This window comes from Lissotriton vulgaris, chromosome 11 (genome assembly GCF_964263255.1).
Source record: "Lissotriton vulgaris chromosome 11, aLisVul1.2, whole genome shotgun sequence".
Classification (NCBI taxonomy): Eukaryota; Metazoa; Chordata; class Amphibia; order Caudata; family Salamandridae; genus Lissotriton; species Lissotriton vulgaris.
In genome coordinates, this window is record NC_141699.1 from 560,879,808 (window position 1) to 560,951,896 (window position 72,089).

General features: G+C 46.6%; 1 pseudogene; it reads left to right on the top strand.

Annotated features, from left to right (window-relative positions):
• The first annotated feature begins 36,589 nt into the window (after positions 1 to 36,589).
• Positions 36,590 to 36,982, top strand: LOC147683153 (small ribosomal subunit protein uS8 pseudogene; annotated as a pseudogene).
• Positions 36,983 to 72,089: the final 35,107 nt, after the last annotated feature.

A 72,089-nucleotide genomic window follows, 5' to 3' on the forward strand; every position in this document is an offset into this window, starting at 1 on the left:
CCACTCAAGGGAATCGAAGGCCATTGTGGCATCCAAGGCGCCAAGATGGCCGGCTCTTGGAGGGTGCGGACCCTCGCAAGGGCTCCGTGAAGTCTTCTCAGGTTGAGGGCGGTATTACGATGCGGGATAAAGCCGGACTGATCCGGGTGCACTAAGTCGCTAATAGCTCCAACCAGCCGGTTAGCGAGCAATTTAGCCAAGATCTTGGGCTCAGCGTTCAGCAAGGAGATAGGACGATACGATCGACACAAGTCTCTGGGCTTCCCTTCCTTGTGAATGACCACAATGGTGGCCAGCGTCTGGTCTGGGGCTAGTATACCCGTCTCCCGCGCCTCAAAGAACATATCCCGCAAGGGCGGGGCAACGACATCCGGCTTAATCTTATACAGCTCCACAGGGATGCCGCTGGGGCCTGGAGCCTTGCCAGATCGTAGGGAGCGTATCGCTACAGCGATCTCGTCCACCGTGATGTCCCTATCCATGTCCTCTCTTTCAGTCTCCGACAAGCACGGTACCTCTATGTCTCGAAGCAAGACGCTAGAGTCTTCCTCCGATATCTCGGAGACCGAGGCATAGACGGACTCAAAGTATTCAGCAAAGACCACGACGATAGCACTGGGGTCGGTAACAGCAACGCCGTCCTCCCCAGCACCTCCGGGACCACGCGGCTGGCTCTCTCCTTCTTATCAAGCCAGGCAATAAGCTTGCCCGCCTTGTCCCCGACGTCGTAGATTCGCTCTTGCTGTTCTCTACCCATAGCCCTCGCCGCGTCCGTGACAATGGCCCGGTACTCCGACTGTTTAAGGGAGAGAGCATGTAGTAGGTCCGGCGTCGGGCCGACCTCCAACTGAGAGTCTATCTCGATTATATCTGACTCAATCATCACCACATCCGCGTCCCTGCGCCTCCGTACTTCAGCTATTAAGGAGAACGCCTCCCCCCTCAGGACAGTTTTAAAGGCCTCCTATAAGGAGACAGCGGATGTGACCGAGCCCGAGTTTTCAGAAAAGTAAAGCTCAATGGCTTTGGCCAAGAGTCCACGAGTCTTGGGATCACGGAAGTACCACGGGTTAATCGGCGCCACCCTCTCGGCTACCACGATATCGAAGTCGAAGGACACCCAGACCGGAGAGTGGTCCGAGATGCCCCTCGCCATCAGTCTGGCCTCAGAAACCGCCGATGCGTGTGCCGCCAGAGCCAGAACATAATCAATTCTGGAGAGACTACTGTGAGCCCCTGAATGAAATGAGTATTGGCGCTGGGCAGGATGCAAGAGCCTCCAGCAGTCAATAAGTCCCATTGTGTCCAAAAAGTCGGGAAGCCATGTCCGCGAGCCTCGAAGATCTCTGGATGGATACCTATCTAACATCCCTGAACCTACAGCGTTAAAGTCTCCTCCCATGATAAGCAGCCCCTCTGGAAGACCTAAAATGGCGCCCCCAAGGTCCTTGAAAGTGGCCGTCTGCAGCCCAGGGGGGGACATAGATCGAAACTAAAACCAGGGTACGCCCCTCCCACCTCCCCGTGACGGCGACGTAGCGTCCTCTCTCATCGACCACTCTTGAATCTATCTCCAAGGGGAGGGTTGAACGGACCATAATCCCCACCCCCCATGAGCCCTAAGAGAACCCCGAGTGTGCCACCATTTTGAAGCCCTTCCTATTGAGTGCGTGACACGTGTTTCCAACCAAATGCGTTTCTTGTAACAGTATCACATCAGGTACACACCTCTTGAACATTTGCAATACAATACCCCTCTTAATACGATCCCCCAGCCCATTGACATTCCATCTTAAAACATTCAGTTTCCTACCCCCCATCATCGAAATCCAAACCCAGTCCGTCCCCAGCGGGCACAGTCGCTACATTAGGAGTGTCCAACCACCAATTGCCTTGCCAAAAAGGGAAAAAAGAGAATAAGGAATCCAACGAAAAACAGGAACAAAGAAGCCACCCAACCCCCCACCCTGCACCCCTGCATTAGACTAAGAAGCCCCCCCAACTCGCAGTGTGCCTGTCGCCCCTAGAAGAAAAAACTAACCTACAAGAAGCCCCTGAGGAGAAAGGAGGTGACCCTATCCCCCCCCAACCTCCAGATAGAAAGTTATCGGGGAAAGCCCCAACAAGTCACAGTATTACCAAACCGAGCTGCTTAAGGTAGACCCATTGTCCAAAGAGTTCTGTAGTCACCCATCACTCCTGCTGGTCGCGGCCGCCTGTAGCCCCTTCCGACCGCTCCTCGTGTTCGTCACGCCGTTGAGGCAAGGTGTCGAGCCAGTCCCCCGCCACCTCCGGCAGGTCGAAAAACAGTGCCCGGCCATTATGTTCGATTCTCAGTTTTGCAGGAAACAGCATAGCATATTTCATGCCCATGTCTCGCAAACGCCGTTTCACTCCCATGAAGCTTTGTCTCCGCCTCTGCACGGTCTGAGTAAAGTCCGGGTAAAAGTTAATGTCAGCGTTCTGGAACTTCAACGGCCCACCACTCCTCGAGGCCTGCAAAATGGAATCACGGTGCCTGAAATTGAACACCCGGGCGATGATGGGCCTCGGAGGGGCCCCCTCCTTCGGTCGGCCCCCAGGCAGCCTGTGCGCGCGTTCCACAGAGAAGAACAAGCTAAAGCCCCTTGGGGGCTAGATGGTTCTGGACTAGATCCTCTACGAAGAGGTCCGTGGCCGACTCTTCGGCCCCTTCCGGCACACCAATAATGCAGACGTTTTGCCGCCTGGCACGGCCCTCAAAGTCCTCAAGCCTCCGTGCAAAGAGGTCGTTAGCCGAATTCAGGTTCCGGACCTCGGTCTGCAGGTCCGAGACGTCCGTGGTGAGGCTCGAGGGCTTGATGTCAAGCGACTTGACTCGCTCATTCGTTTTGCCCAAGTCCGCTCTAATCAAATTCACTTCGATTGCCAGGGTGTCCACCTTGAGTGCCATCACCTCATGTTGTTGGTGCATATCGGCCTTCATGCCTTCAATGGCGCCCATCACGTCGCGGAGCGTAGGGTCCTGAGCCTCAGGCGACACTTCTCGATGCAAGTCTTTGGGTCTCGCGGAGACTCCAGGCGAGCCCTTCGGCTGGGCGTACGGCTCCATATTGTTGGACTGCTAATACGTGGATTTTTTGCTATTCCGAGGCTTGGATCTATCAGGGTCTCCTCTGCCAGCCATGGTCAGGCACCAGGAAACTTCTTCCATCCACACACCGGGCCTCACCGGCCCACCGATGCTCGGAAGCTGCCGCCTCAGCCGCTGCACTCCGTTTGGTACACGCGCACTCCGCAACTCCGCTGGCTCCGCTAGGAGACGGATCAGCCAACCGTGCACCTCGTCACCTCTGTCCGACGGTGTCTCATACGCCAGCCCCAGCCTGGGCCCTGGACCCACTACCGCCTTCAAACTTCCACACGATGTATAAAGAATAAGTATAAGTATAAACCATTTTGTAACGCGCTCTGTTACTGGGGAGTATCCTGGCGCGGGGAGGGAAAAAAAGTAAGGCTAATAGCAGAACACCGAGGGACCATCCTAGCATGCACTCTTGAATAAGTGGGTTTTCAGATGTTTTTTGAATACAGCCACTGTGGGCATGAAGCGCAGGTGGAGAGGGAGTGCATTCCAGGCCCGAGCCACAACCACAGATAGCGACTGACCACCAAGTCTAGCACGTTTAAAACGGGGAAGGGACAGTTTAAACAGAGTGGAAGATCTCAGGGTGCGTGCAGGGGCATAGCTGGTGAATCTCTTTCTCAGGTACAAGGGGCCTTGGTCATGAGTTGCGCGAAACGCCAGCACCAAAGATTTAAACAAAATGCGTTGTGCAACAGGAAGCCAGTGGAGCGAGCGCAACTCAGCGCGGACGCTCTTCCATCTGGGGATGTTAAATAGTAGACGTACTGCCGCATTCTGAATAATTTGCAGGCGTCTCACCAGATACGCCGGAATGCCACTGAACAGTGCGTTCGCATAGTCGAGACGGGCCAATATGAGCGCCCTGGCAACCGACTCCTTGGCCTCCCTAGGGAGCAAGGGGAAGAATTTACGGAGCATTCTCAGAGTGGCAAAACAAGTGCCTGTAAGCTTTTTAATATGATACTCGAATCTGAGATCCTCCGTAAACCAAATGCCCAGATTTTTGGCTGGTCTCCCCATCTCTTTTGGGCTAGGAATGTTAGAAGGCCAAAGTGTGCTCATAAATGAGGGGGGAAAGGAACCATAAAAGAGCACTTCAGATTTGTCCTCATTGCACTTCAACTGGGCCTGTGTTAACCAGCGAAATACAGAGGACAAACACAGATGGACTGTAGACGTGTCCAGATTGTCGTCTGGCCAGGTAAACAGCAGTTGGGTATCATCTGCATACCCTATGATCTTAGCCCCAAACTGTTCCGCTAGATAAACCAGGGGGGTAATATACACATTGAACATTAAGGGGCTAAGAGTGGACCCCTGCGGGACCTCTGTAAGCAGAGGCTTGGGCTCAGAGGCATGGGGGGGCATCCAGACCTGCTGGGTCCTATCAGATAAAAAAGAGGACAGCCATTCCAGCACAACTCCCCCAATGCCAATGGCAGACAGCCGACCGAGGAGAAGCTCGTAGGGGACGGTATCGAACGCAGCAGAGAGGTCCAATAAAATTAGGACCGCTCTGCCACCTCCGTCTAAACATTCCCGAATTGCCTCGGTCATCTCCACCAGGGCCGTCTCGGTGCTATACGCAGCCCTGAAGCCCGATTGAGCAGGGTGGAGGGCGTTAGATGTTTCAACATAGCTCTCCACTTGTTGAAGAACCACCTTCTCACAGATTTTCGTGAGTGCCGGTAAAAGGGAAATGGGTCGATAATTCCCAGGAACCGACACATCCAGTCCTGGTTTTTTCAGAAGCGGCAGAAGTTTGGCTTGTTTCCAAACTTGGGGAACCACGCCTACAGCCAGGGAGAGATTCACTATCTGCGTGATCTCACTGCAGACTGTTACCGCCACCTCCGAAAGCACCCGGGCTGGGCACGGGTCGGCTGGAGAGCCAGATTTCAGAGACTGAAGGAGATGGAGAACATCATCCTCCGCAATTTGTGCGAAGGTTGTAAATTGTTGTCCAGAGGATGAGAGAGAGGAAGGACAGAGGCCAGCTGCAGAGCAGTCGGCAGGGAGAGCCGCTAAAAGGCCCTGCTGAATCCTCGCTATTTTGGTAATGAAAAAAGTGGACAACTCCTCGCACCATTGTGCAGAGGACGGGAGGGACACAGCTTCCGCGACAGGGGACACAAAGCTTTTAACAATGGCAAAGATCTCTCGGCTGTTGTTATCGGCTTTGTTAATACGCCCTGCATAGTAGTTCCCCTTAGCTACCTTAATGGCTGCATAGTAGTCTTTTTGGGCACGCCGTAGGGCGGATTTAGCCTCAGAGCTGTAAACACACCTCCACATTCGTTCTAATTTTTTGCACCCCAGTTTCATCTCCCTCAATTCAGGGGAGAACCAGGGTTGGGAGGGAGAGCGTCTAGCTCTGGTCAGCATGGTTTGCTTAGTAGAGGCCGTCGCCGCCTGTCGTACCCACTCATTAAATTCGCAGACCGCCTCGTCCAGAAACATCTTAAATTGTGGGCGAGTTTTAGACAGAGCCTGTCTAAACGCGGGTAGGTTAATTTTTTGAGAATGGCATGTAGAGGGTGGGGGACTGGACTCTGCCATCTCCCAACTAAACCTAACCAAATCGTGGTCAGACCAAGTTGTTTTTTCAACAATCACAGACTGAATGGGGAAATTCGCACACACCAGGTCAAGTAAATGACCACCCGCATGCGTCGGACCAATGACCCATTGTTCGAGCTGGGCAAGCTCAAGAATTTCCCCAAGCCTGCGGGCTTCAGGGGAATCAGGAACATCCATATGAATATTTAGGTCGCCGACCAGAAGAAACTTAGGAAATCCTAAGGCCCGCGGCACTATATATTCTTCTAGGGAGTCCAAGAATTGGGTGGCCTGGCCCGGGGGCCTGTAGATTAGGGATCCACCTAAGGTAAAGTGGGGGGAAATTTTGAAGGAGAAGTGAAGAACCTCACCCCCTACACTCACAGTCTGAGGCTCAGATTCAAAACCCCATCCCTCTTTAAACACAACTGCTAATCCACCCCCTCTACCCAAGGGACGATCTACTCTAACTATCTTGAACCCCCTGCGGACCGCAAGTTCCACGCTGGGAGCGGAAGTACTAGTCATCCATGTCTCCGTGAGGAACAACAGCTCCAGCTGGCCGTCCACTTGTAGTTCAAAAATATCAGCGGCATGCTTAACCGCAGATCTAGCATTGATCAGTCCCGCCCTAATGTTGGTAGTGTTGGCGATATTGACTGAACGAGGGGGGGGGAGGGTTGGGGATAAAAACCACAAGTAGTGCACTTGCCCAAAACACCGGCTAGATCTGCACGTGTACATGGCAGACCCTTAGCGGGAGGAGCAAGTCTCAGAAGATCGTGGCGCGAGTACTGTCGTATCTCTGAACTGGCCATCTCCAAAGGTAATCTGTAGCTGCGCCAAGGAACGTCGGATTTTAATTCGGACAACGGGTCCCGTGTCAGCGTCGGTTCACGGTCAATATTCCACAAACGTGGACCAGGATAAGTGACAGGATTGATGTGGAGGATCGGAGGGTCTTCGGAGCTCCGAGCCTACGCGGCCATCTTGGGTGCCCGCGAAACTCCTCCTATGCATACGTAATTGATGCAAACTCTGTTCCTTTTGCTCGAATCCCTGGAGTGGGGGATAGGGTAATTCCAAACATGAACAGGAGAATATTTTTAATAGCAGATGCACACATGGGATTGGGTCCTAGGCACAAAAAGATCAAGGAATCTCTGACTGAATTACAATCAGTATACTGGTGGCCGGGAATGAGCGTGCAACATCAAATATATGTAAAGAACTGCCCCGACTGTGACAGGGATCGCAGTAGTGAACTAGTCCAGTCTGTTGCCCGGCTACCAATTAGAAACAGCGTAATGCTGTCTACTTGCCATCCAGCGTCCTATTAATCATTTAGACTAAATCCACTTAAAAATGTGGCCCCAGCGCTCGGCTGATGCCAGAACGGTTATAAAAGATCTGCGAGTCTTTATCGGCACATACGCAATTGCCATGTTCCATTCTGACCGGGGTCCTGCTTTCAGCTCTCGAGCTTATAAGGAGGCCATGGCCAGCATGGGCGTTGACTTGCGGTATTCTTGTCCGTCACACCCCGAAGGGAACAGTGTGGTAGAAAGAAAAAACCGGGACATAAAGCAATCTATAACAGCGAAGGTATTAGGTTCGGGTGATGGGTTCGTCAAACATTTAATAAGTGTCCAGTTAAGTCTTAACAATTTGCCAAGAAATTCTCTAAAAGGTTTCAGCCCATATGAACTATTGTTTGGAACTAGAATGTACATTCAGGACTTAGATAGTCAGGTATCAGTGGTAAAAGATAAGACTACAGACTTTGACATCAAAGACCGTTTGGCTGTTTTACAGGACTTGAATGAAACAAGAAAATCCTTAAGCAACATAAAGTTAAAGCAACAGCCAACTACCACTGACGAGGCACCACCAGCCCCAGCAAGGCCTGATTCCAAAGATTGGGGATCTAGTCAGAGAAAAAATAGCGGTGAAGAAGGAATTTGGGCCTTCTTTCAGAAAAGCAGTACCTGTCTTAGCTATCAAAGGAACAAGATCAGTAGTACTACCGCCCCTTGCTGGTAAAAAGGAGAACAGAGTTGTATCAATCGACCTGGTAAAACCACAAGCATGTGGCCTATAATCAATAGTAGGCCCAGTGGACTCCCGAGAAACAACAGAATACCCAAACTTGCAACAATCCAAGAGGTTCAAACTGAAAGACTCATCACATTCGATAAGCCTGCAGTGCACAGAGAGGGACTATGCAATAATGCCATGGAACTCGTGCCACTTGGAACACAGATTGAAACAGTTAGTCAAGAAACACCAGTCTACAATGATGTGGCATTAGAATGTGATACCGAAAGACAAAGTGAGAGAACAATCCCAGCAATTGACAGAACTGTCTCTGGCTACTTCATCAATTTCGACAACTTTTCTGAAGATCAAAGCGACCCTGAAGTGATGCCAGAAATAAAAAAGACTTTTAAAGAAAAAGCAACAGAACTCTTTCATCAACTCAAGGAAATTTATCTTATCTTGTTGGACAGGCCACATGAAGGGCCGCTCTCCCCCGGCCCGACCAGGCCCGAGCCCGGTCACGCTAGTACCACACACCACCATTGCACGTCCTCCGTCCCCTCAGGGACCCCTGCCTTCGAACATATCAACCTCGTGGGCCCGATCCACTGCTGGCCCGCGCGCCCATCCGGGATGCCATCTTGGACACTCCACCACGAGGCCGCCTGGCCCCCGATCGACCTCAACCCTGGGCCTAGCCAGGCCTCAGACATCCCGGCACCACCATCCACCCAGGAGGTGAGCGGGCTACTTGGCAAGTCAATGGGAGAAAGAGGTGTCAATGGCTCTCCCCCGCCAAGTGCCGCTCGGCCATCGCCTCCCCGGGCGCTGGCTCCACCCCCCTGCTGGGTGTCGGGACACCCTCATCCCGGACCTCCCGACCTCCAGGTGCGAGGGTCCGGACATCAAAGAACATCAGCCCTATAACTGGGGCAGCTCCAGAGCAGGAGGGCAGTTGTATCTTGGAGTCGAGAGACGCAAAGAAGAACTCATCCTTGACGGACTACTGGCGCTGCCGTAGCCCTGCCTCGTGCACCTTCGTCTTGCCTGCCGGCGCTGCCGCAACCTTCGTAACCTTCCAATCCTTCATCGTCGTCGGGACCTGCTGGCGTGGCCGCGGACCGTTTGCAACCATCATCTCATCGGGACCTGCTGGCTCCGCCGCGGACCGTCGTTTCCTTCGTCCATCTCGGGACCTGCTGGCTCCGCCGCGGCCCGATCATCTAGAACGCCGAGCTCGAGGATTGAGAGCTATTTCCACCTTTTGGTAACAAGACTGTCCCGCTACCCTTTTCCCAAACCAGAGACCAGAATCGAGGGGACCCCTGAGTCCAGACCTCCTTGTACCATTCCATCGTACTTAAAGAATTGCCTATAAAGTATCGTTGAACTTTACCCTTGTGTGGTGTCCGTCTGTGGGGGGGGAAGTTACTTGTCTGTACGATCGCTGGAGACGGCTCTCCCCGGAGACCTCTCCCCTTATCCTCGGCCGACCCTCCCGGTCCGTCTAACATTGGTGGCCAGCGGCGCGATCCGAATCACCGCATAATCGTACAGAGAGTAGCTCACCCCACGACGAAATCACGATGACGACTAAAGAAAGCGGAGCAACCGAGAAATTCCAGATGGAGAAATTGGACGAGTACAGCCATCGTGAACTAAAACAATTCTGCATCGAACTAGGTATCGCTACCACCGGACTAAGTACCAAAGACGATTTTAAGCATGCCCTAGAATCTTGGGCAGAAACCGGGGCTGCCGGAACCCCTGATCAAAGCATCGCAGCAAAAACCACCACGGCCCCTGAAGAGCGAAGAACGGGTCTCTCGCAAGACGAGATCCAGGAACGAGAAAAAACCCGACTACACGAGCTGGAAATGGCCCGACTCAAAATGGACATTGAACTTAAGTTGGCCGAACAAAAAATCAACTTAGAGCACCTGCGTCTCCGAGAAGAAAGAGAGGAGAAACAGAGACAAAGGGAGCTCGAGGAAAAGAGACTGGCATATGAACACGAGCGAAAACTAGCTGAGATCGATCTACGCAAGCAGAATAAAGAAGTAGGGGTGTCCGAGCAACCCCACACCCCAGGGGCAACAGAGAAAAAGGTACACATCCCCAAGGATGTCGTTCGAGAATACTTCCGAGAGGACGACATCCAGCAATGGTTTAAGGCCTATGAAATCGCTATGACTGCACACCGGATCGATAGAAGCGATTGGGGAGCCGGTCTATGGGGGAGATTCCTCAATGAGGGCCGCGACGCCCTGCTACAGCTCCCGGACCACCAGATGACCTCCTATGACCATATGAAAGCTGCACTCCTCACTCGCTATGGCCTCACACCCGAGATGTACCATCAGAGGTTCCGAGACTGCACCCGCATCCCGGGTACAACTTGGGTGGACTATGTAAACTACTTTAGCCGAGCCTTCGAGGGCTGGATCAAAGGAAGCAAGGTCACAACCTACGAACAACTGTTCAATCTTATGGTATGGGAGCACCTGTCGAACAATTGCTTCATTGAACTCCGCCAGCACCTCCTCGACAGCAAGTTAACGGATCCCCGGCAGCTCGCAGCCGAAGCTGACCGGTGGGAAATCACCAGAGTGGGCCGGAATGGGTCCTACGAACAGAACCGGAACAACAACGGTCAGCACCGTCCCCGAGGAGGAGGAGGGGGCCAAGGACGAGGAAGAGACAACGCCCCGGTCGCCCCCGCTACCAGCACCACCCCCCCGGCCAACCGGGGCAGCACCCCGGCGCGACCGGGATACCGAGCCAATGTTACGTGCCATCGATGCCAACGAGTCGGCCACTATGCAAACGACCCAAACTGCCCCCAGTACCAGAGCCCAAGACCCCGCCAAGTAGCAGCTGCTGCTCTGGGGGAGGAACAGATCTCAGAGGAACAAGAGGAATATGAACAGGAACATCAAGAATGGGAGCCAGCCGCCATGGCTCTAGCCTGCTTAGGAGGGAAAGACATGGTCCCGCGGGTCCCCCTACCCGCTAACACCCAGAAGTACAGCCAATGGGTGAGCATCAATGGACGCCGGGCCGAAGCCCTTCGTGACACCGGGGCCAGTGTAACAGCCGTCCGCTGTCACCTGGTGACCCCAGAACAGTATCTACCAAACATTCTCTGCCCTGTACGTTCCGCCGATAACTCGGAAAGTCTGTGCCGGATGGCCTGCGTCCCCTTCGAATGGGGAGGGGTCACCGGCATGTTGAAGGTAACGGTCCGAGACGATGCCCCCGTAGACTGCCTCCTGGGGAATGACCTTGAAAGCTCTCCGTGGGCAGCCGTAGAACGAAGAGAACACCTGGGGATGTTAGGCGTCCCGGACTGGGCGTGTGTCACCACCCGGTCCATGGCCGCCCGTGCCAACCCCCGCCCAGAGGAACCCGAATGGCCGGCGCCGCCGCCTCCGGTCGCCCCGGCCGAAACCACCGACCGTGACGTCCCCCCAGAACCAGCTCAACCTCCAGACCTCGCTAACCTCGACCAGTGGCCTCAAGAGGGGGGGCCCACGCAAGAACAATTTCGCCAAGAACAGAAGACCTGTCCCTCCCTCGAGGGACTCCGCCAGCAAGCGCTCGCCCAAAGCGCAGGGGATACCTCCGGAACACACTGGATCTACTGGGACAATGATCTGCTTTACAGTGACCAAAGAATCGCGGAGCTGGGGGCCAGCCGAGTACTAGTGGAGCCCCTCCGTCGCCAGTGGGATGTGCTGCTGCCGTGCCTCCTCTTCGCATATCGAGAGGTCCCCCAGAAGTCCCTGGGCTTCAGCCCGTTTGAACTGCTGTATGGACACCCAGTACGGGGGCCGCTCAGCCTAGTCAAGGAAGGCTGGGAGATGCCCCCTCTCAAGAACCCACCAGATGTCTTCCGGTACCTCCTAACCCTCCGCAACCAGACCCGGCGGTTCAGAGAGCTGGCAAAAGCCAACCTAGAGGCCAGTCAAGAGGACATGAAAAAGTGGTATGACCGGAATGCCTCCTCCATCGAATTTGAACCTGGGCAACAGGTATGGGTGATGTCCCCCACCGAACCCTGCGCCCTGCAAGACAAGTGGACGGGGCCCTTCAAAGTAGTCGAGCGCAAGGGTCCTGCCACCTATCTCATCGACATGGAATCTTCCCGGAACCCCCTCCGGGTCCTCCACGCTAACAGACTGAAGCCCCACTTTGTGCGTTCCGAACTCAGCCTCCTGATGGCCACAGACAATGGGGCTGAAGAAGACTCCGAGCCCCTCCCTGACCTCCTACGGACTCGGGAGAAAGACGGCTCCGTGGACGGGGTCCGACTCTCAGAGGCCCTCACCCAAGAGCAACGCCAGGAGTGTCGAGCCCTCCTATCACAGTTCGCCAGCCTGTTCTCCCTCACCCCAGGTGTCACTTCCTGGTGTGTGCACGATGTGGACACGGGGGACAGCCCCCCTATCCGCCACCGGGCCTACCGCGTGCCAGATCGGGTACGGGCCTGCGTCCAGGAAGAGGTAGCAAAAATGCTCACGCTCGGGGTCATCGAGCCCTCAGACAGCCCCTGGGCCAGCCCTGTAGTACTGGTCCCCAAAGCGGCCGCCCCAGGCACCACACCGGAACTCCGGTTCTGCGTTGACTACCGGGGCTTGAATGCGGTCACCCGAACAGACGCACATCCCATCCCCCGGGCAGATGAACTAATTGACCGCATGGGAGCTGCCCGCTACCTCAGTATTTTCGACCTGACGGCGGGCTACTGGCAAATCGGCCTCACACCCCGGGCCCAAGAACGTTCTGCCTTTTCCACCCCGATGGCCATTACCATTTCAAGGTCATGCCCTTCGGCATGAAGAATGCCCCCGCAACATTTCAGCGGCTCGTCAATCAGGTCCTGGCGGGGCTCGAAGGGTTCAGCGCCGCCTACCTAGACGACATCGCTGTATACAGCCACCATTGGCCCGAGCACCTCCACCACCTCCGAGCAGTGCTACAAGCCCTTCAGCAGGCTGGCCTCACGATCAAGGCCAGCAAATGTCAAATTGGTCAAGGGTCTGTAACCTACCTCGGACACCAGGTGGGAAGCGGCCTGGTGGCCCCTCTGCAGCTCAAAATTGCTGCCATCCAGTCCTGGCAGCCCCCCATCACCCAGACCGAGGTACGAGCCTTCCTGGGCCTCACGGGCTATTACCGAAGGTTTGTGAAAGACTATGGTACTATAGTGGGGCCCCTCACAGAACTTACGTCCAAAAATCAACCCAAGAAAGTCAACTGGACCGCAGATTGTCAAACAGCATTCGAGCAATTGAAAGCCGCCATGTGTTCCGCCCCTGTGCTCCAGGCCCCCGACTACAGCAGGGAGTTCGTCGTCCAGACGGATGCCTCCGACCATGGCATTGGGGCAGTCCTGTCTCAAGTGAACACCGAGGGCCTTGATCAGCCAGTGGCCTTCATCAGCAGACGACTCCTACCACGAGAACAACGCTGGAGCACCATAGAGAGGGAGGCCTTCGCGGTGGTATGGGCCCTCAAGAAGCTCCGGCCCTACCTCTTTGGCACACACTTTCGGGTGCAGACCGACCACCGACCCCTGCAGTGGCTGATGCAGATGCGGGGGGAAAACCCGAAGTTACTACGTTGGTCCATCTCCCTACAAGGGATGGACTTGATTGATTGATTGATTTTAGACTTATAGAGCGCATGGCTGCCCTAAAGCGTCCCAGCGCTAGTCCTAATCTGAACCCAATGAACTCAAGCGAAGGCAAAGTTAAGGAATGATAGGGAAGAGAAAGGTTTTGAGTGCTTTTCTGAATCTCAAGTGATCCGATTCCATTCGAAGTTCTCTCGGGAGGGCATTCCATTTGTTTGATACATTCAATGAGAACCGGCGGCCTCCTGTGCGGGCCTTCCTCACTCTCGGAATGATGGCCAGATTTTCTCTATCTGAGCGAAGGGCCCTGGTCGACTTGTAGGGGCGGATCAGCTCTCTCAAGGCCGGAGGGCCTTTGCACTGCAGAGTTTTATGGGCGATGCAGAGTGACTTAAAAGTGATCCGCTCTTTGATGGGGAGCCAATGCAGGGCTCTCAGCAGTGGTTTGGCTGAGGCCCGTCTCGGCGCCCCCATCAGCAGCCTAGCTGCAGCGTTCTGGGCTCGCTGAAGAGTATTAATAGTGGCAAGGGGGGCAGCGAGAAAAAGGGAGTTGCCGTAATCCAGTTTGGACAGGATCAGGCCCTGAATCAGCAGCTTTCTGGATTGGAACGGAAGGAGGGGGAGGACCTTCCGGGCTGCCCGTAACAGGCCAAAGCACCCTCCTGCCACCTTCTGCGCATGGGTCTTGAAGGTTAGTTGGGGTTCAAACCAGATCCCCAGGCTTTTGATTTGTTGCTTGGGAGGAGGAAGATCTCCCATACAGGCGGGCCACATCTCCGGGGGCAGAGAGTTGAATTGATTGCCTAAGAACATAATCTCCGTCTTAGTGCCATTTAGCTTGAGTTTCGAACTAGACATCCAAGAGGAAATGGCTGTAAGACAATCCGGGAGGTCGGATGAGCGGCCCTCTTGTTGTGACAACGAGACGACAAGCTGGGTGTCGTCTGCGTAACTAATGGATTTAATCCCGAATGGGGCTACCACCTTCTCTAACGGGGCCATGTAAACATTAAACAGTGTGGGGCTGAGGGAGGAGCCCTGCGGTACCCCACACTGAAGAGGGATGGCCTTAGACATGGACCCGTTTTCCCAGATCCTGAATGATCTCTCCTCCAGGTAAGACTGCAGCCATTTGAGGGCTGATCCTGCAATGCCCAGCCGGGCCAAACGCTGGGCCAGGACTGCGTGATCTACGGTGTCGAATGCAGCGCTTAGATCCAGGAGGATCAAAGCTACCGATCCCCCTGAATCCAAGATGCATCTCACCTCTTCAGTCACCGCCAAGAGGGCGGTGTCTGTGCCCTGACCGGGGCGAAAGCCTGTTTGAGAATCACTGAGGAGGTGGTTGGACTCCAGATACTCTGAAATCTGTCTATTCGCCACTTTTTCGGCTACTTTGCTCAATCCAGGTAACAGGGAGATAGGGCGGAAATTTGCCAGATCAGAGGTGTTTTCACTTCACTGTTGAACACCGGCCTGGGCCAGATCACGCCAACGCAGATGGCCTGTCCCGGTTTTTCCGCCTCGACGAGGAGAGTCCCCAAGAGGATGGGTAACTCTCCCCGCCTTCAGCTGGGGGGGACACATGTTGGACAGGCCACATGAAGGGCCGCTCTCCCCCAGCCCGACCAGGCCCGAGCCCGGTCACGCTAGTACCACACACCACCATTGCACGTCCTCCGTCCCCTCAGGGACCCCTGCCTTCGAACATATCAACCTCGTGGGCCCGATCCACTGCTGGCCCGCGCGCCCATCCGGGACGCCATCTTGGACACTCCACCACGAGGCCGCCTGGCCCCCGATCGACCTCAACCCTGGGCCTAGCCAGGCCTCAGACATCCCGGCACCACCATCCACCCAGGAGGTGAGCGGGCTACTTGGCAAGTCAATGGGAGAAAGAGGTGTCGATGGCTCTCCCCCGCCAAGTGCCGCTCGGCCATCGCCTCCCCGGGCGCTGCCTCCACCCCCCTGCTGGGTGTCGGGACACCCTCATCCCGGACCTCCCGACCTCCAGGTGCGAGGGTCCGGACATCAAAGAACATCAGCCCTATAACTGGGGCAGCTCCAGAGCAGGAGGGCAGTTGTATCTTGGAGTCGAGAGACGCAAAGAAGAACTCATCCTTGACGGACTACTGGCGCTGCCGTAGCCCTGCCTCGTGCACCTTCGTCTTGCCTGCCGGCGCTGCCGCAACCTTCGTAACCTTCCAATCCTTCATCGTCGTCGGGACCTGCTGGCGTGGCCGCGGACCGTTTGCAACCATCATCTCATCGGGACCTGCTGGCTCCGCCGCGGACCGTCGTTTCCTTCGTCCATCTCGGGACCTGCTGGCTCCGCCGCGGCCCGATCATCTAGAACGCCGAGCTCGAGGATTGAGAGCTATTTCCACCTTTTGGTAACAAGACTGTCCCGCTACCCTTTTCCCAAACCAGAGACCAGAATCGAGGGGACCCCTGAGTCCAGACCTCCTTGTACCATTCCATCGTACTTAAAGAATTGCCTATAAAGTATCGTTGAACTTTACCCTTGTGTGGTGTCCGTCTGTGGGGGGGGAAGTTACTTGTCTGTACGATCGCTGGAGACGGCTCTCCCCGGAGACCTCTCCCCTTATCCTCGGCCGACCCTCCCGGTCCGTCTAACATATCTCTCCATGGTTAGAGTTCTGGTTTGGTCTAGGTGTATTTTTCCTCCTGCTTTGGCTCATCATGGTACTTTGCTTGGGAAAATTCATTGAGGGAAAATATAGATCAATGGACACAGCAAGTCAGAACATCAACTTAGTCCTAAAACCACACAGATCATCCCACGTAAAGAAACGAGAACTGTCAACAGTAAATGCCACAGCAATTCCAATACCCGGCGGGGTAGTATGGGACAAAACTGACTATGAAATATATGGTCTGGTCGAAATCCTGAAATATCCTCATCAGTTCAAGGTTTCCCTAAGTGACTTTGTAAAACCAAGTACATTTTCTGATGATTGGGATTTTGAAAGTATTAATAATATGATGTCTGATTTAGTGTTGTCAGCAAACTTTACAGAACAGAACAGATAGGTTTGTCTAGTTATGAACAGATGTACTGCTTCTCGCATTATGGTGATCATTACTTGCATAAAACTGCACAACCTAGAAATGTTTTTAAGTATAACCAATGGGAACATTGTGCTACTCCACCTAAAAGTAGTTCTAAAACATTCTATGAGAAATTTCAGTACTTCTCAGGGTTTACGTTTTATTATAAACTGTTAGATAAAACAGGATTGAAAACTATGCTGACAAATACTAAATTGATATATTCAGAAGCATTTTATGAAAAAATGATGACATTTGGTTTTGATTATTGGAAAAATAACATTGAAACAAAAACCATCTGGGGTACAAAAGATTGGCAGGTACAAGGCATAGAAGCACTATTTCGAGCCTGCATGATCCCAGAACAAATAATGTTTTTAAATGAAGCAATTCACCAAACAAGCTGTCTTGGCTTAGCTAAGATTAAAGACCTTAACAAACCGTCTATTCCAAAGCCAATATCTGATAATGCAACAACAGATATTGAAATAGACGTATCAAAAATTTTACATCTAAACAGAACACATCCTGATTGGAAAAAGTGGTTAATCTGGCCTACTGACACAAACAACTGTCAAGATAGATTCCTGAATAAAACACAGGGGTTAGCAATGACCAGACCAGACCCTAGATACTCCCAGAGACAACATCCAGGGATAGTAACAACATACAGTGTAGGGAAGCTGTGCCTTGAATGGCTAGAATCATCCACACTGGCAGAAATTAAGCAACACTTATCTTTACTTAAAGATGGTGCTGATTTGCGCGATTTCATTCTGGGACCACGCAAACAGCGTCAAAAATGTTTCATAGCGACCAGTATATATGCGGCTTACAACGAGGCTTGGAAAGTCACACAAATTGAAACAGCTGGAAAAATACGAGAAATTGATCATATTAATTTGGAAAAATCACTTTCTGTTGTGGACAATGGGTTAATGACTCTGTCCTCCAGAATATATTCACTGGACAGTATTGTATCATCTGCCATAGATATAATAGACAAAGACTTGCTAATGTTACAGCATGGCCAGTCACAATTGCGTTCTATTGTACAGTTAGGCTGGACGTTGCAAAATCTTCGTTCAGGCTATGTGCCTTGGCGTTTAATCAACACAACGTCATTGTTTTCCATCTTTAACCATTCTGATAAACAAATCAGCTTGGCACAGAAAGGAGCAGACTATACAATCCTGAGCATCGAAAAACTTGAGAGATTACCTTTGACAATGTCAGAAAGTCCTGTCATTGAATGGATAATACACGGGATTATCACAATTCCGATAACAACTTTCTGATTTAAAAATTGCCTTGAATACATACCTACTGGCCAGTATGAACGATTGGGTAAAGGATACATTAAGTCAACATGGAAATTACCATACACACACACATGCTATAGTGACAGCAACAAAAATGTATATCTTAGTGGCGAAAACTGCAAACATTCACTAAGCGGTATACTTTTGTGCCAAGGTATTAATTTACACGGAGCCTGTGAAGGAAATTCAAACAACCTTTCATGCCACCAACATGTCACACCTGCAACGCAGATAGAGCCTTTCTTTAAGCAACTCTCGAACGGGAGTTACATTCTAATAACGGATCACAGCTGTTGTGGCCTTTTGCCAGGGAAAGCATATCTCGTAAGCGTAACTTCCATGGTCAAATGCTGTATGCAAGCATTGTTTCCAAACGGCCCTGGAGACACTGAGACTCCCTTATGGCCTCGTTTGAATGTCTCTTCTATACGAATTGATACTTTAAGCAGAATGAAGTCTGTGCTTTTGCAGACAACAGTGCCCATCACGTCATCAAAAGAGACGTATGAACTCCAAGTTGCAAGGACAACATCAGAGATCCATGACCTTTTATCAACAAATTGCCCCGTGCATTTCGCAGAAATGCTTAGCCAAATTCTTAACATGTCTAGTGCCATAGGCATCCCAGGCATATTTAAGACCATTTTTACGGGACTGCTAACACCATTCAAAGCAATTCTAGTAATCATTCCTAATTTTGTCCATTCAGTCTTTGGCAGCATAACCCTACTTTTGGGACTTGTAGCAGGCATTTTATTTTTGACCCTCCTGCTCCGATATGGCAAGCCAAAACTCAGACATGACTCCGACAAGGATGGAAGAAACGATCCTAGCAATACGCTACCGGGACCGAATAACTAGAGTCATTGGATTGGCCAGGCTGAGAGATCTGAACATGACCTGGTTTCTTTCATTCAGACCTATATGGCAGACCTGCATCTTACCTGTGCTTCGATGTATGCTATGCGGAGATGAGTGTGTGTTAGACACCTGTCTTGCACTTCCATCAGCAGTACCAATGGATATCGATACTTTGCTAAGTCCTGTAACGGCTCACGCATTGTGTTGTCCCCAGCGGCTACCAATCCTGATGACGGCATTCGTTGAGACTCCTGTGCTACGACTAGGTGGTGACAGTGGAGCGAGAAATAAAAGCAACATCACCCAGGTACGACCTTCTGTGAGCATTTCTGATGCAGACTTTGATGATAGCAATCATTCTCACACCTGCCAAGTTACAGCACTATCGAACTTGGTCGAACTGTCACCTGATTTTGTAGACCAATTTTTTGAGAGTCTGTCTGATATGATGTTCTCCCCGAACAGAAACAATAACTTTTGAAAAGCATTCCGACACACAGCGTTCCCATGAACTCTGAATTCGGCCTTCGGTTTTGATCAACAAAAACTGCTGAAAAGCGTTGGAACTCTATTCCCCCGTTCACTGAAATTTTTTTTTTTTAATTGAAATTTTTTTTAAATATTTACCTTTTTCTGGCACGAAATTCTTTGCTTAAAGTAGACCTATTCATAAAGAACAGAAGCTTCTATTTTTAGGTAATTCTAGAGACATAATAAACTTTACATCAGCCTCTAGCAAATTTTACAGCAATGCATTTATATGTGATGAAATTATCTTGCCCTTCTTTTCTGTATTAAGAGATATTTCATGTGTAATTTTTCGCAAAATCGTTCACTGATTACATATGCTATATTTTTGAATGATTTCAATGCTTAAAGACGTACAGTACCAAAATTACCAAGTATTTCAAATACGCCATTTCAAATGCAAATACGTATTTTGGGGTGGGTAATGTTACACATGCATCTTTTGCTATAGTTTTTAGTAAATTGATGGACATAAATTTGTGGAGTGTGTGTCGTGTTCTAATCTAGGACCCCGATCAATACTGTGACCTTATGCCCCTATACGGCTATAATCCATTTGTACCCCTATAATGGCATAAAAGACCAAGAGTGATATTTCAGAAACTCGTCTCTGGCCTAACACGATCGGAGCCACATTTCAGAATCTCTTCCTCTGCAGCTTCCTCTGCAGCTCATTAGAGCAAATGACACAGCAGAAGCCACTATCTAAGATTCCTAGATTACACTCCGAGTTCTTCACCAAGATAAAACTCAGCAACCTGGGAAAACCCCGCTTGCTATGTTTTGATTAGTGATAGAACTCTAATGAGCACTGAGAGAAGATCACTTCCTAGTGACATCTTTATTGACGTCTTATGTCCAAAAACTTACGTCAAACAAGGCACTTTTCAGGTATAAATATTACCAACATTGCCTTAAGCAAGCGCTGCCTCAACGACATCGATGATAGCGATGGTGTGGTGAACATAGGAGCAGAACAGCTGTCCCCTGCAGAGCCCAGCAGATGCAAGCTGCCCACGGACGCTGCCCCTCCTCCTCCTCGACGCGCTGAGAGAGACGCTGTCTTTTCTCCTGCCGAGAAATCCAGCTCCGGCGTTCCAGCCTACTCTTGCGAGTGACTGGGATATCGAGTCCTGGAAGGAGATACAAGACCTCCAACATTCTATTCCAGAGGTACGGTGTTGACTAAACCCTTAGAGAGAATTCTTGAAGCAAACCTTGGCAAAACCAACTTAAACTAAAACTGCTACTTACTTACTCCCTCCCAAGTATTAGGCTTAGGTCAGGTACACTGGGGTAGGCGTAGTTAGAAGCACCAGTTGAGTACGTTAGCTGAATGTATATATGAATGTATATATTTTATTCATTTTAAACCATTGTATGGCTAAGAAACCATATCAATGCTTTTACAGTTTTATTTCGCAATCCTCATTTTACTGTACGCACTTTTTATAATAACTAGTCTTGCAATTGTGGCAATTCATTTCTCTTGCACGAGACGAAAGACTGTTCAATAAATAATACCTTTTTATTGAAAACGCCCGTCTCTCTATTTCTCTGCATCTTGGTGAAAGTATTCTGCACATCTGACTGAGTAAAATAACTGTCTATTGTTTCACACGACTCTAGAGATTGACTCTTATTCTAAGGAGCAAAGTTGTCATGTTTATGCAGTTGTTGGAAAACTGAATCCCTTCTTGTCCGTACCAGGGAAGCTGATCACTTCCTATTCAGTCAAGAAAGTTTCCAGTGACCTCTGAGCTATTTGGTAACAAACCCAATTAAGTTTAGCATAGTCAGCAGAGACCTGGAAGACCGCACTTCTACGTCTATACTACTGTTTATGTTATTCCAATGCGCAGGGCCTATAGGGAAAATAGGAACTACACTACAGTCTCTGTGGTTTATAAGTTGGCCACTAGAAGCCTCAATGACGTTGAATTTGATTCTAAAGCTTGGGTGCGCTACTTGTGTCTTGAATATGTGACAATGTACATATTTGGTTAATATTGACTTATCTTTACATTTGCTGAGCAGCAGAGAGATGGCCAAATACACCAGCAGCAGTGTGGGCTTCTGGGCCTTAGCAAATTTTAAATAAATAAAGTGGGATTTGGGGAGGAAGCAAACTAAGAAATGCGTTCCCCATCCAGTGCAACACTGAAAACACATGTGAAAGGTAGTTTCCTGGTGTCGTCAGTCTAAAAATACAAGTGATTTTATCAAAAGATTAATAAACAGGAAAAGTTCCAACGGAGAGGAAAAAGGAACAGAGAGGAAAGCCATCAAATTTGAAGCATGGAAGAGAGATTTCCAAAGTGCATTGTATGTATTATATTGATGACGACAGGTCTTCGATAAGAGAAAGCTAAGGATGTCTTTAAACGAGACCTAGAAACTCCACGCCACCCACTGTAGTCAAATCCTACTAATACAAGTGCAGCTTTCTGAAGAGACGGTACAGTGATATTATATTATTACGGTTGACACAGTCATATGCGAAAAACCTGTTCTATGTGTGTTTGGACAATTTTGTGTGGAGGAACAGAAGCCTACACTGCTGGACCTAGTCTCTGTGACGCGCCTGCACTGCTGCTTCCTGTGCTGTGTGTGCTCAGTTCTGGAAACTCGCACTAACTACTGCTGCCTGGTTTGTGTGCCTGTGCTAACGAGGCGTGGTGTCATCATTTTGTTACCCAAACTCAAAAGGTTTCTGCCATTTGCCGGCTCCCAAAAAGTTCATTCTATATGTAATTAAGTCAGTGGCCAGGTAATTGATAACTTTTTTTTGCTATTTGCAGGGCTACCAGCCAATTACTCTGATTATAAGACCGTCTTTACCACTCAGAAAATATTAATTCCAAAGTTAGTGTTAATGTACATTTTGAAAATATGCAGTTTGTAATATCTATATCGAAAAAGGTTACATAGTAAAACAGCAGGGTTGTAAATAGGTGTTATGTTATCAGCATTAGAATTGGCCATTTCTGCCTCACAGATGTTTCAGTAGTACATGCTTGGCTTTCTTCACAGTTTGGGCTTTCCACAGACAAAAGCCACAGTAGTCAATTGTTTTTTGATGGGTCTATGGACCTATAGATTTGTTCTGTGTTGTACTTAGTGACTGTACCTGTTGGATTAAAGGACCATTACAGTATTGCAGTTGAGTTTCCACCGACTCTTTGCAGTTTATATTTTGGGTGGTTGAGGGTGTGAGTGAGCTATAGAACTTTTACATTTATGTCATTCACTGAGGTTGAGCAATTGTCTACTGTTCAGTCAGTTGTGTGTGGGATGCTGAATTCAGCACCAGAGCATAAAAGGACGGAATCTATGAAGCTCTGTGGTTATACTGAATAAGCAGCTACCTATGTTATGCCATCTATTAATGTAACAACTGCACTTTCACAATTGCTTTATTAACCTTCCTGCTTTCTCAAATTTGCTTGAAAATGCACGATTTTTCTTCAAAATTTTCTTTGGGGGGTAATCGCTGCGTTCGTTCGCTACGGTGCTGTATGCAAATCACTTTGCGCCTCACCACTTTCAAATGTCGCCCACCGCCCCTGTAAGAGAAGCATCAATAAGGCTTGTAATGTCAGCTGCAAAGGTTTGGAAATATTTCTCCATGAAAGCAGCTGGTCAGTGTTCCACTGGGAGGATCGAGGCATTGGTTTTCATGGCCAGCTGTGTGACTTCCAACTCCAACTTAAGTTTGAAGGAGGATCAGGGCGGAAGATATTTGGTACGGCTTTTAAAAATTGTTTTTAGTGATGCATTGGATTTGCAGACATTAGTGATTTTAGATTTTAAAAAAGCCCATGAAATCTTTGTAAATTGTCTGTGAGGCCACTGGTGAGTGTTTCAACACTTGGGGTTGGATATTTATTGAACACTGTTGAATATCTCATTTTGGGGATTTGTGGATTTGCTACGATAATTGTTGAGGCAGACTCATTTTGCTGAAGTTACTGGCTCGTGGTAAACCATCCTTAATGTTTTGCAGGCAAGTTGACCAGCTTCTTAGATGATGCTGGAAAATATGCATGCCGGGTTCTTGCACTTCTTTTAGTTCCAGTCCTCGCCATAAAATGTATTAGTGGCTTTGGTCTTGGGCTTTTGTCATCTGAGGTTGGATTTAGGTTTGGTGACACCAAGAGCCAGAATCTCCAATTTTGGTCATCATCCCAACATCCGAATCTGGGAATTATGAGTTATTTTCCCTAGAATGAAGAATAACGTGCAGACCTTCTGGGAGAACACACCGTTCAAATCTGCATCTATTTACCACATGTTTGTAGCAGGTTGTAAAAGGATACAAGGGTTTTAATTGTAACAAGTGGTGCAGGTGGCCGGGGCAGGTGGGAGGGAAGAGAAGACGAGGGGATATCCTGGATGAGCATTTACAACTCCTCCTGTGGTTCAGGAATGGTATGAGGATTGGGCCAGGTGCAAGCAACTGACTGTAGACTTCGCAGCAATAAAAACGGATGCGTTTCTAGGCCCAAAATTGGCAAATTCGGAGTTTGCAGACCTATGATTATGTTATCTAGTATTTATGGATGTGGTCATTCTTGGTTTTAGAGACTGCGGGCAAGTTGGAATGGCCTTGAGCTGAATACCCCCCAAGATACCTCTCTGAGCCACTTGTAATGAAGCACTACATCGTCTGCCTGTGAGCTTCTTGAGAGTGAGCAGGAACTTATAAGCATTCTTATCACATACTGCACATTCACCAAGGGTAGTTTTCTTTAGAAGCTGCCCGTTATCTTAATGTTTAGGTTTGCAATATATGAAGTTAAGTAGAAGATGCCGGGTTGATGGAGCTGTGAAAGGTTATTGACCCATTATTGGATGAGGTCAACGTTGTGACCAGTTGGCTTTGCCGATGGTTGTAGTCATGCTGCACAGCATCCCCAATGCTGTATAGCATGGCTCATAAAAAAAAAAAAACCTGGCGTGACTGGCAATCATTTTGTAGGTGCACTCTTAAAAAATGATGCAGGGGCTTTTTTTCCATTTGGTTTGCTAATCCGGATTGCCTGCGTCCATGCGCCTTCGGAAGGATAAGCACAAGAAGCTAAACTGAAGCCTGTATGTGCTAACGAATGAGAAGTATGCAAATAAGAGTGGCATGAAGCCAACCACTGTTAAGAAACTGGAGGGCTCAATCCCCTGTAAGCTAACAAGATATAGCACAAGTGACAGCATATGCACTGTTTTAGGGGAAACAAATGGATCAATGGAAGGAAACAAGTATTGCGTCCAAGCACCATGGGAAGGGCAAACACAAGAAGAGAAAATGTAGCCCGCATGCATAAATGAATGAGAAGTAAGCAAATTAGAGAGGCAATGAAACCAACCAATGGTAAGCAAAGGGTGGGCTTTAAGCCCACTGTAAGCCGGTATTCACCTGTTACAACGCATTTTTTACAACGCACTACCACTACAACGCAGGCATTACAACGCATACCATTACAACGCATTGCGCTGGGGGGCGCTCTAGGATAAGAGGTAAGTTTAATTTACTATCCAACACCTTCCCTAGGGTCCACGGGGACTGGAGTTAGAATAGTAAATTATACTTACCACTATCCAGCACCCCAAAGCGTTATGCGTTGTAACGGTATGCGTTGTAAATACCGCGTTGTAATGGTATGCGGAGTAAAAGTATGCGTTGTAACGTCATACATCCCTGTAAGCCACCAAAAAGTCTTACAATTGACACCGTATGTGCTGCCTCAGGCGAAACCTAAAAAGTAATCACAAAATGAAGACAGGAGGGCAAAGAAGGGAGCCCACTGACGAAATTGAAGGCTTGCACTCAGTACATTTCCCAGTGGGGTGAAAGCTAGTGGATGCTTTAATGTTGGATAGGCTTCCGAGATCCATCCATTTGAAAAATAGAGCTGTATTAGGCACTATTATGAGCCATTTTTTCCAAAATGTATTAAGCCTAACAACCCATTCTCAGGAAAACCATTGGAAAAAGTTAGGCCTGGTCACCACGTTCACTTACACATTGAGGCGTGGGACTGGTTTGAATAATTTCCCCACGGTCAGGCTGGGACAGAAAATAGCCACGGCACTAAAATAAAAGTGTCTCTCATTAGAAAATTAGATAGCAAAAAAATAACCTATTTTTGCAAACTGTGAAAGTTCTGGACTTCTAAGGCTACGCTGTGGAAGTGTTTTGCAAGGTTTGGCAGCCTGCATGGATTTTAGCCTGCTGTAGGCAATGTTTGCTTTAAAATCAGGGAAATCAACAGCAAAAACCGGAATAGCAGACCATAAAACAGACCTACAAATAGCATAAAATCCGGCTCACACACTGACCTGTCAGACCAGTCCATAGGGCACTGCCTAATTGCTCTATATGTAGGCCAGCCCGACATTGACTTTGCCAGACCTGTTTTTGATTCCCAGCCCTCCAAATTAAATTGTAACAAGGCCGGAATGAACCGCAGGGCACTTTCCTTTTGTCTCTGGTCCGATTTTCCAGCCTTCGGAGCAAGCATTGCGACCCGGCGCTTGGTATGTCACACAGTGAATATTGGATGATGGAAATTCAACACCCTTCGCTCGATACGGGCAGGAACAGCATCAATCCAATTCAAAGGGCTCTAAAAATAGGCAAAACGACATGAGACAAAGTGCTGCCATGCGGCGCGCGGGACCGCCCTTCGGAAGAACATTAGCGCGCGGGTAGATGTGTTTTTTGTCTTTTTTAGCTGCTGTCAAATTTGTGGCGAACAAATCAATTCACGAAGCCCTGCCAGTGCAGAGCTTGTTACCGCCATGGAGGAAATGTATAGGCTCTTTCTGGGAAACTAAGTCATAAGATTGTGTCCCAGGAGGAGGTGTGTGAATGACATCAGTGCTTGAAATGGAAAAGTAGAAGCGCAGGTGCCCTGTGTCAGAGTAAAAGAGTACCTGCATGCTCCTGAGAAGTACCGGTACTCTCCAATTTGAAGTATTGTACCTTTGCTGAGAAGTGCAGGTACTATCCCTCTTAGTATAATGTAGTGCAGGTTCTCTGTACCTGGCAGTGCAGGCCCTTTTAAAGCACAAAGGGGCAGATGCAGCAAGGTAATCATTTGTGACTACCAAATAGTGAATTTTAAGGATTCGCTATTTGGTAATCGCAAATGCCTATGCATGAAATCCTTAAAATTCCCTAGTAGCGATTCGCAAATTGCGAATCGCTATTAGGGGATGTATGCCCACATGCATCAAACTGAATTGCATTCGCAAACGGTGCGAATCGCAAAATTCGGCTGTTTGCCAATGCAATTCATTGATTTGGGATGCATTAAGCTTTTCTGCTTTTTTCGCAATTTTAGAAATCGCAATTATGTTGCGATTTCTAAAATTGCGATTGCATTTAAGAAATCGCAATTTGAGATTTCTTAAATGCAATGCATGATCATTTAAAAATTGCAAATTCGCTATTTGGAAATGGTAAATTAGCATGAAGTTGGACTTCATGCTAATTTACCGAAAACTTTCAAACATGCACTAAATTGCATTTTTGAAAGTTGCATTTTACACACACACATGCACCCTTGAAATTGCATTTTCAATTTGCGATTCACAAATTGAAAATCGCAAATTGTGAATGCCTTCCCATTGATTCCTATGGGCCTCTTGGCCCATAGGAATCAATGGGAATGGGATTCCTTAATTGCGATTCGCAAATTGAGAATCGCAATTAAGGAAAAATAAGAAATTGCAAAAACATTTGCGAGATTTTGATGCATTGCCGTTTGCGAATTCTTAATTGCGATTCCTTAATTTTTCGCAATTAAGGATTCGCAAACGGCAACATTGATGCATGTGGCCGGTATTCCCATTCATTCCTATGGGCCTACAGGCCCACAGGAATGAATGAGAATGCATTTGCAAATTGCAATTACCAAATTGGTAATCACAAATTGCGAATGCAATTCCAAGGGTGTTAGGAGGCCTAAGGCCCCCCAGATGCACCCCCCCCCAAAAAAGGTAAGTGTGCACATGTGGTGTACACACCTGTCACTTTGAAAAAGCACTTTTGTGCTTTTTCCAAATAATGCACAAATTACCATCAACTTAAAGTTGATCGTAATTAGCGTTTCCTAAATGCACAGTTTGCATTTAGGAAAGGCATGTTGCATTGCCTTTAGGGAATCACAAATTGCGATTGCCTAATTTGCAAATGGAAATGAGTTCATGCATCAGAAAAGGCCTTTTTCCATTCACAAACGGGCTGAGTCGTAGAATCGGACCGTTTGCGACCAGAAAAAAGGTTGATGCATGTGGCTCTGAAGAACTGCGGGTGCTGGGCACCGCCAGGACCCCACCCGCTTAAAGCTCTGGGCAGTTGTACCATTCACTCATTTTACTCCATTTTGGTTAGTAGCGTTTTAAAAATGTCGAATAAATAACGCTTTTTAAACTAAATAAAAAAACAAATTGAAGTTTTGGGGGTAAGTATTGCGGCCATCTGTGCGCCAAAATGTATTTTTGTGCTATTCTATCACATGCATTTTGCGTAGCATAACACGGATCCTTTTGCATTTAGATAGTCAGATGTTGGGTCCAATGGGATAGAGATGCAAACCGACCCAAAAGAACAAATACAGTGTCTATTTAATGTGTATTCCATCCTTCCTCCAAGGATGAAAGAGTAACATAAAAATATCTAAGAATTCAAGCTCATACTTGTGAGAACAGAACAATGGAGCCAGCTGTAGGGCAAAAGATCCTAAGATCAGCTTTGAAATCCAAGATGCTAGTTTTTTTTTCATAGTGAGGTAAAAGATTGATCCCATGACAGAATGACCCTGGGAGACAACTGCACCTGGTAGGTATGTATCTCTTTAAGTTTACTGTAAGCCAAGGCATTCATCATTAAATGTCTACGTGAAGGTTCAGCAGCCAGAACTCCAACCAAAGCAACTGTAAGCAGGGGGGATTGGTGTGTCTCCCTGTTGCGTGTGATTCATGGTGCTTTCCGCAAACACTTCGAAGCTTGGCCTCATCTGGTTTGGTGTCAGCAGGAAAGATGGTTCGATCATTAGGCACTTCCTCCAGATCCCTCCAGGGATGATCCGGTATGACTGCCTGTATTGATGATCCCTGCTTGTGATTGGGTTCCAGGAGATGTTGACCAGAGCATGAGCAGATCCCACAAGTCAACTCCGACTTTTGAAGTCCCTCCTCACAGGGAATGCGCAAAAAATGTCAATGCTTGAGTTTCTGCTGTAGACCTAACTCGAACCTGCTGGTCCATGAGAGGCTGATCAATCATGTTTGCAAGAGCTTCAAGATGTGCGGAATCGATGTAAAGATGAGACAAGGTCTCTGTCATTGGTTACATATTATCCATCTACATTCATGACAGTCTAAAATACTTTTTTTTTAAAGTTGTGTTTTATGTTTATTGCATGACCAGGTCTGAACGACTTTTCATTTTTTTTTTATATGCAGAGCAACATCGGGTTTCTTTTCAGATGTCATTTATTTAGTTTTGACAACTACACATTTTCAGTGCCACGCAAATACTATAGGGTGAAAAACTAAAACATCCATTGGTGTGTGCGCTACAAAAGATTAACATCATCTCTTCATTTACGAGGCTGCCTGCAGCTCTGAATTGCAGTTTTGCACTCCAGGGTTTGGGAGGATTGTGGGGGTATAGTGGATTTGGGTGTGTTCGTGTAATGGGAAAATATTTTGCCAATCCGTGTGAACTGACGCATTCTCCAGTATTCCACTTACGCCACAATTAGTGGAATGGACGCTATTTAACCTGTTGTTTTTTCCATGTGAAATCAATTATTAATTATATGTGTTTACCACGTATACACTGTCGAATGACTATGCTGTTGTCGTCCAAGTGTGCAATTTCTACACTAAAACCAGCAGCATTATCCCTCCTTGCCTTTCTCACCATCTTCAAAACCGGCTGAATCTTGTACAAAGCCACGACGACCGGCTCCTACCTGGCTGACAAGCTCTCCACCTCTGGTAGCTCTCAATACACCTACAGCCAGGACACAGTGAGACTGGAGTAAAAAGACGTACAAAAATAGAAAAAAACCAGGAAAAAAATACCTTCCCCATCTATGGACCAAAGTAGTGAAACATCATCCCCATAAATATTAGTACTTCTACAGCCTTGCTTCAGCTTAGGAAAGCACAGAAGACACACCTCTTTAACAAGCATTGGCAATGCCAATAGGTCACGCCTTTGGGAGCTTACAAGTGTTTAGCCAGAGCTATTGCCTTTGCCAATGTCTTTAAGCTATGTTGTAGAGCAGTATGGCTGCTGTGCAGCATGTTGAAAAGTTATAATAAAAAAAGTGTCATACGCATTTTTTGTTACTTTATATATAACTAAGCAGACATTATGTACAACTGAACGACCCTATTAAAAACATAATTCACATAAAAAATGTCTTCTAGTTATTTTGTCCTTAAAAAAGCTGGCAACTTTTTCCTGCCTCTTCTAAAGCTTGTTTGTCATAGTTTTTTTTTGTTATGGGGGGGGAGATATAAACAATGGGAGGGTGGAGGTTGGGAAATAGTACCTGAATTACAACACGACCAGAGGATGGACACTAGGGGAGAATCAACAGATGCCAGAATCCGAGGGCAGACTGAGGTGGTGCTGAGCGACACTTAAGTGGTGCTGAGTTGGTGGTATGCTGGTGCGGAGGTGATGCTCAGGTGGTGCTGCATGATACTGAGATGGTGCTGAGTGATGCTGTGGTGCTGAGGCATACTGAGGTGATGGTGCTGCACTGGTGCTCACGTGGTGCTGATTTGTGAAGCTGAGTGATCCTGAGTTGGTGCTAGGCTGAGGTGATGCTGCACTGATTATGAGGTGGTGCTGCACTGATGATGAGGTGGTGCTGTGCTGATGCTGGCGTGGTCCTGCATTGGTGCTGAGGTGGGGATGCGCTGGTGCTGAGGTGGGGCTACGCTGGTGTTGGTGGACTGATGTGGAGATGATACTGTGCTAATGCTGAGATGGTGCTGTGCTGATGTTGAGGGGGTGCTGCACTGGTGCTGTGCTGGTGCTGCAGAGGTGCTGTGCTGTTGCTGAGTTGGTGGTGCACTGATGAGGAGGTGGTGCCTTGCTGACGCTAAGACAGTGCTGATTCTGAGGTAGTGCTGTGGTGGTACTCAGGTGCTGCTGTGCTGATGCTGCTGTGGTGCTGCACTAATGCTGAGGTGGTGTTGTGCTGATGCTGTGCTGGTGTTGAGGTGGTGCTGCACTGGTGCTGAGGTGGTGTTGAGTGATACTGAGGTGGTGGTGTGTTTGTGTGGAGGTGGTGCTGAGTGATACTGAGGTGGTGCTTTGTGATGTTGAGGTGGTGCTGATTGATGATTTGATGGTGCTTAGGTGATGCTATGCAAATCTGCATTTATTAGAGGTATTCGAGTAATTGCGAATGACAGCTTGGAACGGAGATGCTTTAGTTTGCCATCATACATGTAACAATAGTGAAAAGATACAACTAGCGAGCAAATGCGAATGTGTTCTTTACTTCAACCAGTCTATGTAAAATGTAGTAATCCAATTTTGGAAAAACAAACATACATTTCTTTGGAAAAAACATACAGTACATTTTACTGAAAGATTGCTCAGGCTGTAGATACCTCAGCAGGCGTATGGGACCCAATGGGGGAAGCAGAAAAACAGGATGTGTGCACAACAGGACGTAAATGGTCCAAATGATAGAATTACATCTCTCAAAGATTATATGATGAATATTGTTGAATAACGAATAGAAATGCGTGCAACTGTTGTGCAAAGCCAGGGGGAAACTTTTCTAGCCAGTACTGAAACGTTTGGGCCTGATTTCCCCCCTTCCTCCCTCCCCCCCAGACCAAAGCAGAACCAGAACATCTTTACCGTGCTAAACAACACAGTTTCTTGGCATGACGAGTTAGGCAAACATTGCCAAGGATGCATTGATTGCATGCGCAGAGTATAAATTATATTTTATGTATTAGACTGACTTGCCAAATTCTAGGTTGTTTCCTGGCCTGCTCACTGGTAAAGGGGGTCGTGAAAGGCAGTCACACTCCTAAAGGGGTGTTTGCCTCAGGAGCAGAGGGCTGCTAGCAGGAGGGGCCGTGAAAGGAGAGTACTAGGGAATGGGGGCATGGGAGTAACATTAGAGCCCCCTTCGTTCACAAGAGGAGGGGGAATGCAGGGATCAGAGCAAACACATGAAGATGATGGACGATGCGCGGAAACATTTTACTCCAGTCACAGATGTGGGTTGAATCCATCATCGTTCTTTATCTCACTTCTCCATCCCAGTTCAGACCCAGCCATATGAAAATCAGTATTAACCCTGTTCCTCATGGGAGTCCAGCCCAAACTGCCAAGCTTGGTCTTCCCTGGACCGGAAACAAGCATCCTGGGGCCGGTTTCGGGGTAACACCCTTCATCAGCCAGGCTAGCTTGAATCCAGTGGCAAAGTGAGCAAGGGACTCACGTCTGGGCATACCCTGCCAACTTAGGGCGAACAAAACAAACACAAGGACCTGATGGACGGAGAGCTGAAATTTTGCTGGGGTTTCTGAAATAGGGGAATGATGCTGTTAAGGACCACAGAGGCTAGAATCTGTTTAGACAATACAATGAACAATTACCTCTTGAACCATCGATATTCTGTTCTTTTATCTCAGCAGGTCCTCTATTAATACCTGCACATGTGTGTATATTAATAAACTTTGTTTACTTATTTTCATTTTTTTATAGAAAGGTGGGAGCCATCATGCAAACATTATTCTCTGAAGACAAAACACACAATTCATCTTATCAAGAACTATATTGTTTGCTCTTTTTTTTGTTTTCTTTTTTTTGTGACAAAAACATTAGTACAAGCACAAATACAGCTTTCTTCAGCAGATTTCATACATAAAAGACTCTATATACAGAAACACATCACACCATGACATACAAAATATAGATTACAAAGATCTTGATCTTATTGTTTTCAAATAGTCCTACTGTGTTTGTAATGTATCAGGCCTTATTGATTTATACGTCCTCTATAATGTAATCAATCATAGGCCCAAGGTGCTGAAGTCAGGGAAAGCCTGTCAACGTCCGTGGCTAAGCTGTCTAAGTTCAGCCTAGGCTTGATATCTTTCAAGGGCTAGGTAGTTCAGAACAGGGAGACTCTTGGCCTCAGTGTGGGGGGGTGCCGATGCCTTTTGACCTTCGTGTGGGGACCGTGAGGATTTACTGAAGGTCTTTCTAAGGGCAGGGAGGTTCTGTGTAGGACATTCATGTGTGCCATCGTGTGTCTTATTCTGGTATGATAATCCAGGAGGCGTGGCACTTCGTATAGTTCTTACTTCTTCTCTGTGTTTTTTTGGAGGACTCTTCGCTATGGTCTCTGTTAGTTTTAATGCCTTCAGACGTGGGTCTTCGGTTCTCTGCTTTTCCGGAGATGTTTGGAGTAGGAAACGACCAGGTCGAATAAGTAAGAACTATATGAAGTGCCACGCCTCCTGGATTATCATACCAGAATAATACACACCGAAGAACTGGGTTTTAGAACCCAGCGGCGCCAGGGGCACGCCCAAAGTCTTCGGGTTCACCTGTCTTAGAATACAGAGACACGGGATACTTCTCGGTGACGTCAAAGATCAAATTTATTGGCTGCAACCAGGAACAGAAGTCTACGAAGTACGACACGGGTAGTTCGCTAGAGACTGCTCAATTTTCGTATTGCGAGACATCGTCTTTTATGCTAAAAATCACATTCCTGACAAACACCCATTATTTACAAACTATCCAATCGTAGGTGACATTGCAAAAGGTATCGCATAACGACAGTCAGTTGTCCAGCCCACCATCAATTACAGGGGAAGGCCCAACATTCTTGCTCGGACAGGCCGGACAAACCCATAATAAAAGACCACAACCCAAATCGTAAATAGGCCATAAAAGAAGGAACAGAAACAGATGTGAAGCAAGATAGAAGGGTGTGTGCGTGTACCATAAACTCAACAATGTCCTGCTCTTTGATCTCTATCTTGACCAACTGCCGAACAAGGAACTGGCTCAGCAAAGTTAGCTTCGGTCAACGGAGTCAGTTCGCTCAGGTCATCTAAAAGTCAGCTAAAGGTGTACATGTCCCAAAGACTCGTTCGGCCGTAGTCATCGGCCTATGTGAGGGCAACCACAAAGTGGCTGCCGTACACAAAATGGAACCCAAAGGTTCAGAATGAAATCCCCAAATACACAGTGAATCCATCGATCGAACATGGCGAAAACACTCGTACTTGCCGCACTCGTCATTTACAGTTCGCTACTACCAAAATCGTAACGATACCATGACCTTTACAAAACGGGTTCAGAATCACAGAACCTCAACACGATGGCACACATGCATGTCCTACACAGAACTTCCTAGCCCTGAGGAAGACCATCTGAAAATCCTCCCAGACCCCACACGAAGGTCAAAACGCGTCGGCACCACCCACACTGAGGCCAAGAGTCTCCCTGTTCTGAACTACCCAGCCGTTGAAATATATGAAGCCTTAGCTGAATTTAGACAGCTTAGCCACGGACGTTGGCTGGCTTTCCCTGACCTCACCACCTTGGACCTATGATTCATTACAGTATCAAGGACGCATAAATCAATAAGGCCCGATACATTACAAACACAGTAGGACTATTTGATAACAATAAGATGAAGATCTTTGTAATCTATGTATTGCATTTCATGCTTTGATGGGTTACTGTACATAGAGTTTTTTAGGTATTAAATCTGCTGAAGAAAGCTGTATTTGTGCTTGTACTATTGATGTTGTCACAAAAGAAAGAAAACGAACAAAAAAGAAAGAGCAAAACATATAGTTCTTGATAAGATGAACTATGTCTTTTGTCTTCAGAGAATAATGTTTGCATGATGGCTCTCACCTTTCTATAAAAAAATGAAAATAAGTAAACAACGTTTATTAATATAAACACATGTGCAAGTATAAATAGAGGACTTGATGGTCCAATAGGTAATTGTTCATTGTATTGAAATTTTGCAGGGATCAGCCTTCCAGAAGGAGTGATGCAAGCGTGAACAGTAAATGAGTACAAAAGGACATGGGAATATCAGAACAGACCGCTGCTCTTCTCACGTCCTCCTTAGATACAGTGCTCTGCAACATAGTTGGGTGAAGTTAGTTATATATAAGACAATAAATAAAGAAATAGGTCATGTAGCTGCATGCACAGAAAACAGCTGTCATGTTTTATTTAATCTGTCATTCTTTTCTTCCTCAAGTCATTTGAAGAGCACATTCTACCTACCACCTGTTCCTCCTCCAAGGGTTTCTTCCACTCCCCCATCTCCTATCAAGAGTATCGCATGGATCAGGTCTGTAGTGTTGTCTCCCCTTGACTGTTGGATTGATACTTTCCAGGGGCAGTTCCAGAAACCATTCATTTTTGGGCTGCAGCTATCCGTCCACACTGCTGCATCCATGAAATCCTTCAAAAATCCTACCTTGACCATACGGGGTCCATGAACTATATACACCAGTCCACCAGGTGCCTTAGGCTGACGTCCGAGTCTACCAAGAAGACAAAATAAGAACTTCAGGGTCAGAATAACACACTCAAAAGTCTCACCACTTTGGATCTCATTCATACTGCATATCTTCTCTGAACCAGACTACAAGGAGCTCCATAAATGAATTAAGACCTGCCTGTTCTTGTATCTAGGCTATTGTCAATCTCCGTGCTGATTGACAGTTTCAACTTATTTTTTCCCGCCTGTAAAAAGGACTGGAATTTGATATCTGGTGGCATTGGTGATATGCAAAATAGATTGAATTCATAAATCTACATTATGGACACTTGCTTTCTTTCGCATTATAATAATACCACTACTTTTAATGATAATAGCAGTGGCTGCTGGTGACATTTGAAAGTGGCGAGGCGTAGCGCGCGTTCCCGAACCCCCTCCCTGAAAAAATTGAAAATCGAGTGGACATATGGTCAGTGACTGCATATGGTGCATTTTCAAGCAATAATAAACAACTTGTTAGGTTGCTGGTGCTCAGAACTGTGAGTTGCATGAGCGAGCTACAAACCTCTGGAGTTACTTAAACAAAATGAGAAGTGCTCAAACCAACCAGGTGTATGGATACATTTTCCTTCACGACACCCCTGCTAATTTACTGATTGAGGTGGTATATCCCCATGTCATGTCAGATTTCAGACACCCTTGCGTGTTTAAATAAGTAGACCCAGGCACCAAATCGAATTATCCCAAGGGTTTATTACTCCAAAGTGACTGTACTGTGTTCGACAAATGTAAAAGCATGCTGACCCAAACCTTATTTCTCTCATACATCCACTGCCTCACCCGCAGCAGCAGGGCAAACTCCTGTCTCACACATCAACAGCGAGCAGTGCAAATGCCTTGGCACTGGCAGTATAGACATGCTGGTGTGCACTGCTGCTGCCTGCACAGGTTGACAGCACATGAGTGGCAAGAGACACCCTCCTTGTCAAACAAACCAGGCAGCACCTCCAGAAATACAAGTGTCCCTCTTCTCCTGAACATGTGTAGAGGCATTCAGGCTTCCATCAAAAATAACAAAGTAAACTCGGCGTGTGTATGGTGAAGCCACAGAGAGCTGCGGAGTTGTGTTGATGAGAACCAGGAGACCATGGGATGACGTCTCCACCCAGACGGGCTTTTTACTCCAAAATATTAATTTGTGACTGTGAGTCATAATTGCACCATGTGCATTTCAAAGTACAAAACACACTTACAATCAGTCGCGGCTGGCATTACGGGTGGGGGGGAAGCGGGATAAAAAAAATAAATAAAAGTCAAACTTACCTTGTTCCCGCCTTCAAGTTCCGACTCCGAGACTCCAGACTCCCGACTCCCGCCATCCTGTTCTTTTGAATTCCGAGTCGTGCTCGTCGTCACGCAGGAAGGCTGCAGGCTGCCTCCCACCCCTCCACCACAGCACAGTACTGTGATTGGTTTGGCCGGCTGCCCCAACCACGTCATTTCTCTCTGTATGCTGCAGCATACAGAGAGCAGGGAGAGTGGGAGGTGTTACTCGAGGGCAGGGGGAGCGGCTTGCCCACTGTTCTTAATACAATTAATACTGTCTGTTTGGAAAGCCTTTCAGGCTGCCCAAACAGACAGTATTAACAACAGTGGGAAAGCCACTCCCCCTGCCCTCGAGTAACGCCGCCCTCTCTCTCAACCAGGAACTTCTGCTTTCATGCCATGCGAGAAGGCAGAAACAAATGGTAGTTCTCTACTATTTGTTTCTGCCTTCTCGCACGGCGAGAAAGCAGTGGGGCGGCGCCCAAACGCCCCCATGGATGATCCGCCACTGGATAATAGTTACATTAATAATAATAACTAGATTTACCTCTTTCCGCCATATTGCAGTATCGGCCCCATGCTGCACATGAATGTTCTTACAGATGCTCTGAAAAGCATTGACCATGCAGAAAAACGTGGAAAACTCCAGGTTCTGATCAGGCCATGCTCCAAAGTGATTGTGCGTTTCTTAACTGTGATGATGAAACATGGTTACATTAGTGAATTTGAAATAATTGATGATCACCGAGCTAGGAAAATTGTTGTGAACTTCACTGGCAGACTAAACAAGTGTGGGGTAATTAGTCCACGGTTTGATGTGCAACTGAAGGATCTGGAAAAGTGGCAGAACAGTCAGTTGCCATCCTGTCAGTTTGGATATATTGTTATCACAACGTCAGCTGGCATCATGGACCACGAAGAAGCTAGGTGAAAACATACGGGAGTAAAAATCCTGGGATTCTTTTTCTAGAATGGTAAGACAGACTTATCAATTGTAAAAACAATAAAAAAATAACTAGGATTTTAGATCTGATTGAAAAGGTTCCCTTGTGCTGCTGAGCTGACGAGCTTGTGTTAATGCATCTGTGTCCAGTGAGTGGTACAGAGACCTAAGAAGACTTTGGGCTGCATTTCCAGAGCCCCCAAAACAACTTGTTGCTCTCTATTGATGAAGTAATGAATCCAGAAACTTGTGTCTTGAATTCCACAGCATAGACTTTTTTATAGTGTCATTTATAGAGCGCAAACAGCTACTTAAAACAGAGGTGTCCCGGCGCTGTGGGAAAATCAGGTATGGAAACTGAAACCTAGGAGCTATCCTTGTCTTAAAAGCCAGGTCTTCAAGATCTTCCTAAATTCAAGGTCTGTTTCAACCATGCGCATATACGATGGTAAGGAATTCTATAGCATGGCGATCCTGATTGTGAAGGACCTTCCTCCCATTCGGGCTTTAGCAAAGCGAGGTACACAAATTAGATGCTGGGCATTTGATCTCAACGTTCATTTAGGTTGGTGTGGGCAAAGCCTATGTCTGAGATATCTAAGTCCTTTGTTGCGCATGACACGAAAAGCTAAGGTCAAGGACTTGAACTCTATCCATTTTACTACCGGGAGCCAATGAAGATGCCTAATATGCGGGGAGATGTGATGGCGGAACAGCACTCGTCAGATGAGTCTCGCTGCTCTATTTTGAACCATTTGAAGTCTGTGGATTAGGTACAATGGTAGCCCTAAGTACAGACTGTTTGCATAGTCCAGCTGGGAGGTCACAGTAGCATGAACTTCTACCCTGCGGCTATCCTCCGGTAAGAGGTGCAGGAATTTTTTTAAGCTATTCAGTTTCCCGAAACAGGACGAAGAGATGTGACGGATTGGAGCTTTAAAGGATAGGTCAGAGTCCCATTTGATGCCCAGATTCCCTGCCGTCTTTGCTGGAATTGGAGGTGATCCCAGCTCAGGTGGCAACCATAGTCCTGTAGGCAGGGGAGAGGCCTGGCCAAAGATTAGGACCTCCGTCTTATCCGCATTCAGCTTTAGTTTGTTATTGTTCATTCAGCAAGCAATGTCCTTTAGACACCCCGTTAATCTAGCAAACGAGTTCATCAACAAGGGTGAAAAATGTAAAGACTACTACTGAAGTGTTATCATGCACTGCATTTACCATGATGCATTGGGGTAAATTGAGTGCTGGGATGTGAGGTAATATGCTGCCACCCTTCTTCTGTCTTACATGTATGAGTTGAGCTACTGAGCTGACGAGCTTGTGTTGATGCACCTGCTCCCAGTGAGTGGTACAGAGATCTGAGAAGTCTTTGGATAGCATTTACAGGACCCCCCAAAATAATGGTTGCTCTCTGCTGACAAAGGAATGAAACTAGATACATGTCTAGAGTTACACCACTGGCTGCACCAACAAGGGTGACAAATTAAATACTATTGCTGAAGTAAGTGTTATCATGCACTGCATTTACTATGATGCATTGGGGTAAATTGAGTGTCGGGATGTGAGTAGTATGCTGGCGCCCTCTTTCTGTAGGATTTTAGATTACTTCACCAACATCAAAATTTTATAAGAGATCAATAACACCTGGGTTATTTGGATTTAGCTTTATTACCAATGCATTCAACAGTAGTAGAACAAACAGCTACTGCACAATTTTAACCTAATTTACCTAAAATGCTCAAAAGCGTAATTAAACACCGGCAATGTAGGACATATAGGCACTCACACAATTCAATAGGAGCTCAAATAACCCATCTCTGACCTTTGAATCAGATCAGCAGCAATCCCTATGTTGAAGCATGCCACCTAATGTGAACTTACAGAGGTAAAAAAGGATTTAAAAAGGATCATGTTCAAAGGGAACAAGGTAATCTTTTGTTTGGTAATGCATTCTTGATGTAGGAGGTATGGCGGTCCGTATATAAATCTCTCACTCTACCCTATTGTACTGAGGTATCTAGAGCTTTGGCAACTAACGTATGATGGAAATATACTAAGCAGGGGAGCATGGTCAGTCTGATTGCAAGGAGTTTCATACATAAGTCCACATTTTTGATCCAGGAACAGGAAAGGTTGACGACTTTGCACACATCTCAAAGGGAAGAGAACCTTAGTGTTGGTGGTCTCCTAGGGCAAATACCTCTCATTACCTGAGAGATGGATGTTGTTTGTCTGCTGGAGGCCAGTATTAAGGCAATGGTATAATGTTGGTCTGCTGTGATTAATATTTCTGCTGTGACACAATACCATTTTTATAGAAATAGAATATGGGATTCCTGGTCAGCAGTTGCTCTCTGGTGTCCCTCCCCTGTAGACATTACAAATGATCTTGCAATAAATCTGTATTCATTTACCAAACTTTCATGCAGATCTTTACACAGGTGATTAGCAAAAGCATCATAAGCAAGAGAGGGATTGGCCAGGGACTCAGCAGCATGGTATGGGCCATATTATGAAGTGCATTGCAGGAAAGTAGGACCTGCTTTTTATGGTCACCCCACTTTTTGCTTGATGTGATGCTGATTTTGACTAGTTTGACGGGCATCCGGCTAATCAGGACCCCAGGCTATCAAATTAAATCAAATCATGGGATATTTATTTAGCGCAACATATCACTCGAAAGTCTCAAGGAGCTGGTGGATGTCTCTAAAGATAAGCTTGATTTGGTGCAATTAGATTTCAAACAGCCATGTCTTTGACTTCCGACGAAAACAGTTATGGTCATTGATGATGCGTAAGTGAGGGGCAGTTTGTTTGAGAAAGCTGGGGTAAGGAAGGAGAAAGATCTCCCTCCGTTTGTGGTAGTGTGAATTCTGGAAGATGCAAGAAGTGCTTAGTTACTAGATCTCAGAGTTCTGCCGGGTTGGTATCAGCTTCACTTTTTAGCCCAAAAGCACAGACCTCTTACATACATATTCTTATGCGTTAAGCAGAGGATCTTAAAACGTATTCATTTTCTTAAAGACAGCCAGTGTAGGAGTTTCAAGTTGGGTGCGGATGGAGATCTTAGTGGAAGATTGAGTACTAACCTGGCTGCGGTGTTCTGCAGAACCTGCATCCTTGAAAGAAGGTTTTCATTTTTGGGCGCCAACAGGGCATTACCATTGTCCATGCGGTTGATAATCAGTCCCTGGACTAGGTGTTTTCTCGCCTCCGTCGGAATCCATTTAAAAACTTTGGGCAAGTTGCACATGATGCCAAAGCAGGAGCTAATTGTCTTATTAATCTGGATTTTCATTGAAAATTTACTGTCCATTTGGTAGCCTAGGTTCCGGACCGTCTGTGTTGGGATTTGGCAAGGGCCAAGACTTGAGGCCACCAGTCGTGTGACCAATACTCAAGGGCCTTGCCATAGAGCATTATCTAATTTTTTTCTCCATTTAGCTGCATATGGTTTGTACTCATCCACTTGTCAATGTGGGACATCCAGTCTTTGAATCGTGACTTTGTTTCCAATGGATCTGGGCCAAGAGTGATCAGGATCTGAGTGTCGTAGGCATACGACACAACATCAAAACCATAGGATCTGATCACTTTGGCCAGTGGGGTCATGTATAGGTTAAAGAGTGTCGGGCTCAAAATAGAGCCCTGTGGCACTCCCATCCTAACTGATCTACTACACGAGAAGGTATTTCCCACCTGTACTATCGTAGCATGATCAGTTAGATAATTCCCCTGACACCAATCTCCCAGAGCCGGTGTTCAAGAATGCTGTGGGAGATGGATTCAAACACTGCTGATAGATCTAGCAGGACGAGGATAGATGACTGCCCCTGTCCAATGCCAGTCTGAAGTTATCAGTTACTTCCAGCAGACCTATTTTGGTACTATGGGCTGCCCTAAAACCAGATTGTGAGGGGTCTAGCAATCCCTGGCTCTCAAGATGGACAACGAACTGTTGATTAACCAGTGACTCAAGCATCTTCCCGAAATGGGGGAGCAGCGATATTGGACGATAATTGCAAGGAAGTTTCAGATCTGCAATAGATTTTTTTAGTATAGGCCCAACTCTGGCATTTTTTCATATCTTAGGGACTTCAGATTGTGACAATGACTTGTTAAATAGGTCAGTAAGGTTATCTAGCAACGCTGGGGCTATGATTGAAAGGATTCTCTGTGGCAAGGGGTTTGTGGGTGAACCAGATTTTACTTTTAGATTAGCTTTGGTCACTTCTTTTGAACTACACTGGGTGCATTCATCCAGAATGTGTGTGGGGGGGGGGTCTGAGGCTGTGTGGAAGGTTTTCCTGAGATATTAATAGTGTCTTGTGGGGGAAAGGAGTTATGGATTGCTATGATTTTATCGTCAAAAAATGTAGAGGGGGAATCTATCCAGTCCTGTGAGATAGAAGCTTGCGTCTGAACAGGTGGAGTAGTGAATTCTTGTAGGATTTGATAGAGCTCCTTGTTGGAGTTTGCTACCTACTCAATCCAATTTAGGAGAAATAGTTTTTTGTTCGTCTGGTGTTTTCCATATAATTGTGATGAACACATTTATATGTTTCACGGTCAATTGGATCTTTGGTTTTTCTCCATTTCTGCTTCGCTGTCCTACAGGAGAGCTTTGCTAACTTCAATTGTTCCGTGAACCAGGGTGCAGCTCTGGGTTTAATTTTTACTCTTGTAAAAGGGGCAATTTTGTTCAGTGCATTAGTTATTTTTCTTTCCAAGGAAATTGCTCCTTGTTCAATATTGTCATTTGGGCTGAGTAAGGTGGAGCTGAAGAAGGTAATAAAAAGGGGTAAGGTGACTTTACACCATGGTCTTCGCCAGATTAGTTCTTTCCTGGGAGCCGTTTTGATGGTGTGATCTGGGATAACAAATTTTAGCAGGCTATGGTCAGACCAGAGTAATGGTAGTGGTGGCTCAACCTCAAACTCTATAGAGTTTGTTAACAGTAGGTCAAGCGTGTGACCAGCGATATGTGTGGGCCCTGTTACCAGTTAGGCTAGTTCCAAGGTGCTGATACTTGAGATTAGCTGATCTGTGTCTGGGTCTTGTAATAGTTTAGCGTGGTAATTAAAATCTCCTATCAAAATGAAAAAATCGGAGGCAAAACATGTGGAGCAATTATCTCAAGTAGTTTGTGAGGGAAGTTGTTTTTGGGGCCGGGAGGTCTATATACTAATGCTCCTCTCCATGTTCCTCCTAACAAACCCCCCATTTTAAAGACATATAGTTCCAATTTATCCGTGCTTATGGTTTCTAAAGAGTTAATATTCACACCAGGAATAGTGGCTATAAGTAGGCGACATTCTCTATTCTTTACTTGTCCACCCTTATTATATTGTATTGTGGTGGAAAATAGTGACCAGGTCTGTGGATGCATGCTCATGTAGCCAAGTTTCCGTAACAAAACAGATATGTGGTAATTCCGTGTCAATGACTCCATATTTCAACTGCGTGTTTAGGGATGGAGCACGCGTTGAAATATAGTGCTTTTAGTGGGTTGGAGATTTTTATGTGATTAAGGTTACATAGTACTTGGGTTTCACTAGGAGGAGCTGATGTGTTAGGGCTTAAAGTCCTTTGCACCCCACCGGTTGTTGCAACTTCTAGTGTGGCTGAGTGTTTGAGAGATGAATAGTTAAGATCTTTCAGCTCCTGACTTGAGTATTTAAACAAAGTCATTTTAGTGCCTCACTAATTTTAAAACGGAGGAAGCGCGGGAACATGTGAAAAAAAGAAGAACAGCCAGGGGTCCTGGCAGCTGGCAGCGGTCTGGCATGGACGGGCGTAGACGAGCTTGCCTTTGGCACGCCGCTGCGCACATTCGCTGCCTTACCCACCTTTTGTAGGGCTGAAGGCTGGTTGAGAATGATGGTATCCTAACTGCACTTCCGGTCGGCAAGCCGGCAGACCGGAAGTGACACTGACCCCCTCTCGTCCATCCGCTCAATCGGTACAAGCCGTGGCGGACCGAGGAGTCAGGCGGCTGATTTCAGGCAGGCGCTTTCCAAAGTGTTAAAAAAAGCATATATGGCGCAGTTAAAAATAAGGTGTGATAGCGGCGCTAATCTAAAAATATTGAATACGGTTTCTGGTTTTATCTAAGGCCTAATTTAAGTACATTACGCGGCAGTTAAAGATAGGTGTGTAATCGGTAATAAGAACCTGCAGCCTGCACTTGCAGAGTATCCACTGGGCGCGTCCGCTGTCCTGCCCTGCCTTTTGTAGGGCTGAAGGCTGGTTGGGAATGATGGTATGCTAACTGCACTTCCGGTCGGCAAGCCGGCAGATCGGAAGTGACACTGACGCCCTCTCGTCCATCCGCTCAACCGGCAAAAGCCATGGTGGACCGAGGACTCAGGCGACTGCTTTCAGGTAGGCGCTTTCCAAAGTGCTAAAAAAGCATATACGGCGCAGTTTAAAAAAAGGTGTGACAGCGGCGCTAATCTAAAAATATTGAATACGGTTTCTGGTTTTATCTAAGGCCTAATTTAAGTACATTATGCGGCAGTAAAAGATAGGCATGTAACCTTTAATAAGAACCTGCAGCCTGCTCTTGCAGAGTATCCACTGGTGCGTCCACTGGCCTGCCCGGCCTTTTGTAGGACTGAAAGCTGGTTGAAAATGATGATATGCTAACTGCACTTCCGATCGGCAAGTCGGCAGACCAGAAGTGACGCTGATGCCCTCTCGTCCCTCAGCTCAACCGGCACAAGACGTGGCGGGCCGAGGACTCAGGCAACTGCTTTCAGGTAGGCACTTTCTAAAGTGTTAAAAAAGCATATAAGGCACAGTTAAAAATAAAATGTGATAGCGGCGCTAATCTGAAAGTATTGAATACGGTTTCTGGTTTTATCTAAGGCCTAATTTAAGTACATTACGCGGCAGTTAAAGATAGGTGTGTAACCTGTAATAAGAACCTGCAGCCTGAACTTGCAGAGTATCTACTGCTTTCTCCCTAAATTGTTGTGTTCAGTACTTAGGTACATCCCAGAGTGGATACTGGAGTACCCTTGTCAGTCTCTAGTATATGGTACCCATGTACCCAAGGCATGGGTACCCCAGAGGTCTCCCATGGGCTGAAGCATATATTATGCCACCCATAAGAGACCATTCAAAATGGAACTACAGACCTGCAATTGCAGCTTCTGTAAGTTGGCTCATGTACCACCTACTAAATATATAGGTTTACTATATCTAAGGGTCACTGCACTTAAAACCTATAAGTCACCCCTATAGCAGGCCTTTGCAATACTGAAGGCAGGGTGCCTGGATTGAAGTGAGAGGGTGCCTCTGCATGAGCAGGACACGCCTGCAGCCTACATTCTGCCGGGTTGTCAGTGAAGCAGCCATGTGCTATATAGAGTGGCACCGCGTAATTACGCAATGATCATCTGAAAAACGGCTGCAGAGAATCCTATCATGTTTGGTATCAAACATGATGGAATCATACCTCCAAACCGTAGGCAGTGTGGAAGGTATGATTCTAAGCACTAGAAGCGCACTCCGTTAGGCTCTCTGTGTTCCCTGTGCCAACCTTCTAGTCCCGGACAACACATAATGGTTGCTGCCGACCAGAGACACATTTCTGCCCTCCTGCTGCTGAGCCAAGCTCAAGCAGAGGCAGGTAGATTAATAGGCATCCTGTCACAGGGAGGTGTGACCACCTCCCAGACAGGATTTAGTGTCTTGGGACTGGGTGGGTGCGCTTGCCAGCGACTGAAAGTTTGCATGAGGGGCACATTTGGTGTCCCTGTGTATAGTCCAGTTCAAACCAGCTCTGGAAGCCATTGGCTCCCACTCTGGCGCGAAGCTGGACAAAGGACATGGGAGTAACCTCCCCCGTGTCCAGACTCTCCGCTCGGAGGGTCCCCTGAATCTTCCCAACCCTTTCCCTAGGGTACTTAAGGGCTTACCTGGGTGTAGGTCCCTAGATTTGTCATGGGATAAGATTCAGAACACGCATGCGTGGGGGCACGCACATGCGCAGTTTTCACCAGGATTACCAATACGACGAGGAAGATGAGGACTGCAGACCAGGGATGCCGCAGTAGGTAGGTAAGTGGTTTTAAATGTATTTTTACTTAATGTTTACTTACTTGTAATAGTGGAGGTGGAGGTGCGGCCTGGCCAACTCTGCTCTGTCCGCGGAGTGTGCAGTGATTTGCCTTCTCTGCGTTCTCTGCGGCACGCAGAGAAGGCAAATCTCTGCACACTCTGCGGGCGGATCGGAGGTCTCCGCCCGGGGTTACTTTTGTGACAGAAAGTGGCTGCGCTCTCCATGCCATATCGCCCAACACACGGCTCAAGTCCTCTCAGTAGTATATAGTTGCTAAGGGGTTAGACCCTAGAGCATAGCAAGCATCTAGATGGTCTCAGTCCAGTAGCTGGGGTTTCATGTTAAGGTGGCTGGCACGATCTGATGGGGCTTTTGGTTGCCTAAGTAAGGTGTAGGAAGCGCTGGCAGCCTAAGTGCGGCTAAGGTTTGGGCTACCAGAACAGATGACAGACTGTTGCGTTCTAATCTAGGACCCCGATCAATACTGTGACCTTATGCCCCTATACGGCTATAATCCATTTATTCCCCTATAATGGCATAAACGATCAAGAGTGATATTTCAGAAACTCGTCTCTGGCCTAACACGATCAGAGCCACATTTCAGAATCGCTTCCTCTGCAGCTTTCTCTGCAGCTCATTAGAGCAAATGACACAGCAGAAGCCACTATCTAAGATTCCTAGATTACACTCCGAGTTCTTCAACAAGATAAAACTCAGCAACCTGGGAAAGCCCCGCTTGCTATGTTTTGATTAGTAATAGAACTCTAATGAGCACTGAGAGACGATCACTTCCTAGTGACATCTTTATTGACATCTTATGTCCAAAAACCTACGTCAAACCAGGCACCTTTCAGGTATAAATATTACCAACGTTGCCTTAAGCAAACGCTGATGCTGATGCTATCGCTGCCTCAACGACATCGATGATAGCAATGGTGTGGTGAACATAGGAGCAGAACAGCTGTCCCCTGCAGAGCCCAGCAGATACAAGCTGCCCACGGACGCTGCCCCTCCTCCTCCTCTTCCTCGACACGCTGAGAGAGACGCTGTCTTTTCTCCTGCCGAGAAAATCCAGCTCCGGCGTTTCCAGCCTACTGTTGCGAGTGACTGGGATATCGAGTCCTGGAAGGAGATACAAGACCTCCAACATTCTATTCCAGAGGTATGGTGTTGACTAAACCCTTAGAGAGAATTCTTGAAGCAAACCTTGGCAAAGCCAACTTAACTAAAGCTACTTACTTACTCCCTCCCAAGTATTAGGCGTAGGTCAGGTACACTGGGGTAGGCGTAGTTAGAAGCACCAGTTGAGTATGTTAGCCTAATGTATATATGAATGTATATATGTTTTATTCATTTTAAACCATTTTATGGCTAAGAAACCATATCAATGCTTTTACAGTATTATTTCTCAATCCTCATTGTACTGTACGCACTTTTTATCATAACTAGTCTTGCAATTGTGGCAATTCATTTCTCTTGTACGAGAAGAAAGACTGTTCAATAAATAATACCTTTTTATTGAAAACGCCCGTCTCTCTATTCTCTGCATATTGGTGAAAGTAATCTGCATAAAACTGACTAAGTAAAATAACTGTCTATTGTTTCACACGACTCTAGAGATTGACTCTTATTCTGAGGAGCAAAGTTGTCATGTTTATGCGGTTGTTGGAAAACTGAATCCCTTCTTGTCTGTACCAGGGAAGCTGATCACTTCCTATTCAGTCAAGAAAGTTTCCAGTGACCTCTGAGCTAGTTGGTAACAAACCCAATTAAGTTTAGCATAGTCAGTGGAGACCTGGAAGATCCGCACTTCTACGTCCATACTACTGTTCATGTTATTCCAATGCGCAGGGCCTATTGGGAAAATAGGAACTACACTACATGGCGCCCAACGTTTGGTAAGGCGATAAAACTAACGCAAGACGTTAGAGTAACTCAGTCGTGCATTTTTCACACAGACCCCTTTCTCCCGTAAATACTCCAATAGACGTCTGGAGTGGGTGAAAGGTTAAAATCCGCCCAACCTTAGTAGGAAGAGATTCCTATGTAAAGCTCTGGTTTATTCAATGTTGAAGGATACAGTGTTCCACAATATTGTGCACCTAATCCTTGTCTCCTTGGAGACCTGCTCTGCAAAACCTGCATTTATAAAATGTCAGTAGAAAACAACGGAACTGATGCCGCAGTAGATGCGACTCAGCAGGGTCCCGACGGGACTACCGAACCGGGTGCAATAATCATCCTGGCACATTTAAGAAAATCTATAACGTCAAAACTTATAGACAATGGACTGACCACACAAGGTGGCACAGTCATCTTCGTGATAGAGGCACACGAATATCGGCAGACAGAGGTATTCTATTCATGGATAAAATCTCCAGCGGCAAACGCCGCAACACACAAGTTCCACTATTACAAAATAGGGGATCCACCGGAAGAGTACGCTCCTTTCGAGGAGATTGAAATCCCATTAAAATTCCAAGAGCATCTGCTCTGGTTTAGAGGCGCCCTAAAACATAATGATCATATTACCAGGCTCGGTCCACTAGGTAGACCAGGAGCAACGTGGCCGGTTCTAGCCAGCTACACACCACATCCGGACATTGATAAAATGTCAAGTGAAGAACTCTTAGTTAAAATAAGAGAATTAACAAAGGCATATAGAGAGTTGGTAAAATTATTTATTAAAAATAATTCAAACACTCCTAAAAAGAGCTGGGATGGAAATAAACAATCCACTCCCAAGGAAAAAGTTTTCCAGTCCAGAGGAAGGTCTCCTCGATGGAGGGAAAGAACTCCGACTCGAGAACACCAGTCTCCCCAGAGGGAGCCCTCTGAGAAAAGATATAACCTTAGAAATAGGGATAATTTGAAGAAGCCTGATAGATATCAAAGTATTGATACACGTCCCTCTCGATCTTTTTCGCAGAAATCAGAAAGAAGAGGACGGTCAGACCCAGGAGAGCACACCAAGTCCAAAGACAAGGAACCTGCTCAAAGTAAAAAATCACAATTTCCAATAAAGAAGGTAGCCAGTATTAGAGTAATCGAACATGCCGAGAATACTGAGGACACAGTTGAAAAACGGGGAGTGGGCACAGACAATGCTAGACAGTGCAGCAGAAATCAGTATAGCCCGCAAGATCCTGATGAGTCATCTGGAGACAGTGGACACAAATGAATACATTCAGGTTGAAACTGCCGACACCAGAGTTAGCGAGCCCCATAAGATATACGAAATAACATTGCGTATAGAGGGTGATAAGACTAGGAAAATAAGGGGTCTATTTTGGAATAAATTCTCAAAAGGCTATGATATTCTGTTAGCTGAAAAAGATTGTCCCCCAGAGTTTGTCAGGGAGTGCCCTTGTGGCGAAGAAATGATTATGCCTGCCTTCTCGAATCACATTCCGATTCACAAAAAATATACTTATGCAAGGAAATGGGCAGTAGCCCAGGCACCAGCATTATATAAAAATCATGTAGGATGGGATTAGGACTCTCCTCCTCACAAAATCCAGTTAAAAAGTCAACCGACTGCACAAAGGCAGTATCCCATTAAGCAAGAAGCTAAAAAACAAGTCAGGGAGATTTTAGATCAACTTGAGTACCAGGGGGTGATTGAAACATGCACCTCTCAAATGAACAATCCTTTGTTTCCTGTCTCCAAACCAGACAATTCATATCGTCTAGTTTTGGACTACAGACACCTTAACGCATGTTGCAAAACATTTGCAGTACAAAATTCGCATAGTGCTGCACTAATGAATAACATAGTTAGGAAAAAATATAAAACGACATTAGACATATCTAATGGTTTCTTTTGTCAAAACATTGCACCAGAAAGTAGGTATTTGACCACTTTCTCAGTAATGGGGTCACAGAAAAATTTCTGTAGGCTCCCACAGGGATTCAAGAACAGCCCAGGACTATTCTCAGCCAGAGTAACAGAGTTACTACAAATATATGATGATGAGGCATTATCTTATGTAGATGATATCTATCTCACAGACGACGACTTGGATACTCACTTGAAAAGAGTGAACACCATTATAATTGGGTTTGCAGAAGAGGGTTACAAATTTAACTTTAAAAAGTCCCGAATTGCCCATCTGACAGTATTATTTTTAGGATACGAACTGTCAAGTGAAGGAAAAAGCCTAGCGGACAACTTCATAGAGAAGTGCGCTGTGCTCCAAGCTCCAAAAACGCTGAAGAATTTACAATCGATTCTGGTTTCCTGAATTTCGGTAGAACATACATTCTAAATTACGCAGAGAGGGTTAAACCTCTCTACGAACAAATTAAACCTGATTTTAAACAAATCAACTGGACTCAAAAACACACAGAAATTTTGAGATCACTGCAAACAGGCATGTTAGCAAAAACAAAATTAGATACACGTGACAACACACGCAATCTTGTAATCCGAGTCATCCCAGGAAAATGCGGATTCACGTACCTAACCTCTAATGAGGGAGAAAAGGTACCCATTTCAATTAAATCTCACTTGTACACACAAGCGGAAAAAACATTCAGTCCCACAGAAAATACTGTGAAAGCAGTAGAAACTGCATTAGCGAATGAACGAGAACTAGCACATGGCAAAAGGATCAATATCCTCACAGCGGAATCCGCCTTTGAGGGGCTATTCAGCCCAGTAAACCTGCCTACAGTGTCACTGGATTCGAAATGGATACAGTGTGTAGATTCTCTTGGAGTGGAAGATGTGAAATACTATTTCGCCCCGCAATTCGAAAAACTGAATGAATTGACTTATGAAGAAGAATATCCTCTGCCAATCGAACTTCTGCCTCTCCCACAGTACGCCTGTATCATCTATACAGATAGATTTGTACAGCATTTCAACGAAGAGAACAAATCCTACGATGCAGCCTGCGCGATTGTTAAAGGTCGCTGGCTGTGCGGTAAATTCAGACCGAAAAAAACAAAAACTGAATCCGTTAGATACTGTTCGGCTCAGAGAGCTGAAATCAGATGCTTAAAGATGGCGCTTGAAAATGCAGAACGTGAATTCCCGACACTAATCGTGTGCGATTCTCATTTTTGCGTCAACTCTTACAATAATAAGTTGCAGAGCTGGATTGAAAATAATTACAGAGATGACACAGGTGCCACAATAAAGCATAAAATGCTTTGGAAACAGGTAGCTCTTTTACAGAAAGAGCTACAAAAGACTCACGTGATACACACTCTGAGTCATCAACGTGATGGCGTTCACGTTGCAGGGAATTCATTGGCTAATACAGCCACAGCGGAAGCAACTAAACCGGCTTTCGTAGCCACAAAAAAGCGTTCAGAAAAATACATAGACGGGGAAACCATGCTGGCAGTAAAACGTCCGTAAAAGGCGACTGTGCAGCACTACCCGTGAACTATCCACTCAATTATGCATGCGTAATCGATGCAAACTCCGTTCCTTTTGCTCGAATCCCTGGAGTGGGGGATAGGGTAATTCCAAACATGAACAGGAGAATATTTTTAATAGCAGACGCACATATGGGATTGGGTCCTAGGCACAAAAAGATCAAGGAATCTCTGACTGAATTACAATCAGTATACTGGTGGCCGGGAATGAGCGTGCAACATCAATTATATGTAAAGAACTGTCCCGACTGTGACAGGGATCGCAGTAGTGATCTGGTCCAGTCTGTTGCCCGGCTACCAATTAGAAACAGCGTAATGCTGTCTACATGCCATCCAGCGTCCTATTAATTATCAAGGCTAAACACACTTAAAAAATGTGGCCCCCAGCGCTCGGCTGACGCCAGAACGGTTATAAAAGATCTGCGAGTCTTTATCGGCACATACGCAATTGCCATGTTCCATTCTGACCAGGGTCCTGCTTTCAGCTCTTGAGCTTATGAGGAGGCCATGGCCAGCATGGGCGTTGGCTTGCGGTATTCTTGTCCGTCACACCCCGAAGGGAACAGTGTGGTAGAAAGAAAAAAACGGGACATAAAGCAATCTATAACAGCGAAGGTATTAGGTTCGGGTGATGGGTGGGTCAAACATTTAATAAGTGTCCAGTTAAGCCTAAACAACTTGCCAAGAAATTCTCTAAAAGGTTTCAGCCCATACGAACTATTGTTCGGAACTAGAATGCGAATTCAGGACTTAGATAGTCAGGTATCAGTGGTAAAAGATAAGAAAACAGACTTTGACATCAAAGATCGTTTGGCTGTTTTACAGGACTTGAATGAAACAAGAAAATCCTTAAGCAACATAAAGTTAAAGCAACAGCCAGCTACCACTGACGAGGCACCACCAGCCCCAGCAAGGCCTATCTGGATTCCAAAGATTGGAGATCTAGTCAGAGAAAAAATAGCGGTGAAGAAGGAATTTGGGCCTTCTTACAGAAAAGCAGTACCTGTCTTAGCAGTCAACGGAACAAGATCAGTAGTACTACCGCCCCTTGCTGGTAAAAAGGAGAACAGAGTTGTATCAATCGACCTGGTAAAACCACAAGCATGTGGCCTATAATCAACAGTAGGCCCAGTGGACTCCAGAGAAACAACAGATTACCCAAACTTGCAACAATCCAAGAGGTTCAAACTGAAAGACTAATCACATTCGATAAGCCTGCAGTGCACAGAGAGGGACTATGCAATAATGCCATGGAACTCGTGCCTCTTGAAACACAGATTGAAACAGTTCGTCAAGAAACACCAGTCTACAATGATGTGGCATCAGAATGTGCTACCGAAAGACAAATTGAAAGAACAATCCCAACAATTGACAGAACTGCCTCTGGCTACTTCATCAACTTCGATAACTTTTCTGAGGATCAAAGCAACTCCGAAGTGATGCCAGAAATAAAAAAGACTTTTAAAGAAAAAGCAATAGAACTCTTTCAACAAATCAAAGAAGTATATCTGGATGCACCATTAATTGAGCATTGGATTATTTTGGGGGTATTTATACTCCTACTATGCCTAATTTTAGTTTTAATTTTAGGGAAGTTTATTACAATTCAATGTACACAGCAAGTCAGAACATCAACTTAGTCCTCAAACCACACAGATCATCCCACGTGAAGAAAAGAGAACTGTCAACAGTAAATGTCACAGCCATTCCAATACCCGGCGGGGTAGTATGGGGCAAAACTGACTATGAAATATATGGTCCGGTCGAAATCCTGAAATATCCTCATTAATTCAAGGTTTCCTTAAGTGACTTTGTAAAACCTAGTACATTCTCTGATGATTGGGACTTTGAAAGTATTAATAATATGATGTCTGATTTAGTAATGTCAGCTAGATTCACAGAACACGATTATTTACAAGGTTCGTCTAGTTATGAAAAGATGTTCTGCTACACACACTATGGTGATCATTACTTGCATAAATCTGCACAGCCTAGAAATGTTTTTAAGTATAACCAATGGGAACATTGTGCTACACCACCTAAAAGCAGTTCTAAAACATTCTATGAGAAATTTCAGTACTTCTCAGGATTCAACACCAGTGATGCAGAAACGTTTTATTATAAACTGTTAGATAAAACAGGGTTGAAAACAATGCTGACAAATACTAAATTGATATATTCAGAAGCATTTTATGAAAAAATGATGACATTTGGTTTTGATTATTGGAAAAATAACATTGAAACAAAAACAATCTGGGGTACAAAAGATTGGCAGGTACAAGGCATAGAAGCACTATTTCGAGCCTGCATGATCCCAGAACAAATAATGTTTTTAAATGAAACAATTCAACAAACAACTTGTCTTGGCCTAGCTAAGATTAAAGACCTTAACAAACCGTCTATTCCAAAGCCAATACCTGATAATGCAACAAGAGATATTGAGAAAGACGTATCAAAAATTTTACATTTAAACAGAACACATCCTGATTGGAAAAAGTGGTTAATCTGGCCTTCTGACACAAACAACTGTCAAGATAGATTCCTGAATAAAACACAGGGGTTCACAATGTCCAGACAAGACCCTAGATACTCCCAGAGACAACATCCAGGGATAGTAACAACATACAGTGGAGGTAAGCAACACTTATCTTTGCTTAAAGATGGTGCTGATTTGCGCGATTTCATTCTGGGACCACGCAAACAGCGTCAAAAGCGTTTCATAGCAACCAGTATCTATGCGGTACAAAACGAGGCTTGGAAAGTCACACAAATTGAAACAGCTGAAAAAATACGAGAAATTGATCGTATTAATTTGGAAAAATCACTTTCTGTAGTGGACAATGGGTTAATGACTCTGTCCTCCAGAATATATTCGTTGGACAATATTGTATCATCTGCCATAGATATAATAGACAAAGACTTGCTAATGTTACAGCATGGCCAGTCGCAATTGCGTTCTATTGTACAGTTAGGCTGGACGCTGCAAAATCTTCGTTCAGGCTATGTGCCTTGGCGTTTAATCAACACAACGCAAATCAGCTTGGCACAGAAAGGAGCAGACTATACAATCCTGAGCATCGAAAAACTTGAGAGATTACCTTTGACAATGTCAGAAAGTCCTGTCATTGAATGGATAATACACGGGATTATCACAATTCCGATAACAACTTTCCGATTTAAAAAATGCCTTGAATACATACCTACTGGCCAGTATGAACTATTAGGTAAAGGATACATTAAGTCAACATGGAAATTACCATACACACACACATGCTATAGTGACAGCAACAAAAATGTATTTCTTAGTGGTGAAAACTGTAAACATTCACTAAGCGGTATACTTTTGTGCCAGGGTATTAATTTACACGGAGCCTATGAAGGTAATTCAAACAACCTTTCATGCCACCAACATGTCACACCTGCAACGCAGATAGAGCCTTTCTTTATGCAACTCGCAAATGGGAGTTACATTCTAATAACGGATCACAGCTGTTGTGGCCTTTTGCCAGGAAAAGCCTATCTCGTAAGCGTAACATCCATGGTCAAATGCTGTATGCAAGCATTGTTTCCAAGCGGCCCTGGAGACACTGAGACTCCCATTTGGCCTCGTTTGAATTTCTCTTCTGTACGAATTAATACTTTAAGCAGAATGAAGTCTGTGCTTTTGCAGACAACAGTGCCCATCACGTCATCAAAAGAGACGTATGAACTCCAAGTTGCAAGGACAACATCAGAGATTCATGACCTTTTATCAACAAATTGCCCCGTGCATTTCACAGAAATGCTTAGCCAACTCCTTAACATGTCTAGTGCCATAGGCATCCCAGGCATATTTAAGACGATTTTTTCGGGACTGCTAACACCATTTCAAGCAATTCTGGGAATCATTCCTAATTTTGTCCATTCAATCTTTGGCGGCATACCCCTGATTTTGGGACTTGTAGCAGGCATTTTATTTTTGACCCTCCTGCTCCGATATGGCAAGCCAAAGCTCAGACATGACACCTACAAGGATGGAAGAAACGATCCTAGCAATTCGCTACCGGGACAGAATAACTAGAGTCCTTGGAATGGCCAGGCTGAGAGATCTAAATATGACCTGGTTTCTTTCATTCAGACCTATATGGCAGACCTGCATCTTACCTGTGCTTCGATGTATGCTATGCGGAGATGAGTGCGTGTTGGACATCTGTCTTGCAATTCCATCAGCAGTACCAATGGATATTGATGCTTTGCTAAGTCCGATAACGGCCGATGTTGTCCCCAGTGGCTACCAATCCTGATGACGGCATTCGTTGAGACTCCTGTGCTACGACTAGGTGGTGACAGTGGAGCAAAAAATAAAAGCAACATCACCCAGGTACGACCCTCTGTGAGCATTGCTGATCCAGACTTTGATGATAGCAATCACTCTCACACCTGCCAAGTTACAGCATTATCGAACTTGGTCGAACTGTCACCTGATTTTGTAGACCAATTTTTTGAGAGCCTGTCTGATATGATGTTCTCCCCTGAACAGAAACAATAACTTTTGAAAAGCATTCCGACTCACAGCGTTCCCATGAACTCTGAATTCGGCCTTCAGTTTTGATCAACAAAAACTGCTGAAAAGCGTTGGAACTCTATTCCCCCGTTCAACAAGATTTTTTTTTTAATTGAACACTTTAAAAAAAATATTTACCCTTTCTCTGGCACGAAATTCTTTGCTTAAAGTAGACCTATTCATAAAGAACAGAAGCTTCTATTTTTAGGTAAATCTAGAGACATAATAACTTTACATCAGCCTCTAGCACATTTTACAGCAATGCATTTATATGTGATGAAATTATCTCGCCCTTCTTTTCTGGATTAATAGATATTTCATGTGTAATTTTTTCGCAAAATCGTTCATTGATTACATATGCTATAATTTTGAATGATTTCTATGCTTTAAACCGTACAGTACCAAAATTACCACGTATTTCAGATACGCCATTTCAAATGCATATATGTATTTTGGGGTGGGTAATGTTACACATGCATCTTTTGCTATAGTTTTAGTAAATTGATGGACATAAATTCGTGGAGTGGTTGTCGCGTTCTAATCTAGGACCCCGATCAATACTGTGACCTTATGCCCCTATACGGCTATAATCCATTTATTCCCCTATAATGGCATAAACGATCAAGAGTGATATTTCAGAAACTCGCCTCTGGCCTAACACGATCAGAGCCACATTTCAGAATCGCTTCCTCTGCAGCTCATTAGAGCAAATGACACAGCAGAAGCCACTATCTAAGATTCCTAGATTACACTCCGAGTTCTTCAACAAGATAAAACTCAGCAACCTGGGAAAGCCCCGCTTGCTATGTTTTGATTAGTAATAGAACTCTAATGAGCACTGAGAGACGATCACTTCCTAGTGACATCTTTATTGACGTCTTATGTCTAAAAACATACGTCAAACCAGGCACCTTTCAGGTATAAATAGTACCAAAGTTGCCTTCAGCAAACGCTGATGCTGATGCTATTGCTGCCTCAACGACATCGATGATAGCGATGGTGTGGTGAACATAGGAGCAGAACAGCTGTCCCCTGCAGAGCCCAGCAGATACAAGCTGCCCACGGACGCTGCCCCTCCTCCTCCTCTTCCTCGACGCGCTGAGAGAGACGCTGTCTTTTCTCCTGCCGAGAAAATCCTACTCTTGCGAGTGACTGGGATATCGAGTCCTGGAAGGAGATACAAGACCTCCAACATTCTATTCCAGAGGTATGGTGTTGACTAAACCCTTAGAGAGAATTCTTGCAGCAAACCTTGGCAAAACCAACCTAACTAAAGCTACTTACTTACTCCCTCCCAAGTATTAGGCTTAGGTCAGGTACACTGGGGTAGGCGTAGTTAGAAGCACCAGTTGAGTACGTTAGCCTAATGTATATATGAATGTATATATGTTTTATTCATTTTAAACCATTGTATGGCTAAGAAACCATATCAATGCTTTTACAGTATTATTTCGCAATCCTCATTGTACTGTACGCACTTTTTATCATAACTAGTCTTGCAATTGTGGCAATTCATTTCTCTTGTACGAGAAGAAAGACTGTTCAATAAATAATACCTTTTTATTGAAAACGCCGTCTCTCTATTCTCTGCATATTGGTGAAAGTAATCTGCACAAAACTGACTGAGTAAAATAACTGTCTATTGTTTCACACGACTCTAGAGATTGACTCTTATTCTAAGGAGCAAAGTTGTCATGTTTATGCGGTTGTTGGAAAACTGAATCCCTTCTTGTCTGTACCAGGGAAGCTGATCACTTCCTATTCAGTCAAGAAAGTTTCCAGTGACCTCTGAGCTAGTTGGTACCAAACCCAATTAAGTTTAGCATAGTCAGTGGAGACCTGGAAGATCCGCACTTCTACGTCCATGCTACTGTTTATGTTATCCCAATGCGCAGGGCCTATTAGGAAAATAGGAACTACACTACATGACCTGGAGCACCAATGATAATTTACTGGCAGCAAATGTAGGCATAGATGGCTTCACAGTGGCCGATACTCCTTCAGAGTCACTTCTGCAAAGGGTAGGAAATGGGCATCAGGTAAGCAGAACAGCAGCACTTTTGCATGCGACTTAGTTTAGCATGGCAGTCGAGGAAAGTTTGCAGTGGCCATTGCCTCTAAAGGGTAACTACTGCCAGGAATATGGTAACAATGATGAGGGCGGTCAAGGCAATCATGAGCAATACCACAAGAGGCTCCAGCACAGAAGTAACATACCACCACTGCCCCAAGTTCCAGCACCATCAACACCAAGATTCCATATTTTATAGACAGCCTCACAGTTGCACTTCTGCAAAAGTGATCAGATCTTTACCCCATAATGCGAAAGAGGTGGTGGTACATGCACTAATTACATCATGATTAGATTACTCCATCTCTTTGTATCTCTGGTTACCTTCTTTTCTGATCGGGAGATTCCAACTGGTTCATAATACAGCAGGGAAAATTTTCCTTAACCTCCCAAAACACTGTTCTATCTCTAACAATCTAAGTGAACTGCATTGGCTGCTGGTTGAAAAGGGGATAATTTTCAAAACTCTTTTCTTGGTTCGCAGTGCGGTATACAAAACAGGTCCTTGCAGCCTAAAGAACCTTGTTAAATCTTATCACCACCCCCCAGAACTAGTAGCAATGAGCAGTGTGATGGACAGCAATAGTTCTAAATTGCTCCCACTGTTTTACAATTGTAGGAAAGTAGGATCTGCTTCTATGGTTACTCCCACTTTTTGCCTGGTGCAAAGCTGTTACTGACTAGTCTGGCTGGGGTCCTGCTAATCAGGACCCCAGTCTATCTACTTTCTCCCGACATTGTTATGTTCAGCACTTAGGTACATCCCAGATTGGATACTGGGGTACCCTTATAAGTCCCTAGTATTTTGTACTAAGGTACCCATGGCATAGGTACCCTAGAGGTCTCCCAAGGGCTGAAGCATGTGTTATGCCACCTATGAGAGACCATTCAAAATGGAATCACAGGCCTGCCATTGCGGCCTGTGTAAGTTGGTGCTAGCCCTACTTGCTAAAGATATAGGTTTCCTATATCTAGGGTCACTGCTCTTAAAACCTATAAAACACTCCTAAAGCAGGCCTTTGCAATCCTGAAGGCAGAGTGCCTGGATCTAAGTGAGAGGGTGCCTCTCCATGAGCAGAACACGCCTAAAGCCTACAGAGTCCATTCTCCCGGGTTGTCAGTGAAGCAACCACATACTGTATAGAGGGGCGCCGCATAATTACGCGATTGCCATCTCAAAACAAGGCTGCAGAGCCCTCTGTTATACTCTCCATTTCCCCGATACCAGTCTTCCAGACCCAGACCCAGACAGTACAAAATGGTTGCTGCCGACCAGAAACACGATTCCGAGCCGAGCTCGAGCAGGGGAAGGCAGAAAAATAGGCATCCTGTCACATGGAGATGTGACCACCTCTCAGACAGGGTTTTGTGTATTTGGGTAGGGTGGGTGCGCTTGCCAGTGTCACTCAGTCTGCATGTGGGGCACAATTGGTGACCCCATGCATAGTCCAGTTCAAACCAGTCCTGGGAGCCATTGGCTCCCACTCTGGTGCGAAACTGGATGAAGGACATGGGTGTAACTTCCCCTTTGTCCAGACCCTCCCCTGGGAGGTTCCGCAGAATCACCCCAACCGTTTCCCTGGGGTATTTAAGGGTTTACCTGGGTGTAGGTCCCTAGATTTGTCGTGGGATAAGATTCAGATCAGACACCACTTCTTCTACTGTGATAGAATTCGCTTTTCGACACCTAATTACTTATTGCTGATGTGTGAGTTAGCATCATATGGCTAACTGATGACGTTCGTATATGCACTTATGCTGGATTATTCTACTGCTCCTTACGTATATTCAAATGCATGTGTGACCACATTATTTTCTTAGCTTAGCCTGTGTGCCACCATTTTGTGTAACCCTCTGTGCCTGCGGGCCCTGCTCGCTCATATGCCCCTCCCGCAGGAATACAGAAATGTACTAAGACAGCAGTTTTCGTTTCTCAGCTTACTGTGGCCGAAACTAACAAGTCTCTTTATCAGTAATGTTCTCATACCCAGAGACGCTGAAGCCTAGCTCCATGGCCTTGAGTAGAGATAATGATGTATCCCTTGCAGGTGCAGATGCCTGCTCTATGAGAGCATTGTTCACTGGTCTGAGGCTCGGTAACTTTCCACAAGGGGCGTACCCCTCGTTACTGTACTGCATTATAATGTATTGCTGTGATGCAGAGAGTCAGTCCTCTCGTTCGCACTCCTAGGAGTGAGGTCGGACAGGGCCCTCTCATATGAGTGTGTTTGGCCTAATAAAGACTTTTGTTTATTCTTCTCCACTGTCCGGCTGACTTCCTATATAGCGACTATAGGTGAGTGCGGTAAGTCACTCGGGTGGATTTGAGCCACGCTTATCAGATGGCGCCCGAACAGGGACCCCGCGATAAGGATCTTTTCTCACCCGTAAGTGGGTAGCAGAAGACCTGGGACCCGCTGGTCGGCACGGTGGGCCCGGGTACCCATCTGATGCCGAGCTTGGTTCTCGCAGCGCTGCCCCACCCTGCTGATCGGGAGAGGTCCCGGTTCGGATCTTACGCCGGGGTCCAGAAGGCGGAACTTGAAGCTGACCGTGTTGGTCTTGGCAGCCGGAGGTGGAGAACGGTAGAGGTCGGTGCCGCCTACGGAAGGTGAGCGGTCCACCTGTGATTGTTTAAGGAACGGGAGTGTTCCGGGAGACTAGGGTGTCTCCAGCGGTTTGAGGAGCCGGTGTGCTCCTGGGGCTAGTGTGCTCCGGGGAACTCAGAGTACGAGTTGGTGCTCTGACAGACTTGACGAGGTTGGGGACGTATTAGATGTAATTGTCGGTAGCGATCCGACCGGGTGGTACTGTGGTGAAGGCGTGACTCATTGTGGGCAGACTCTGGTGCGCTTACCCTGAACTCCTAGTGTGGTGGTTCGGTGGAGGTGAGATCTGGGTTTCCCGCGGTAAAGTGCGCAGTGATCCATAGTGCCGCACGGGTGGCGGATCTGTTCCCCGTCCTCAGAACAGTTAGTGTACTGTTCGGTCTGCGGTAGAGTCCAGGTTCCCCAGGACTTGGTCGACGGGCCTTGTCCCATTTGGTAACACGTGTTTGGAGATATTGTGTATGCGGGTGTGTGGTTTTCTAATGTATGTTTATATGTGTGTATGAACGAGCTCGAGCTGGTCTGTGGTGAAGTGTTTTCTTTCACACCGAAGTAAAGATGCCGTGTTTTAGTAAGTTACGATGTTTTGGATGCTGTTGTCGACCCTCAGATACTAGACTGGCCGAGAGCCAACCTGCACCCCCTGAAGGGACACCGAGCTTTGATATGTATGTCAAACATGGACTGGTCCCGCTTTTGTTTGGTACTTTGTGGCACCGGTACACTGCTGATAATGTGGATTTACAATGGCCTTTGACAGGTTCTTTTGATAAAGCTAAGTTGGACTATTTGCAGGACAAATTGTTTGCTAAGCGTAGCCGTCAGAGTATGTTCGACTCTTTGCGAGTGTGGCAGAAAGAGGCCAGGAAACGCAAGATGCGAGAGGAGAAAGAGGAGTATAAAAGGTCCACCCAGACTATGGCGCAGAAGGCGAGAGAGCAGGTCGGAAATGAGAATGCGCTACGAATGGAGCGCTCAGATAGACTTTGTAGGTTGAAAGAAAATAAAAGTTATGTAGTGCGAGAGGACGATCCGGATGAGATGGAAGACATTTTGAATACCCGACCCCCTCCCCCTTATGCCCCACAGTCCTTGTATCCCTCCTTGCCAATTTCAGCCCCCGTTAGTGGAGCTCCGGGTCCTTCAGCAAGTGCCCCCCAACAATCCTCGCCCTCGACACCAATTGTTTCATTACTCCAGACCACTTCACCCGCCCCCTCCCAATTTTCTTTAGCACTTCCTACTGTTTCAGCTAGTACTACCCCCGGCCAGGAAATGCTAACACCGAGTCGAGGCGCAGGTAGCGGACTACTGTCACAAGTACGGAAGTTGCTTACGCGTTCTACGGTTGGTTTAGATGAAAGGAGCATGGTGGCTAATCAGGCATGTCAGTGGGCCAGGAATAATATTTATTCGTTTGAAGATATTTGGTCCACCATGAAAGATTTTGAGCCTTTGATGCAGCAGCACGCTTTGTGGCATATGTCCAATATATTGATACCGCTTTGGGAGCAGGGGTATGGAGGTGTGGCTCCGGCGACTTTACGAGATATACAGACCGGAGCCTATAGAACGAATACAGGGGTGAAGGAAGTGATGAGTAGTTTACGTGCACTATTACAATACAGGAATGAATTACCCTCTGCTGGCACACCCCATTTCCCAGGTCTCCACCCAATGCGCGAGGTGCACCCTATTTTTGTTGCAGCAGGTGGCGAGAGGCAGAGGCAGGGGTGCGGCGCCGAGTCGCGGAGGCGGATTTGGGAGAGGTGATAGCAGGGAAAGGCTGGGACCGAATCAGTGCGCGAAGTGCAAGCAGGAGGGGCACTGGTGGAGGGATTGCCCCCTGTTTCAGTCGAGTACTGGTGTAGGGCGCGGGCGAGGAAGAGGTGGTGGTGATGCTGGGAGACAGGTGGCACGGTCGGAAGGAGGTGGGAGACCGGGTGGAAATTATTTTGACAATAATATAAACAGGCAACAGTTGCAGAGGGGTGGTGGTCAGTACTATAACGATGATTACTCAGTTGACGATTTGACAGGGTTCTCCCACAACTAGGACAGCGTAGGACAGAGCCTGGGACCAGTACTTATGGAAGTTGATCAGAGGGGACCTTACGTCGAAGCTGACTTAATGGGGTCTCAACAAAAATTTCTAGTGGATACGGGTGCAATGAAAAGTTCAGTGGCTCGTTCTCGGGTCCCAGGGGCGGCTCTGTCTGGCAAGAATAATATATCCGTGGGTTTCGCAGGAACTCCGGTGATTAGCCCCATTTCTAAACCTCTCACGTTAACGATTGGCCCTTTTACTGTTGATTCACCGTTTTTATTGACATCAAATTGTGGAGAAAATTTGCTGGGTTTAGATTTATTGAAGAGATTGCATGCCACCATCTATTGTTCTCCGGATGGCGTGTACCTTACTCTAGGCCCGAATGTTGCCCGCCCATTGCAGTGTTTTTCAAAAGATGACCCGTTACCACCTGAGTTCCGAGGCATACCCGACAGCTTGTGGGCTGTCAGTGATAATGATGCAGGAAAAATGGATATTGCCCCGGTGACAATAAGAGGGAAGGTGGGAGCCAAATTGCCCAGAGTTCCACAATACAGAATTCCTAGGGAGGGAGAGAAGGCCTTGCTACAAATAATACAAGATTTAATACGGTCTGGAGTAGTGGAAGAGACTGATTCGAACATATGTAACAGTCCTATTTTGCCTATCCTTAAAAGACGGTCACCTGATGCTACTGATAATACTCCTGATGTTTATAGATTTGTGATTGATTTACGGCAAGTAAATAGAGTAGTGGAGCCACAGTATCCGGTGGTCTCGGACATCACTACAATATTGACCATGATTCCCCCTTCGGCCAAATATTTCTCTGTCCTAGACTTGAAAAATGCTTTCTTCAGTATTCCAGTACATGAGGAAAGCCGTTATCTATTTGGATTCTCATTGGCTGGCCGAAGTTTCCGCTTCAAGAGAATTCCTCAGGGGTACACTGAGAGTCCGAGCATATACAGTCAGGCTCTAAAGGCACAATTGGATGACCTGGAACTTCCACCTGGCAACGTCATGTTGCAATATGTGGATGATATCCTAATAGCATCGGACGACGAGCAGGGTTGTCGGGATGCTACTGTGAAATTGTTGCACCATTTGGCTAAAAGGGGGCATAAAGTGTCCCTTCCGAAATTTCAATACTGTCGAACGGAGGTCACCTACCTCGGTCACCTCCATTCGAAAGTGGGGAGGAGATTGACGCCAGAGCGCATAAAAGCGATCACTAACATGCAGGTCCCTAACACGCAGCGAGAGGTGCGCGCGTTCTTAGGCATAACATCGTATTGTCGTCAGTGGATACCTAACTATGCGTTACTAACAAAACCCCTATTGTATCTGACTACCAAAGAAGTGCGCGAGCCCCTACCCTGGACCCCTGCATGTCAAGAAGCGTTTGAGTCACTAAAAATGTCTTTGTGTTCTGCGCCAGTTCTTGGAACACCTGATTACCAGAAGCCTTTTGTTCTCTACGTGCACGAGGCGGAAGGTTGCGCGTTGCCTGTCTTAACTCAGTGTTTCGGGGGGAAGCAGAGACCTTGTGCTTACTTCTCTGCCATGCTCGATAATGTGGCAAGAGCGCTGCCGAGCTGTCTGAGAGCCACGGCGGCTGCTGCGGTCTCTATAAGACAATCGGCAGGGCTCGTACTGGGATCAGACCTCACAGTAATGGTACCGCATGCTGTGGACATTTTGCTGAACAGGACACAGACGCAGCACTTAACTAGTGCTCGTCTTACGGGTTATGAGATGACTCTTTTTGCACCCCATGTTACGATTAAAAGGTGTGCTACACTGAACCCTGCCACCTTGTTACCTATCCCCACAGATACAGATACCAAAGACGATGACATACATGATTGTTTGTTCAGGACGGAAGAGGAGACAAAGGGGAGGGTGGATCTGACAGACAGGCCCTTGGACGAACCAGACGGGGAGTTGTATGTGGATGGGTCCTGTTTTAAATTACCAGACGGTACATCGACGGCAGCATATGCAATAACAACATTACAAACGGTGGTGGAGACTTCTAGAATACCTTACAATTCTGCCCAGGCTGCTGAGATTATTGCCTTACTGAGAGCATGTGAGTTGAGTGAGGGGTTGGATGTGAACATTTATACTGATAGCCAAGGCTCCTTTGGCGTGGCTCATAATTATGGGCGACTTTGGGCAGAACGGGGATTTCTGACTTCCCACGGACAGCGAATACAACATGGTCCACTGATATTACGACTGCTAACGGCACTGACACTACCCAAAAGATTGGCTGTGATAAAATGTAGCGCACACAAGACGATAGTGGATGATGTTGGAAGAGGCAATGCTTTTGCTGATGAGACAGCAAAGGAAACTGCTAGAGAGAAATTACCTCGGATGTTTGTGGCAGGGCCAGCCAGATGGGTCCCAGATGTTCATATGTTCGCAGACACTGTACAGAGTGTCAAGAACATACAGGGAAAAGCGACAGACGAGGAATTGAGAGCATGGAAGGATGGGCAGGGACGACTGGATGCGGATGAATGTTGGACAGATGCGACAGACAAGAGACGATGGCTGCTACCGAATGCGTATGTTCTTCCAGTAGTGACGATGGCGCATGGACCTGCCCATGTGAGCGCCAAGGGTATCTGCAAGCTGTTAGACCCGGTGTGGAGTAATAAAAATATCTCTAAAATGGCCACTAATTTGGTTCGCCAGTGTATGGTGTGTTTGAGACACAATCCTGGAAAAGGTACTCCTGTCCCAACTGGAAATTTTGCACCCCCTTCTTTCCCTTTCGAGGTGATCCAGATGGATTACATCGAAATGGAAAGGGTCAATAACTTGAAGTACGTCCTTGTAGTCGTATGTGCTTTTAGTAGGTGGGTGGAGGCGTACGCTACGAAAGATTGTACAGCCATTTCTACTGCTAAAATGTTGATAAAGGAGTATTTCTCCCGCTTCGGATTACCTAGGGTGATCTGGAGTGATAATGGTACGTCCTTTAATGCTGAATTAGTGAAACAAATATGCAAAGGTTTGCACATTTCCCAGAAGTTCCACTCAGCCTTGCATCCTCAGGCGGCAGGACTGGTGGAACGGTTTAACGGCACGCTCAAGCTAAAGATGGCCAAAATATGTGAGAGTACAGGTCTCCGTTGGCCAGACGCACTTCCCTTAGCTTTGCTTTCAACGAGAGTCACTGTAAATGCAAAAATGGGCGTCTCCCCCCATGAGGTGGTATTCGGCCGTCCGGCCAATATCTGGGGAGTGCCCAGACCTAAATGCTTCTCTGAAGTGCCATACCCTCTGTTGACAGATTATCTGTATGCTTTGACTAAAGATCTCCGTTCTATTCATCAGCAGGTAGCAGACACTCTGAAGCCGTTGCCGGAGGGGCCTGGACATTCCATCCACCCAGGGGACTGGGTTGTGGTGCGACGATACCAGCGGAAGTCTTGCCTGGAGCCAAGGTGGTCAGAGCCGCGCCAGGTGCTCCTCACCACGCGCACGGCGCTTCGGATCGACGGCAGGAAAGCGTGGACTCACGCCTCACACGTAAAGAGAGTCCCGCTCCCGTTGCCCTATGACAAATGGGTACAGGATGGCATCGCTGACCAAGAACACGAGTCTATACCGAGGTATGCTCCTTTCTCGGATGCTTCACTGATTGGAGAAGAGCGTAGCGGAATAGAGAATTCAGTGAGCTCTACTACTCCCCTTGCTACTAGTGAAGAGACATCAGAAAGTACAGCGTCTGCCACAGATACACCTGTTTTGTTCACGGATCCTGAAGTGCCAGGGAGCACTCGCTATAATTTGAGGCCCCGAACAAGAAATAACAAGTAACAGTGCTGAAAATGATGGACTAGACACCGGAAGAAGGGCTTAGTGGATTTCCTGAATAAGAAGATTTAGTGGTAGGGATGGACTTATAAGAGCCCTGGTGTTTAGCCGAAGATTGTGTTCTTTGAGACTATAGAGTGGTGCGGGGCCCGAATTAAGTGCTTCCCTTGTTTCTAAATTGTTGAATAACATCGTTGGAGTCAGGTATGGACGGTAAAAGCCTGCCTGTGAGGCTTTGAAGGACACAGGGAGAAGATCCCTTTTTAAGGGTTGAAGAACCCCTCTGGCCGGTTGAGGATTGTCTGGGACTATTTTTCTAGTAGTAGTGTGATTTTGATTTTTTTTATTTTTGATATTTTTGAAAGATTATTCTAAAATGTATCCCTTTGGGCGTCCCATTCCTGATGAGGAGCAGCCTTTTGCGGCTCCTCCGAGACCTGTGCCTGATTCCCCTTGGTTGGCCCTTCCCCGAAGAGGAAAGATAGTGGTCATCGTCATTGTTCTGATTGCTTTTATAGTGACTCTTGGAATATTATTTTTCTTGGATAAGGCCTACCCTGCTCATGTGCTTGCACCCACACCTACTGCTGTTCCTGAACACAATATGATTACTGTTGATTATGGTGAGAGAATGTTACGAAAAAATTATCAGGATAATGTTTTTATTAAGACTTTGCATCATGCACACGCCACTACCAACATGACGGATTGCTGGGTTTGTGGGCTTTTGCCTTCTGCTGCTTATAAGAAAGATAGATTCCTTGCTCTTCCCTTGACTCCGGTAAATAGTTGTGTGGGATGGTACACTCTTATAGGTCTCGTTAAGTATTTCCAACAGCCAGATTCTCTGACTCCCCGACTGCAGAATAGGGGGTGGATGATGACAATGCGAGTACGCCCTCTGCCTCCATCTTCCCTTGGACGAATATATACTGATGGACGTTTTGACCAGACTTTCATAGAGACATGTGAGAAAAGGTTGGGCCGATTCTTGATACCAAATGATACTGACAGACTGAGGGACAGTTTCCTGAAATTGAACGCCACTCTGTCTTACAGACACCCTCCAAAGAGTAACGACAGTTACAAGTCCTTGATACCTCTGGCTGTGGTGGGTCCTCCTCCATTTTTCTGTATAGAGGGAAGGGGTCCCATAAAAGTTGGTAATAGCTCTTGTAATGTGACTGCTTCAATACGCCTGCCCCTTAGCCCCTCTTTGATTGCCCCACCAAGTATCTATTTCATCTGTGGCGATAATGGATACTTATGGTTGCCTGAGGGTTGGGGTGGGGTGTGCTATCTAGCCTACATGATTCCCCCTGTGTATGTGGCTCCCTCCGATTACCACAAAACTCATCGTCGATTCCCCAGTCCTCAGGAACAGCCGCTAGAGCAGCGTAAAAGGAGGGAACTTCAGGTAGATGACGTCGACCAGACGGACACCTCGTATCAGCAATGGACTGATTTCTCTAAGGGTTTACTACCTTTCTGGGGCCCGATATTTAACAGCAGAGCTGTTAGACGACTGTCTAGGGTAATGGAAAAGGTAGTTCTAACTGAAGCCGACATTACGAACAATATATCTGTTGAGATTCAGGCTATGAGATTATTCACGATCCAGAACAGGATGGTCCTTGACGTCATACTAGCTGATAGGGGCGGGGCCTGCCGCGTCATCGGGACGTCTTGTTGTGTTTATATCCCTGACTCTGCCCCGACTGTTAACTTGGCAGTACAAAAATTGCATAGACTAGCGACTGAACTGCATCAGGATAACGGGACATGGTCCCTGCAGGGGTGGCTTTGGGGTGCCTTTTCTTCCTGGGGCTGGAAAATACTGATGGGTCTGGTTGGTGTCGTGACTGTCATTTTAACTTGCTGCCTTTGCATATACTGTCTTCCCCCTTGTTGTTCAATGTGTGCTGCGAATATACGCCCGAAAAAGAAGCCACCTGGTCAATATACAAATTCTATGATTACTGAAATTCCTGCTGATGCAAGTTGGTTGATGTTCATTGCAGAAGATGTTCTAGATTAAAGACACAAAGTTCTGCCCCTAGAATGGATGTCGGCACTACCTTTTGGCAAATAAATGAGGCCATAGTTAGCCAATGATGCTAAAAGGAGGGTCTGATAGAATTCGCTTTTCGACACCTAATTACTTATTGCTGATGTGTGAGTTAGCATCATATGGCTAACTGATGACGTTCGTATATGCACTTATGCTGGATTATTCTACTGCTCCTTACGTATATTCAAATGCATGTGTGACCACATTATTTTCTTAGCTTAGCCTGTGTGCCACCATTTTGTGTAACCCTCTGTGCCTGCGGGCCCTGCTCGCTCATATGCCCCTCCCGCAGGAATACAGAAATGTACTAAGACAGCAGTTTTCGTTTCTCAGCTTACTGTGGCCGAAACTAACAAGTCTCTTTATCAGTAATGTTCTCATACCCAGAGACCCTGAAGCCTAGCTCCATGGCCTTGAGTAGAGATAATGATGTATCCCTTGCAGGTGCAGATGCCTGCTCTATGAGAGCATTGTTCACTGGTCTGAGGCTCGGTAACTTTCCACAAGGGGCGTACCCCTCGTTACTGTACTGCATTATAATGTATTGCTGTGATGCAGAGAGTCAGTCCTCTCGTTCGCACTCCTAGGAGTGAGGTCGGACAGGGCCCTCTCATATGAGTGTGTTTGGCCTAATAAAGACTTTTGTTTATTCTTCTCCACTGTCCGGCTGACTTCCTATATAGCGACTATAGGTGAGTGCGGTAAGTCACTCGGGTGGATTTGAGCCACGCTTATCAACTGTCTGGGCACTCTGGACTTCGCTGGACTTCGTTTGGGTTCGATTTCGTCTCCCTTTCAGTCTGCTGCATTGCCTGTGTCTGTGCACCATACAGGAACGTTCCAAGGCCTGTGGGTATCAAAGACACCTGAAGGAATCTGTCTTGGAGTGAAGGAGTCACTCCCCTGCATTCTCAGGCACCGCAACTAAGTTGACTGGTCTGCTGATCCTGAACTCCTCCAGACTCAGAACAGCTCTGCATTACAGGTGGTGGTTTTTCACAGCGCTCAAGGTTCGCTCTACCCTCTCACTAAGTTTGAGGCCAGTATACATCGTGGGGGTTGCAATAACTGGACCCCAGTGTCCCACATCAACTTACAGTTGCAAAGGCTTGTTGACTTCTCTCCAAGAAGATCTTCGGGCTCCAAGTATCCCCAACCTCGAACATCTCCTGTGACCAGAATATTCTATCACACCACATTGTGTGCATCATGGCCTGCATCTTTTGGTGAGCTGCTTGAGGTCCTCTCATGACTCAAGGGCCTCCGGCCTGTGGGTCCATTTGAGGGTCACCTTTGTTTCTCTTGGGCTCCCCTAATTGCCAGTGGCTTGCCCTAACTCCCCTGCTTTGGTAAGTCCCATGGACCTTGCTGGTCCTGACATTGCTCCTTCTTCAGTGCGTGCATTGGTTGAATTTGCCAAGGCTTGTTGGTGCTCCAGCCAGACACCGACACTCGGCTATTTCCAACAATTCATCTTCTTTTGTACATCCTTTCCCCCCAGCAAGCCCAGGGTGATGGCGGAGAGCCCTTAGTTCAGCTGTTGTTTATACTATGTCATATGGCCTGGTACTTACCTACACCCCCGCCTCCCTTGTCAAGACTCAGACAATATCAATAAGAAGAGGTTTTTTTTTGGATAAGGGGGTTGTTGATAACCCCCCTGGCCGTATTTATTAACATGAAATTAAACAAATTCATATTTACAATATTTACAAAATACGGAGAAAACATATAATGGCATTGATTACATTGATAAGTACAGATGTCAGATGGCTACCCTTAACATAACTCTAATACAAGTTATTCCTATCAGAATCTAAACATATCATCATCAATAATCGCAATAACAGTTACTTTTCTGCGTATCCATATTTGAGCCTACGGCAAGGTCAATAACTGGTGTCAGAGCCTTATCAAATTAAGCCTGCCCTCCCACCGGAGTGCGCATGCGCAGAAGGCCCATTCACCGTGAGGGTACTCCACCCCGGTTACCCCTGTACGCTCTGTATACTATCTCTATAAGGGGCCATTGCAGTTCTACCCCCTTTACTGGCACCATTGTGCACATGCTGGGTGGCCAACCATCCTAGGTAAAGCGTAACGCCCCACTCCCCCGCACCCATCCAGCCAATTGGCTGTAACTGCCCCTGGAGTTCTAGGAGAGACCACTTGTCCCCCCCCACCCCCCCACTCCCTGGACAACCCCATTAAAGAATGGCACCGCCCTCTAAGGACCTTAAATTTACTGCTCACCAATCATGACCATACCGCCTGACCAAGGAATTGCACTAAATACGACGATAGATGACCTGTAAAAGGAAAACACTTCAATTTGATATAAGAGAAGAAAACAGAACAAAGCATAACCACAAACATTTTGCTTTAGGGGACGGTGGGTGGGGAAATAGAATTACAGCTTCCTAGCGAGGCTGGTTTGGTGAGCTGTGGGCGAGGGGGGCAAAGAGGACGATTCCTCTGCTCCCCAGCCTTTAAAGGGACTTCTCCAGCCAGGCCGGCTCGAACCAGCCTGGCGTTGTCCACCCACGTGACCCGGAAGTGATTCAAATCACTTCCGGGTCACACGCTGGACCCACAACCAATCTCGATTGAGGCGCGCCTGTCGCGTCACTACTGCGCGCGACAGGCCCGCCTCTACGGTCGTCAGGGGCTGGCACGACCACCATACTTTTGGCGTGTCCGATGCCGGCCCCGCCTTTTCCTATGGCCTGGTACTTACCTATACCCCGCCTTCCTTGTCAAGACCCAGACAATATCAAGAACAAGAGTTTTTCTTTGGAAAAGGGGGTCGTAGATAACCCCCTGGCCGTATTTATTAACATGAAATTAAACAAACTTAATATTTACAATATTTACAAAATACGCAGAAAACATATAATGACATTGATTACATTGATAAGTACAGATGTTAGATGCCTACCCTTAACATAACTCTAATACAAGTTATTCCTACATGAATCTAAACATATCATCATCAATAATCACAATAGCAGGTACTTTTCTGCGTATCCCTATTTGAGCCTACGGCAAGGTCAAATAATTGGTGTCAGATCCTTATCAAATTTAGCCCACCCTCCCACCTGAGTGCGCATGCGCAGAGGGCCCATTCACTGTGAGGGTACTCCCCCCCCGGTTACCCCCCTACGCTCTGTATACTATCTCCATAAGCGGCCCTTGCAGTTCTGAACCCTTTACTGGCGCCATTGTGCACGTGCGTGGGTGGCCAACCAGCCTAGGTAAAGCATAACTCCCCACTCCCATCCAGCCAATCGGCTGTAACTGCCCCTGGAGTTCTAGGAGAGACCACTTGTCCCTCCCCCTTGGACAACCCCATTCAAGAAGAGCGGCCCCCTCTAAGGACCTTAAATTTACTGCTCACTAATCATTTCCTTACCGCCACAGGCCAGCATAGTTGACCGACTATCTGGCCCCCCCAATTTGTTAACTAGGAGGTCATATCCTGTTTCTGAAGCCCCCTAACCATGCTAGCAGATTCTCTAGAAGGATTTCATTACCTACTTTCGACAAGTGGACACTGTCTTTTAAGAAGCATGGCTCCCCCCTGATACACACGTGGGCGATCGTCTGTAAGTGAGGAGACCTGAACAACCTCTCTATCTTAATATTGATCCTCCTTACTGAGTGATCCAGTGCCCTCACAGACTCCCCCCTCCATTGAAATCTGGGTACCATCTGTGACCATAGTATTGTAGACCCTTGGCATATCTTAGCTAACCAACCCACCCCCGTGATTATGGCTTCCACCAGCCCCCTTCTACCCAGATTCACCACATCATTCCCTCCCAGGTGCAAGATAATGATACTAGGGAGAGCCCCCCCCCCCTTGCTCAATAGGTCCATTACAAACCCCTGAAGTGACTAAAGCGGAGACCCCCCTTTCCATAAAATGACACCCTAAAAGCCAGCCAGTTCAACTCTGGATTTGTAATTCCCTGAAAAGAAAAATGCATTCAAACCTCTCACATATGAATGGCCAATCATTCAAACAACATGTGGTCCTGGTTTCTGTGGATGTTTACGTCCTTGTGTAAATAGCAGCTTCTGAGTTGCCGCTGCCAGTTTCCCCCCTGCGTGACAGGCTTGAGAAACTGTAAGTGTAAGCAGAAAAGGAACATGCATCAGCACCAGGCAAATGTCCTACTCACAACATGTGCAGCCGCACGTAGCATTGATAACAATTGGAGGAACACCTCCCAATCCTTTTCACTATTCTACAATGAAAACCTCTCGCTGTCGCCTCCGTGGCAGCCCCTATTCTGAACAGATGGGTTCCAAAGCAACCAGGATCCAAGCCTGCCTTCTGTACTACCATATCCATGACTCTTTTAAACTGAAACCTTGTGAGCGGGGTACCGTCAGCTTGAATTAACAATGTCCCCCTCTTGTACTAGGTCTATGCTGTAAGAATGCCTCTAAGTGGGTTACTGGGCAGCAAGGGTTGCCATGTGCCTGATGCAG